Genomic DNA, 63,788 nt, shown 5'->3' with positions numbered 1-63,788 from the left:
TAGCGCCAGTTTTATATAACACAGAATTTTCCGAACAATTTGGAATATAACACCGCTTAATCTACTTTTGTTGCCTCAAAATCCACTTATTGTCACTCAGGTTTTAATGCCTATTAGAGGTTTAACATTCAGGTGTGTGAAACCTTTAGATGACTTAAATGGTGGACCATTTAATTTATATGATTCATACATTACCATGATCATAATAATAAAATAAGGATTTGAAGAATCAATGTATATTAACTAAACATCAAAATACTAAAAAGCCTTTATAGTCTATTAAAAACGTTGCTTATTTAATAACATTATAAAGCGATATATATTTGATATAACAAAATGATATGTGGTTAAAAAAATACAAAAAAGACAGACTATAAGTGCGACTAGACTATGAATATATATATATATATATTCAGTGTCAATGTTTATAACTAGTGTTTATTCTGATGCAACTGTTTGAAAACAAATCATAACTTCCCACATTGATATTGGCTAGATCTGATAAGTTTTTATGACATTTTGTGCCTGTTGGTAAATATTTTGAAGACGTAAGATACGTTATTTTGGTATATAAGGATCACCCCCATGTAAGATGAGTCACGCCCAACAACGCGCCACTTTTTATTTCTTTTATTTTATGGTTTATGAAAAGTATATTATTCCATTTCAATAAACTATGATATATAGATATGCAAGACTTTTAATTAAAATTGAAAATAAATAATCGTAAAAACGCGATTTTGAGAGGAATTCGGCAAGCCTCGTTACCGGCTTACGTGCGTGCCCTCGGATCGGATTTTTCTATCCGTACTGGAAACACATGATAAACACTTATTTCTCCCACCTCAGATAAATAGATCCAGAAATTTAACCATGCTAGAATATAAGTATCTTCCATGGCCGAGAGTGTAAGATAGGTTCATTCCGACCCCGAGCGTAGGGTGTTTTGCGGAAACGAGGTTTACCGAGTTTCCGCAAAACACCCTGCTCGAGGGTCGGGGTGAACCTTTCTCCCATCTCAGATAAGTAGATCCATTAATTTAACCATGCTAGAAATTCTTATCTTGCCCACGGGCGAAGATAAAATGCCCGTATGGAACTTCTTTTAATGGTCACCACATTTTAATAACCTCCCTTGTTGAATACTGTCGTCTGTAGCGCATCATGGAAATCTTGTCTGGTAGCAATATTAAGAGCGCGAGTTAATTATTTCTCGCTTCAAATATCACCAGAAAACAGTTTTTACGCACCTTTCAAGAAATAATGCTTAACTCTTCTTAGAACTATTTAAAGACCGATCAGACCATTTACATACTCTGAATCACTGCGCGAATATCCATGACAACCATGAATTATTGCATATCCGTACGCACTTATTTTCACTAAGCACAAAAGAGTTCGGGCAAAAAAATACATTTTCACTTAATTTTGTTAAACTGAGGTGGGAGAAAAAGCATCTACCATAGCCGCTCGTGTAAGACAGGTTCATCCCGACCCTCGCGCAGGTTCATCCCGACCCTCGCGCAGGGTGTTTTGCGGAAACTCGGTAAACCTCGTTTCCGCAAAACACCCTACGCTCGGGTCGGAATGAACCTATCTTACACTCTCGGCCATGGAAGATACTTATAATCTTACACAAGCGGCTATGGTAGATGCTTTTTCTCCCACCTCAGTTAAACAAAATTAAGTAAAAATGTTTGCAGGAACTCTTTTGTGCTTAGTGAAAATAATTGCGTATGGATATGCGATAATTCGTGGTTGTCATGGATATGCGCGCAGTGATTCAGATTATGTTAATAGTCAAATCGGTCTTTAAATAGTTCTAAGGTGAGTGTGGCATTATTTCTTGAAAGGTGCGTGAAAACTGTTTTATGGTGACATTTGAAGCGAGAAATAATTAATTAGCGTTCTAAATATTGCCACAAGACAAGGTTTCCATGATGCTACAGACGACAGTCTTCAATAAGGGAGGTAATTACAAAGTGGTGACCATTAAAAAGGAGTTCCATCAACTCTCGGCAATCGAATATACTTATAATACTTACATTTTTTCTGATATTAATTAAGGAAGTAAACATTAGTAATCTACTGTGGACAAATTTATCGGTCAGATATGCTGAGTTAGCTAGGTCAAAAAATAATTTAGAAAATAATTTAACCATTCGAAAATGTCTTGTCAAACAAATAAGCTTAAGTAGTATATAAAAAAAATAATGACTACTTGATCGTCGACGAAAGCAGCTATTTCACATCACTGACATGTTCTCACATTGACGGAAATCAACTGCCTAAATAACAATGGCTACAAGATCGACACAACATCCAACAATTAACTAAAACGTTTAAAATACTATGGATTGCAATTATAAAAAATAACCTCCCTAAAAAGAACCATTGATGCAAATTACAACAACTTTATTCAAATAAAGTAGTCTTCTTGTAAGAAGAAATAGTTAAGTTATTAGTGCATTTCTATGAAAATTCAAGTACATGTGCAAGAGTTCGGGGCGGAGAAATAGTGTGCGACGTCCGGACATTAGCCATCCAATTGATAACGCGGCATTTGAAGTCATCCGCTTTAAAATGTATTGGTTGGAAGGGATTATAAGTATCGCTATAGAATTTTATTTCCAAAGCAGTTAATTTCCAGTGAACTATGAATTTGAAGGTAGAATGCAACAGTTAGAGTGCGGTTGTTTCGAATAAATACATGTAATTGTCAAACTTTAGTGTAGAAGACACCGGGGTCAATGCTGGCATTATCATGTCTTTAAAAATGATAAAAATATAATTTATAAGACAAAGGAGTTATAAATTGATTTATATTAAGCACTTATACATTTAAATACTCAACGGCAGGCAGTCAGGAGTTGGTCAGCGTGGTGTCTGTGTGTTCTTATTTCAATTAGTGTAACATAACCTGTTTACACTTGAAGCGTGGCGGAAGTTGCGCAGTACGTCATTGCAATTTCCAAGCCCATGCATGCAAATGATCAACAAGCAGCTTCGCTGTCGAATATTTTTCCTCCAACCCACCCCACCTCCTTTCTGCCTGTTCAACTTTGTATTTGTGTGTTAATATTGTACATTCAGAAAGGACTTTTTTGTACGCCCAACTTTATGGGACTTGTACCAATTATTTCACTCATAATCTCAATTATATAATAATCATACAATAAATATTGGCTGGTGTAAATGCACCAGCCCTTTTCAATCCAATAGCTGTTAGTGGTTCTTGTCCCATAAATGAACTCCGTTTGTGAGAGCGCAAATATAAAATGGTATTCATTTACTTAAAATGCCACATTCCTGCTAAATTTTCACATTAAATTAATGCTCCCTCCCTTGAATGTTCCACCCCTAATTATATTTCCTTGCGTTCAGTGACAGCCTGTGTATGCATGCAAATCATTCGTATTCAACTTAAGAGTAAAACCATAGCCTTGTGAAAGTTGAAAATATGCCTTCATAATGCTCGAAAAAGCGTTTCTTGTCGAGTTCGGATGACATGCAACCACTTCCCCCATTTGCCAAAACAAAAACAAATTGTTGCCTGCCGCCTAAAGCTACGGAATGCCGTTAGGGCCATCGCCTATAAATGTGTTGATCTGAAGCAAGATACTCGATAGTACGATAATGAAAACGCGAAATCACGAAACTACGATGGTGAAAACGCGACAATACGATGATGAAAACGCGACGGTACGATAACGAAAACGCGATAATACGACAGTACGATGATGATAATGCGATAAACTATCGTGTTTTTACCATCGTACTTTCGCGTTTTCAGCATCGTAATATCGTGATTTCGCGTTTTCATCATCGTACTATCGTACTGTCGCGTTTTCATCATCGTACTTTCGCGTTTTTATCATCGTACTATCGCGTTTTTATCATCGTACTATCGCGTTTTCATCATCGTACTGTCGTGTTTTCATCATCGTACTGTCGTATTTTCACCTTCGTACTGTCGCGTTTTCATCATCGTTCTGTCGTGTTTTCATCATCGTACTATCGCCTTCCGGTGCGCATACGCATAAAAGAATTGACCCTCGATGTGACAAAAGACGGTTTTAGGGGTGCTTGCATGTATTAAGTCATTGAATCATCATCATCATCAGCAGCAGCAGCAGCAGTACCACCACCACCATCACCACCACCACAGAAACTTCTAATTCCTCATTCAATTTGTGTTAAATTAGTCAATAGCAAGCACTCATTAGTATGCCGAGTTCTTTGGAGCAGCAGCAGCAGTAGCAGCAGCAGCAGCAGTAGTAGTAGTAGCAGTAGCAGTAGTAGTATTAGCGGTAGTAGTAGTAGTAGTAGTAGTAGTAGTAATAGTAGAAGTAGTAGTAGTAGTAGTAGTAGTAGTAGTAGTAGTAGTAGTAGTAGTAGAAGTAGTAGTAGTAGTAGTAGTAGTAGTAGTAGTAGTAGTAGTAGTAGTAGTAGTAGTAGTAGTAGTAGTAGTAGTAGTAGGTGGCAGTGGTAGTAGTAGTAGTAGTAATAGTAGTAGTAGTAGTAGTAGTAGTAGTAGTAGTAGTAGTAGTAGGTAGTAGTAGTAGTAGTAGTAGTAGTAGTAGTAGTAGTAGTAGTAGTAGTAGTAGTAGTAGTAGCAGTAGTAGCAGTAGTAGCAGTAGTAGTAGTAGTAGTAGTAGTAGTAGTAGTAGTAGTTATATGCGCATGCGCACCGGAAGGCGATAGTACGATGATGAAAACACGACAGTACGATGATGAACACGCGATAGTACGATGATGAAAACACGACAGTACGTTAATGAAAACGCGACAGTACGATTATGAAAACACGAAAGTTCGATGATGAAAACGCGATAGTACGATGGTGAAAACACGACAGTACGATTATGAAAACGCGATAGTACGATGATGAAAACACGACAGTACGATGATGAAAACGCGACAGTACGATTATGAAAACGCGACAGTACGATATTACGATGATGAAAACGCGAAATCACGATATTACGATGCTGAAAACGCGAAAGTACGATGGTGAAAACACGATAGTTTATCGCATTATCATCATAGTACTGTCGTATTATCGCGTTTTCGTTATCGTGCTGTCGTGTTTTCATCATCGTACTGTCGCGTTTTCACCATCGTAAGTTCGTGGTTTCGCGTTTTCATCATCGTACAATCGAGTATCGCGTTTCAGATCAACACATTTATAGGCGATGGCCCTAATGGCATTCCGTATAAAGCAAGCATGCGCAAATCGAACATTATTAACTGCGTAGATATTATGACTCAGTTGTTTCAAACAGAAATAGTTTACTAGTCGATTCATAATGGCGGTTAAACATCTGAAACTCTTTGGGATTGTTTCATTGGTTTTGCTGTTGACGGTGATCATATCTGTAATTGCTATCATACTATCGATGCCGGATGTTGAGACTATTGATGGAAATAAAGAGATCTGTTTTAAGGCCGAAAATGGTGAAATAGAATGTGGACCAACAGTTGATAAAATTCACCTTCTATTCGAAACGGTATTTTCCTACTTTCGATTTTAACTAAGGCTCTTTTTTAGACTTAAGACTCGTAAACTGTTATTGTAATACGTTATACCTCAAAATGAATCAGAAAAAGAGAAGAAAACGATATACATGTCATAACTATTGTTTAAGCTATTTTTGGAATGGTATCTAATGTGATCTAAGATTTAGGCCAAAGAAATAACCGATTGGTCTCGGGATTATTTTGTATGATCGTATCAATTAACTGGTGGTGCAAATTTTGTTCTGTTTATCATTAATGTACAGCTTTCTTCATTTTACTATTTTGTCAACATTTTGTGAGGGTAACAAAACGTTACCCACCCCTTTACGATTGAATTCGAACTAATTTCGAAGGTCATTTTTGAAAGTTTACTATGAAGTGCATTAACCGATATAGATAGAGCATTGTTGAACCGTAATTTTCAGACATACGAATACATGACATATGTCACACGTGTAATAGACATACGACTTCCTCACACGCTTGTGACAAATTCATACGAATATGTCACAAGTACGTGTTGTTAAATTCTCGTCCCCCCTTATTTCACCACCTCTTAAGTACCAACGAAATTTTCACGTTTCCTAGGTCGCTCGTGTATCATTTTTAGCTACCTGACGCCGTATTTTTGATTGAATATCAGTTCGGAAGTGTATCGTAAAGTAAAAAATACATTTCTCCCACCTCAGATAAGTAGATCCAAAAATTTGACCATGCTAGAAATTCTTATCTTGCCCACGGGCAAAGATAAAACAAGAACCAGTATGGAACTCCCTTTTAATGGTCATCACATTGTAAATACATCCCTTGTTGCTCCTACGGGCGAAGATAAAATGCCCGTATGGAACTCCTTTTACCACATTGTAATTACCTCCCTTGTTTAAGACTGTCGTCAGTAGCATCAAGGAAATCTTGTCTTATGGTAATATTTAGAACGCTAATTAAGTATTTCTCGCTTCAAATGTCACCATAAAACAGTTTTCAGGCACCATTCAAGAAATAATGCTTCATTCTCCTTAGAACTATTTAAAAAAGACCGATTTGACTATTAACATTAACTGGATCACTGCGCGTATATCCATGACAATCACGTGCTATCGCATATCCATACGCAATTATTTTCACTAAGCCAAAAAGAGTTCCAGCAAAAAATACATTTTTACTTAATTTTGTTTAACTGAGGTGGAAGAAAAAGCATCTAGCATAGCCGCTCGTATAAGATAGGCTCATCCCCACCCTCGCGCAGGGTGTTTTGCGGAAACTCGGTAAACCTCGTTTCCGCAAAACACCCTACGCTCGGGTCGGAATGAACCTATCTTACACTCTCGACCATGGAAGATACTTATATTCTCCCACCTCAGATAAGTAGATCCATTAATTTAACCATGCTAGAAATTCTTATCTTGCCCACGGGCGAAGATAAAATGCCCGTATGGAACTTCTTTTAATGGTCACCACATTGTAATTACCACCCTTGTTGAAGACTGTCGTCTGTAGCGCATCATGGAAACCTTGTCTGGTGGCAATATTTAGAACGCGAGTTAATTATTTCTCGCTTTAAATGTCACCAGAAAACAGTTTTCACGCACTTTTCCAGGGTTCGAATTTAGACTGGCATACTCGCAAAATGCGAGCGACATTTGGAAATTGCGAGTGACTTATTCAAGCTCGCAAAATTCTGCGAGTGGCTTTTTCTAGACCACAAAATGTTAAAAGGAAAGTAGAATAAACATGAACTTAATTCCGCTATGTAGTCGAGTGTAAACAGCATATAAGTGGCATGTTTACACTTCCGGTATAAAGAAGAAAGTACGGAGTCACGCTCTAGTAGGTTTTCAAAAATAGACCAAATACGGAAAAGGCCGAGTTTTATCTCGAATCTTTCCGGGATGCTCCGAGGTGTACGAGGCGTGCATAATACAAAGTAAATACGAATGACGTTATCATCTAGCCCAATCATTGGCTAAATTTAGCGCTTTTGCGCACTATATGTAAACCCCATCATCCTTCGAATATATTTCCGCCCAACTGTCAAAATGAATAGACTTCGTTGATCGATATATTTCATGGTCCAAAGTATCAACGCTACATTTACTGTTGCTTTTTTATTTTAAATTTATTATTTTATTGTTTTTAATACTTATAGACAAATAATAAAATTGCAAGTTGATTTGTCATTTTGCGAGTTGCCTCAAAATGCACTCGCAAAATTTTGCGAGTGCTCCTCAAAGTTAAATTCGAACCTTGCTTTCAAGAAATAATGCTTCACCCTCCTCAGAACTATTTAAAGACCGATGAAACTAGTAACATTATCTGAATCACTGCGCGCATATCCATGACAACCACGAATTATCACATATCCATACGCATTTATTTTCTCTACACACAAAATAGTTCCAGCAACAATATTCATTTTTGCTTAATTTTGTTTAACAAAGATGGGAGAAAAGGATCTACCATAGCCGCTCCTGTGAGATAGGTTCATCCCAACCCTCGCGCAGGGTGTTTTGCGGAAACGAGGTTTACCGTCATACACTCTCGGCCGTGGAAAATACTTATAATCGATCTTATATAGATGTGCACCTCTGTATTTAGAATTTCAGTTCCAAAAACAGCGGTGCACCTCAAGTTTTAAAGTACACAATAGAGGTGTACTTCTATACTTCTTTATTTAGAGGTGCATCTATATTTTTTAGGATATTGAACATGTTTTATGGCAAATAAAGAGATGCACCTGGATATTAGGAGCGGTACCTCTATTACGACTAAATATAGAGGTGCACGCCTACTTCTTGGATAGGGTTAGGGGTGAACTTCTCTATATGAAAGCTTTCTTGCAATATCATATTATAGATGACATGCATCTTTTTTGTAAATTAATTAACAAGACTTATTAATAGGTACAAGTTTATGGTTCTTTATTAAAATACGTTGCGGTATGTATTATTCACATTATTATATAATATATACATACTAAAATCTAGCTCAATCATCATATTTTATATGGCTTTTAACACAGACTAATGCAAATTATTGGCTACTGCTATGCTTTTAAATGCAATTTAAATTTACGGTTTTAACTTAAGAAATCACGGTTTTACGAATTTAACTCCACGAAAGCATGATTTCAACATCAAGATTTCATGACTTCGTGAAAGTGAAATCGGCTTATACAATCCTCTGAAAATTTAATATCTGAGTTCAGATGTTAATGTCAGGTACCATGGTCTCATGGTTTTAAAATGTTGTCGCAGTGAGGTTGAAATTTGATCATTGATTTCATGGAAATCCTTTTAGTGGTAGAACATATGGAACGGAAACAAAACCTCAATACTCAAAACCAGTAAACATTGAAGTTGGATGGACGTTGTGCCAACTAATGACCCAAACATTAAAATAACGTTGGATTATAGTTGGATTTGAAAGTGTTTTTAGACGTCACATGTCAACGTCGGGGTACGACCATAATCAAATCGAAATATCTTTTATATCCAACGCGAGTCTAAAACAAATAAATGATAATTTATGATATTTAACGTTGAAAAAAACACAACTGTTTGGCTTGATTTATAATCAAATTAAAATATCTTAAAATATGAAGTTACTTAAGTTTTGTATTTATATGCTACATGGATAGAAAATAGTGTTAATACATTTTAAATGTAATGCATTTAAACATAATCGTACAAGGTGAGAGATTTTTGACACATATTGCATACGTATTTCACGGGACGTTATAGGCATCCCCTCACCCTGCTAAATGAGTCACGCGCTGTGACGCAATTCTTTTTTATTGTACACTTTATGTAAGCATAATTATGATATTTCAATAGATGATTTCCATAAACAAACTTTACAGAAATATAGCTTCAAAACAAAACAAAATAACCCTTAAGAGACGTCATATTAAAGGAACTTCTTGACATATGAAGTGAATAAAATACTGCGCGTCATTACGTCAGTAAACATCATTGCACGCGCTTTTGGGTGAAATGACTTGAACGGTGACCATGACCTTCAGTCGGCGAGTCTTAAAATGAGATATGCGTGTAGCCCGGACGAGGTGAACATTTACCCAGTTGGGAACTGAACTCCGGTTATCATCTTAAAAGTTAAGAGTCAACACTCTATGTTACTTAAAGAAAATGTCCGAAAGTGTGACTCTCCCGGTGAGCCTGGGTCTTGCACGCCACACATTGTCTTGATGACCATCATGTGGTTAACTCTTGTTGTAATTTACTTTTTTTAATGGTCCGTGCATCATGAAGTATTTGACCGGACATTAACTGCGACGGACAGACGGAGGAATTGTGCAATCCTATAGGCAAAAAAGCAAAAATGATCGTATATGCATACAGAACAATCATGTTTTGCGCCAAACAGATATCAATATGTTTAATATTAAAGGATAACATGCTTATGACCCCATTTGACCTAGACCTTTGACCACATGACCCCTTAAAACATGGAACTTTTACTTCAAATATTAAATATCAGTGTCGAAATGTAATCAAAATATTGAGTGCTTAAGAATTTGACATTTTACCCCATGTGACCTTGACCTTTGGTCCATGACTCCAAATTGAACCTGGGTTATTTATTCGATATGTGCTAGCATCCTGTAAAATGTGAGGGCTAAATCGGACATAGCAAACACAATATGACCCCTGATCTGTATAAGTTGCAAAGACTGTTTTTTGAAATGTGTGACGTATTCGTTTTTGCTTTGAGGGGGTAGAGATACACAATTTAATTTTCACAAATGTGAGACATATTTATACGAATTTGTCACACACGTGTGAGGAATTCGTTCGAATATTATCATCATTATGTCGAACGTGAGGCATAATATTATTCGTATGTGTAAGAATTACGGTTCAATAGTGCATTATTTTAACTTTAACTGAAATCCAATTCAAAAACATAATTCTATTTACTGCTACAAGAAAGTTTCTGATCGTTCTATTCACGATCTTGTACTAGCTACAGCCAAATCACGGTTATCAGGATGTTTTCTTCTATATATCGCAAAGGTTTCTGATAGATGGGCGCATTTCCCTTTAGTAATTTCTTTGAAATACTGCAGATTTCACGTATTGTTTAGATTACTTCTTCTCGTAAAAATGATATAATCGTAACAATAGGTCGAGTGGAAATAAATTTGATATGTTTTTTCTTCTTCAAGGAACTACCAGTAATTTATAACGATTTGTTGAAGAAGGAAAAAGAGGATACGGTGAAATATATTAAAGGTACGTGAATTAAGTCGTAATTCAGAAACGTTTTTTTTCTGATCAAAATTCGGTATCCACATTCTCAATATGTGAATAAAGTTGCAAATCTTTGTGTTTGAAGAAAGAAAAATGCTCTTTTTTAAAAGTAGTTTAACTATTTAAATGTATTACAAGCAACCCTTTCGATTTCCAGCAGCTGTGTCAACGTTTATCTTAGACGAATTCTTATTCAATGATAACAGTTTTCATACTTTCTGAAATACATAGTTTAACGCTCAATTTCCAGAACAAGACATTCAACTGCAAAATCCTTTCGAAGCCCAACTGGAGATGAAACCCTCCGCCCGCCTTGTTGGTGCCCGGGATATCAAGCAGAGCTCAGGTACTAAAACCATTTGAGCCAGTAATTCCTTACAACATTTTCGATACTTCATTTCGGTTTCAGGCCAAAACTGGATTTAATACTGAAACAGGATAATCATCCTGCAAAATAATAGTGTTTAAGAAACATGTTCAATGGAAATATCCCGTCTTAATTATAAATAAATTGTAGATGATGCTGCGATGACAACGGTCCGTTCGTGGCGCCATGACAAAGACCTTCACTACACGGACGGTTTCCAACGCTACGGAATACGTTACCAAAACGGTCGAATGATAGTTCCTCTATCTGGCACATATAGCGTCCACTCATTTTTAACGCTCCGGGAAAGAATCAACGGGGAGCTCGCAGAACAACAAGTGGCTCCAATACGTCACTCCATGTATAGATTCAACGTCCTTTCGAGTGACGAAGAGATCGGCTCCTGTATTCAGTCTCGCAAGAATTCATCCATCGGAAGCTATAATTACTACAGCAGTCAGGTGTCCACTGTTCTCCGTCTGAACGCGGGAGATGAAATCTCTGTGAAGATAAACGATGTGTCCTTGGTTGACAAGCCGGAAGAAAATTTCTTTGGAGTGAATATGATTTAGGCGCTCGATCAATTACGAGACTCAATGATATTTAGTTAATTTCTGATCCTATTTGATGTGACGACAATGCAACAGGTGTTTCTATGTGTATACTGTCAATCTGCTTGTCGTTTAAACTGTTTTCTTGGAATTGTACTGTTATACTTGCAATGATGTTTTCCGTGGATACTCCGAATGTTTAATACACCCAGTACATGAATTTTTGCCACATTTAGCCATGAATGTTGTTTATTGGTTATTTGGTAACAGTAACCGTTTAGGTTATAAAATGTCACATGCTATAGATATACATTACGACTTTAAGCAATAAGTTATTCTGTGTCCAATTTCTCGAACAACTTTAGGGTTATTAAAAGCTTAAGTATGTTATGTCATTAAGTCAAATAAACAAATAGTTTTACGTAAACCCTTTTGAAAGGGACTTAAACTTGTAAGAGACATTTGAGCAAGGTTGTTTCCCGATATAATACTTTGTATTCCACATCGAGTATATAAATAGTAACACAGTCATTTGTACCGTTTAGTATTGTGTATATAATAAGCAGGCGTTTTGTTAATGAGCTGTAAGTATTTATATTGTTTAAGATAATTCTGCTATTGTTTATAATATACGGAACGCGAATTCTGTGATATGTTGACAGTGTAATTGCTATGGAGTTTTCTATTGTTTTATTTCATGTTGTAGTGAGATATATGTTTTAAACAAATAGTAAGTCATCTTGCAATGTAATATCCATTTTTTAATTTGTATGTTCGTTTCATAGCTCTCCTGTGCTTTTCAACTGAATTGCCTGATCTAACGATGATTATAACATCGTCCTCTCGTTATTAAGATGGTCAGATTGTGAATATTGAAGCCGTTAGACTACAATACATTGTTGTTGCAAAATTCCCATCTGTTTGAGGGACAATGTTTGCTAACGATCGCCGTTGTAATGGACATACTGCCAAACCACCGTGGTATAAACATTCTTAACTGGTAAAGCAACAGAGAGTTTTCCTAGTTTCGTGATAAGCCTGGACACTCGTACTTGGAGTCAATATGTTCTTTCGTTAGACAAAGTAGGTAACTTAATCCGATTTAGCGTCATGTCATTTGTCATGCATAAAACGTCCGTATATGGGACCGGTGTGCGAGTGTCTGAACAGAATAATAATTCCTAAACCATTCTAATAAATCGTCATGTAAATTCGTATGTGTCTGTATTTGTTGCTTTTCTTATATCTATTTTTTGTTAGTGTTTGTTATCATCATTTAATCAATATCACATTATTTTAAGAATGATTTGCTTGGCTGAATAAAATCATGTTATGAAATATTCTTGTTTCTTATTTCATTTTATGCAGTTTTCGAAAGCAACATGACATATACTGTGCACAGGTTTTTTCAAAACCCAAATTCTTGGTACCAAGTGACATCCTACATACAATATAATTGTCATCATGTTTGTGCAAAAAAATATTTTGAACCAGAAAGATGAGAAGCACTGTGATCATACGTCTATATGTCTAGTGTACTCTCCTTGAGAAAAAAAAACTTGCATGTATTTCAATATATTTTTGGGTGGGCATATTGCTTAAAGGTTCACATAATCAGTGTCTCATTTCGATATCACCCGAAGTAAAAAAAAACCTCACCCGATTCGAAATGGAAACTCGCTGTAAATTTTGTACTTGAACGATACAAGCGCAGTCTGAGGGGAAAGGTGTACTCTGCACTCGGTTATTGAGATGTATGATGTACTCTGCACTCGGTTATTGAGATGTATGGTGTACTCTGCACTCGGTTATTGAGATGTATGGTGTACTCTGCACTCGGTTATTGAGATGTATGGTGTACTCTGCACTCGGTTATTGAGATGTATGGTGTACTCTGCACTCGGTTATTGAGATGTATGATGTACTCTGCACTCGGTTATTGAGATGTATGATGTACTCTGCACTCGGTTATTGAGATGTATGATGTACTCTGCACTCGGTTATTGAGATGTATGATGTACTTTGCATTTTAACAACCGAAAATAAATCGCATTTTCAGTGCAGAAAAATGACTGCAATGTTTGCAGTGTTTGCATATAAAACACCAGGTCGGGAGATTGTTTTATATTCGCAGGGTTTCAAATAGTTTACGCTGTTTACTTTAGGCGATGTCCAAATCTGACTTCACAAACCAAGTGGTTTGACCCCCTTGACAATAGACGCGTTATATATATTTAAAATAAACCATCTTCCTCATATATGTACAAATGTATAATACAAATTTTCCGTAAATGTGTTAAAAGGGTTAACCTAAAACAAATATGTGTCGGTAATTAGACAATTTTAAGCGGACGTATGAGCTGTACAAAAAATCAAGTACGTTGAATGTACACAGACGCAACAAAGCATTCCTATGACGGTTATATGGCAAGTTGAAATCAAAACGTTGACCGTAAGACTACACCCAAGGGATCAAGGTAAAATGAGCCAACTCCCAATTTCAACATTTTGAGAAACACGATAAGCCAAATAAATGAAACCGTTTCCTTTTCCAAAATGAATCTGTGTTTATTTGGCTAAGTCTTTCTTAAATGATCAGTCATGTTCATGTTGCAAAGATTTGAACTTTATGGAATTTGCACAAAACTTTTTTTGCGCTTTTAAAATTTTCAAATCCTATAAGTCATAAATGTGAAAAGATCAAAGGTGCTATATGTAGTTGGCACTGTAAATATATTTGCTGCAAGGAGAAAAAAATCTAAAAAATGTATTGCAATCATACATTAGTGAATGATGCACTTACTATTCCCAATTGTTATTTTTGTCGTAGGTAGGTTTTATGCTAAACATTTTACCAGCTGTTGGTTACAATTGGCGGTAATGTCACTCACAAATAGAACAGCGGGCTAGTTCTTGAAAGTTTTGCTGCTAGACAATGATTGATAGTAGGCTACAAAGTGTTTAAGATTGTTTTCCTGAAACCAATAGTGACAACAAGTCAGCCCTCCCTGCCTAAGAGATCAGTCACTTCGCTAAATATTCCTGTCAATGTCGCTTCGTTATATTTTTGTTCAGTTTGACTCCTTTTAGGAACCACTTGTATTTCTTGAGTTAAAGTCATGGCTTACAAAATATCCATATATTTGAGGGCATTCTTTGCATATTTGTACTTATTTTGTTTTCAAACTGTTATCTTTGTCTCCATTCACATCCTTTTTCTGGTTCTTGTACATTTTGAAGTTCATTAACAGCTTGCTAATTTGTTGACCGTTTCCCCATTGTGATGGCACACTTTTGTTAACTTCTTCGGACGTTTAATCGACGAATGAATGGAAGCACATTCCAATGCGGAATGGAAATTCTCTAAGAACCTGTGGTTCATGTTTTTGAGATTTTGAATCTGTTCAGGAGCTGACCACATATTGATTTAGATTTTGTCCGCCACAAGTATCACTCCAAAGTTCAACACGGGACATTTTACCAACAAGCGTATTTAAATATAAAAGAATACTTCTTTTGATGGAAAGCATAAAAGACGCCGCGAATGTTTTGAAGCATGACTAAAAAGAAGCAGATGCAGTTCACCAGCATACCAAGTTTAAGGTACCTGGATACAAGCATTCTTAAGTTTTTGAAGGAATTTTCAGCTGAAGTTCATCACGAGCTTCACCTTTGACTTACTGTCATCAAAATAGAAAGGGTCATGTTTGAGGGACCTTTACCAATTTTTGGATATCCAGGCCTATGCGGGTTTTTTAATTATTGAAAGAAAACGGCGTATTTTCAGCTTACGGTATCAACGACCTTGACATTTGACCAACTGACCTTAAAATCAATAAAGTTCATCTGCTTGTCATGACCTCCTTCAAAGTTTGAGGTCCTTAGTCCAGAGCGTTCTTCAGATATTGATCAGACGCCGGTTTTGCAGCTTACGGTCACCACCAACTTGACATTTGATCCATCAAGCTCATGGTTCATCTTCTTTTTCAACTGAAAGTCACCGCGACCTTGACCTTGACTTCAAAATCGATAGAGTTCATATCATGGTCATGAGATGTAGAACGTTTAAGATCCCTGAGTCCAATTGTTCCTCATATGTTCCTCTTTTCTTGCCAGACCATTTTCTCTCTTTCATGACGGGCATTGTACTTCTGCTCATTTGCAACCTTCAGATTTCAAACTTACGTAATGGCTACACGTCTGGCATAGGTTTATTTTGTGTGTGTGAGTGTCGGGGTGGGGGGAGGGGATATTGAAGGCATGACAAGATGTAAATACCCCCGCCACCCAATATTTTTCTCCAATTGTAAAGAAATAAGAGTGCCTGCCTTTACGTATCTTATATATCATACAGTATGTTATTCTGTAATTAGGATTCTGAACAGTCTGGATATTTCATGGATCTAGCTTTCACTGCATTCTAGATCGAGCTGCTTTCATGACATTCGAGTTCCACTTTTGTTTATTAACAACTCGTTTTCGACTCAAACGTTTACGTCTGGACATTTGTAAGCCGCATCTTTATGGGGGGGGGGGGGGGGGGGTGAGGTGGAGACTGTTTGTCGCTTTGAATGTGTGTGTTTTCTTCATCTCTAGCAACTGTTCCCAGTTTGTTGTCATACTGTTTCCAGTTTGTTGTCATGTCATACTGTTCCTAGTTTCTTGTCATACTGTTTCCAGTTTTTTTGTCAAACTGTTTCCAGTTTGTTGTCATGTCAGTTTGTTGTCATACTGTTTCCAGTTTGTTGTCATGTCATACTGTTTCCAGTTTGTTGTCATACTGTTTCCAGATTGTTGTCATGTCATACAGTTTCCAGTGTGTTGTCATACTGTTTCCAGTTTGTTGTCATACCCATGGTCAACAGGACGTTTAATAATGTAGGCTTAAAGCCATTTTCATTGATAAAGTGTTCCAAGTAAAATTACCCCCCCTCCCCCCCCCCCGCCACACACACATATAAATTGTCACATTTAACCAAAACTGCAGTTTGCACCGTATACCTTTGAACCCTCTAAATTAGTACAAATAGAGCGAAAATTGTTAAAACTTTAAATTTAAGCGATGCTTATACGTTTGATTGCAATTTGAACATGTGGATATTTCCGTAAGAAAAGGAAGAAATTTTCACATATACATCCACATTCAGATATTTACCTTTAGGGCATTGTGAGGGAAAATAAATATGTTTTTTTTTCTTATCGGCATACACAATTAATGTGTTGTCACCATAAACTTAATTCAAATAAACCGTGCGAACGTGTGTATGGTGGCATATAACTGCCGTGAGATAACCTGATAGCGTTCGCGAATTGTTAAGTTGTTAGTGTTGTATAGCTAAAAAGGGTACATATGATAGGTGGCAGTTCTTGGCAAATTCAAGCCTGTTCTCAGTCTTATGATATTTATCTTACCAAAAAAGTATCGCAAATATTAACTAGATGGCTAGATAATTATCGCGAAAATTAAGTGGTTAACACGAAACAATTCGCGAACGCTATGGGGTTATCTTACGGCAGTTATATGCGACCATACGTTTGTCATAAAGTATACAGTCATATAATATATAATGAGTGCCTCCGTTTTTGGAAAATGGTACGTCATCATTTCAAATGGCTAAAGGCAGTAAATGTTCGGAAAACTTTATCAAACATATAACTACAAAATGCTTTTATGATGGCAGACACAAATACGGTAGTTCAAAAGACCTTATACTGAATAATTCATATTGTGTAGCTTTTGCACGCAGTACAAGATTTCACTTACACTGACAATATAAGTCTTGGCTGCATACATACACACGTACGTAGACTATTAATCTTAAATAAAGATATCAAAATGGTGATTAATTTCTGACTAATATACACTTGAAATTTAACGAAATTGGTTTTTAATCAGTAAAGGAAAGTATTTCAAAGGCGAAACTGTACGTAAAGACCCTTTGGCAATAATCTTATTCATTAAATCAATACGAATATACTTCTCAAAAATTGAAAGTTATAACACTGTTGTTACAGAAACGATCGTGCTAGAAACTATGTTTAGTGTAGTCGTAGTTCTATATATAGTTGAAATGTCTGCCCGAGCCAAGAGTATTTTTTTAGAAAAACAGATTTAAGAAATAAAGAGCGGCAGGGCTTAAAGGAATGGATTTCGTGATTGATATCATTATTAGGGTATGAACGCTGTTTGGCCGGTTACAGTGTGTGGACTCCACGCATACTTTAACAAGCCCAACTGCGTTCATTTCCCCGACAATGACATCAATCACCAAATTCTTATATTAACACCAATAGTTATTCTTTGTAGAAAATCATTTAAGAAAATTTCTCACCAATTCTTTCAACAGAACGAACCGACCGTAACCAGAATAAGTTTATCATTTGACGTCATATTAATGTTGGAAATTATCACTTTATAGTTCATACGTTAAATTATATTTAATTAAGATTGAAACGCTAATGGCAACCATACATTTATCATATCATGAATTCAAACATCAAAATGTTGATTTAAGATATTCGTCGTCTGCTGTCACAGTTCAAGCAAAAAAAAACGCTTTATATTTTCGCGATGATTCGAGATCCGATCATATCAGAAGATGTTGCGTTCATCGGAAAATATTCGCAATTGCCGAATGGCCGTTCGTTTAAGGAATGGAGATTGAAGTGCAAATATAGTTTAAGCGCAAGCACTCGTGACAGTGAGGATCCCCCAACCCGCTGTTGACATTCAAGGCAACCCGCTGTTCACATTCAAGGCCATAATGCATCCTAAGGGCGCTGTTCTAAAATGAACAATGTGCGCACTTTTTTTGGAAATCGGCATGCAAATCATGCCCGTTGTAGCATTGGGCCATTTAATTGTGATAAACAATGTTTATATTGGCAGCATTGTCGTGATCTTGTTTATGATGAAAGGCGTTGTCCCTTCGAAAGGAAACTCATAGTATAACTTTAAGATGCCCTTAACATTTTGACAAGTATAACCATTGAGTTCATGTATGTTATTTAAGAGGTTTTGAGTTTTCTTAGTATGCGTCCCGTTCGATATGTGTTCAGTAATTAGTAAATAATAAGTTAGTGTATTCTTAAAATGAAGAAGTGTTTATGTTTGGTTGTTTGCCTATTTGTCCTTTTATCTTTTGGATATGCTCACCGGACACGTAGAAAAGAAACATTGAAGGTACATGTATGTTTTACACTTTACATTTTAAGGGTTAACGTATTTGTTCAACAATAAAACATCAAAGTTCATATAATAGCTTTAATGTCTTAAGTCTTTGAAAATTTGACAGAAAGTGGTATTTTCCTTAAGCGCTGGTTACGCTATTGAAAATTAAATTATCTTAGGTTTGGATTTACAAAATATGTTCAAATGATTATGTATACCAGTTGCTGTGTAGTGTCTGTTCATAAAAGTAAGTAAAAAACCCTCAAGTTCAACACAATTAAAACAAAACTGTGAAGAATCCCTTTAATTTATGAATAAAAAATCATGTTTTTAGTTTTTTAGTACATGTACATTAATATTTAGTAGTATATTTTAGCGTCTTTATAATGTACTTATAACTATCATTACCTCTTTATTTAACATAAAAGCAATATTTTCCTGGCGATTGAATGTTATGAATGCCTTAAAAAAGTAAATGAACGAAAAAAGGTTTTGACGTTTAACACGGCATTGACGGGGGTCATAGAGCGTTTTTTTCCTGACGCCATGACGTCACGTGAGATGAGACGAGATGCCATAATGGGTGCCGTCAGGGATTCTGGCGCAGATCTCGTGTGCTTACAAGAGGTACAAATCAGTGTAATATTATTTTTTTTCCCGTTGTTGAGTTTTAATTTTGTTTTGCAAAACATATTTATAGTATATCAAAATATATTTTATAAAACAAATAATGAGCTTTATATAAAATCGTTGAAGTTATAAATCTTTGCGTCAATGACTTAGAGTGTTCATTATATAAAATCGTTGAAGTTATAAATCTTTGCGTCAATGACTTAGAGTGACATGAACATTTCACAAGAAAAGCGTATTCGAAACTGATACTTTATTACGTGTGTGTGTTGTATTGTATTGTACTGTGCGTCTGAACGATGTTTTTAATTTCGAACGTATTTACATTTCATCACATCTGGCGTTAAGTTCTTTGAACTGCCTCGTCATGGCTTTAAGATGTAATCCGGTGCTGCATCTTTAGCTTTGTTATTGAATTGGTTGTCCCTCGGGATCGTGGGATATATCTTAATGATTAAGTTAAACATATAATACTTCTGTCTGTCTGTCATATAATACTTCTGTCTTTCTGTCATATAATACCATTTAAGCAGGTGTTATAGGTAGCGTCGATCATTGCAATTACTTTCATTGAACAGTTCCATCAGCCTGTAAGTTTTGGTTGCCAATGATCTGCCTTCCGTCTCGTTTATACATCTCGATACGTCCGTGTTGAAGGACTATCTGCCTTCCGTCTCGTTTATACGTCTCGATACGTCCGTGTTGAAGGACTATCTGCCTTCCGTCTCATTTATACGTCTCGATACGTCCGTGTTGAAGGACTATCTGCCTTCCGTCTCGTTTATACATCTCGATACGTCCGTGTTGAAGGACTATCTGCCTTCCGTCTCGTTTATACATCTCGATACGTCCGTGTTGAAGGACTTTACCAAAATAACGTCCTTCATATACTGAATCAATCTGTTCTAAGGAACAGCACTTAACAATGCCGACATGTGTTACCTCATGATGATGACGCGGTGAACAGGATTACTGTTGGCATACATATCATACCTGTTCAATACGAAATTCACTTTTAAAAGTCTAAGTGATCACCTAATACCAGCTATTAACTATAAAATAGCTGTTGTTATCGAGAATAATCAACCCGTTTCATCACCTTTATGTTTACGTTAGCAATACACATCTAATTATTCAACAGATCCGCTTGAGGGCGCCTTACAGTATTACGTAATCAAAAGATTCCCGCGCCCGCCATTTCGTTAAAGCATTTCATTGGTTAAAACTTAAAAAGAGATTCAGCGCATGCGCTAAATCGAGCGCGCAACCCCACCGATTCACTTTCGTCCAGGCAGTCGAACCGAAAGGTCAGATTTTATAAGAGCTAGGATTGCTATTTAAGAAAAAATAATTGTTCGAATTAAAATAGTTTTGGTTAGTTAGTTGATGAATTATAGTACATAACATTACATATACATTCAAATCATTAAATAAATGTTTCTATTTTACTTTGTTTTGTCTACTTTATCAAGAACTCGATCAATTTGTCGAGGAATGAGGTTTTAAAACACGCACATACATATTTATATATAAATTGTAAATATTTATACGTCAGACGACGGTTATTGATTTTGCTGTCTTTTTCCGGATGGCATTCCCGCTTCGAGATATTGTGGAAGAGTTTCGGGCCGCTAAGCGGGCAAGGAGGACCCCTCCAGTACAGACAGGCCAGACGCCCAAATCAAACACAATCGCAGCAGTCCCCGCATCAGCCTCGACGGTGAATTCCGGTCTTGCCGCGGCTACAGCTGATGCATCTGTGGCGCTGACTACCGGTACTGTGGCTCTTGCAGATGATGGTCCTATAGCGCCCATAGACTTGGCTAATACGGGGAGGGTACCCACACCTCAGGTCGCAGGTTACAAACCGCCGCCCTGGAAGGCATCCAGCCATTGAATGGGCCCATCAGCATTCCGCATGTATCGGTCGCGAACGGTGAACAAGGTGCAGGTACAGAACATTTCTTTTCTGATCCGTTGCCTTTAACGGTTATTGATAACACAGTGAATCAGATGCTAAGTGTCTTTTCAAATGTTGGGTGCAACATCTCGCATCAGATTAAGAATAAAATTGTGTCTGGTGCATTTGTAGAATTCTCTTCTTTGATTGATTCTAAATCAGGTGTCGAGGAGTCAAATAAATCGTTAATGATAGGCCAGGACGGTCGGCTAATTATTGACAACAAGTCCGCACAACAAAAAGTTAACGACATCAGTTCGTGGACAGATGCTTTCTTAGTCTACATGTCCAATTTTTTGGCTGCTCATCCGGGCAGGACTCAGGAATTATTAAAATATGGCCGTGACATCCGGCTAGCTGCCAAAAAGCCTCATAAACACATCAAATTTAGACGCATTTTTACAGCGATATCCCGATGTAAGGTCCATGCAACGTTGTTAAAGAATGGTTTCCGATTTGGTTTTAGTTTAGGATTTGAAGGGTCGCGCGAACCCATCGATGCAAAAAAATTGCGATCGGCTAAACTCCGACCAAGCGTAGTTTTCGATAAATTGGAAAAAGAAATATTGGAGGGCCGAATGGCCGGGCCGTTCTTTAGTCCACCGTTTAAAATTTTTCGAATTTCTCCCATAGGCTTGGTACCGAAGTCTGATGGCGGTTGGCGCCTTATCACTCATTTAAGCTATCCACGGGCTGGCGGTAGTGTTAATGACGGCATAGTTAGTCAATTAAAATCAGTATCGTACACAAAATTTGACACAGTGGCAGACATGATATTTAAATTGGGAAGATCAACGTTAATGGTAAAGCGTGATATAAAATCTGCATTCCGGCTACTTCCAATATCACCTAAAGACTTCGAATTATTAGGCATTAAATTTGATGGCAAAATTTATGTAAACTTAAATTTACCTTTTGGCGCCAGTTGTGCACCATATTATTTCGAGGCATTTTCGACCTTTATCCATTGGCTGGTAAAATACATTTCAAAAATTTCATCACTTGATCATTATCTGGACGATTTCATATTTTGCGGGGCACATGGAACTGGCAACTGCCAACATTTACTTTCCACTTTCCATCAAGTATGTGTACAGTTGGGTGTACCAATTAACGATGGAAAAAGCACGGACCCTTCCACTGTAATAGTTTTTCTGGGTTTGGAAATTGATTCTTCACAAATGCTTATTAGAATACCCCAGCACAAAATCGCAGAGTTGAAGTCCCTAATTTTGCTCTATATAACTAGGAAGAAAATAACGTTGCGAGACCTTCAGTCACTCGCTGGTAAATTTTGCTTTTTCGGCCAGGCAATTCGTTCAAGCAGAGCTTTGTTGCGACGATTTTATGATGCAATGTCCGGTATAAAACATGAATTTCATAAAATAAGGATAACAGAAGGAATGCGCGAGGACTTCCACATGTGGCTGTTTTTCTTAACAAGTTTCAATGGAGTAGGTTACATTCCCGAAAATGCTTGGTTGGAAAACGAACATTTACAACTTTTTACCGACAGTGCGGGTAGAGCCGACCTTGGCGGCGGCTGTTACTTAAACGGCAATTGGGCATTTTTTCCATGGCCTCTTGACTGGAGCAAACATGAAGTCATGAAAGACATAACGTTTTTAGAAATGGTCCCTGTGCTGTTAGCTTGTACCTTTGGGGTCCCGAACTAAAAAATAAAAAGATAATTTTACGAATCGATAACGAGGCTTTAGTTGCCATAATCAATAAACAGTCTGCGAAATCCAAACGCGTTATGCACATTCTCAGACATTTTGTGTTAAGATGCATGCGCCATAATATTTTGTTTAAGGCTGTCTATATGCGAACAAAACTTAATAATATCGCTGATTCTATTTCACGAAAGCAGTGGGCGCGCCTTCGCCAGCTGGTACCCGACTTGGCAGAAAGGGCACCAATTCCACCACTTTTTCAGAGCATGATTTACGAAATGAGGCTCGACGACTAATTGGCTGTTCTATGTCCGGCAATACATTACAGTCGTATCAAGTCGGTTTAAACCGGTTCTCTAATTTTAGGCTTACGTATCAATTGCCAAATTTGTGGCCTCCATCCGTTGACAATTTGGTATTGTTTTTCTCATCTTGTCACTTGATGGCTTAACCGCCAATACAGCTCGCCTCTATAAATGTGCTATCGGTGCCCAATGCAAGCTTTTTGGGTTCGCGGATACCACCGAAAATTATATAATCACTAAAATTATAACAGGCATGGGAAGGAATACACGCGCACATACAACGCGACTTCCAATAACGGCACAATTATTATGCCTTATTGTTGAAACACTCCCATCCATGTTATAAATATGTACGAAAGTGCCCTATTTACAGCGGCATACACTTTGGCTTTCTTTGGGTTCTTCCGCGTAGGAGAATTAGCCGTAACACGACAGTCTGTTGTAAATCACACGTTAGCATTTAGTGATGTAAGATATACGAGCGACGGCAATTTATTGCTTACACTTCGCAATTCAAAGACGGATAAAGAGTCAAAGGGTTATATTATGCAGATCAATAAAACCGGTAAAAGTGTTTGCCCTGTACACAGTTTAAATATTTTTCTGGCACGCAGGCCAAAGATTAACGGTCCGTTGCTGTGTCATATGGAGGGTACTCCTCTTACACGCACACAGTTTTCTTCTGTATTAAAAAAATGTTTATCTGTTATGAACCTCGAATTTGCAAAGTACAACACACATTCATTTCGCATTGGGGCAGCCACAACCGCCGCTATGGTGGGTTGCACCACGGAACAGATAAAAGAGGCCGGTAGGTGGACGTCAGACGCGTACAAACGTTACGTTCGGAATGAAAATATACATTTGGTCCCAAATTTACTTTAGGTTTGGTTCATCACATCATATTACATATTATTATTATTTTTTTTGCTTATTTAGATAGAACGACGCGCGTGTGGGTCGTCGGTTCTCAATTATTAGGCATGCCTTTTGCTACGCCCGATCGCACGACGCGAACCTGGGAATTTCCAATAGTGCCTTTTGGTGGCAGGGCTATGGAGGTCTAAGCTTTAAAGCGCTTGTAAGGAAAGTCACGTTTTTGAAACATATTGATGAAGATGGACTACCTCATGTCATGATTATTCACATTGGGGGAAATGACATTGGCCAATATCCTACTAAAGTGTTAATGGCAATTTTTGCTAAAGTAATAAGAGCGCTTAAAGATTTATTCCCATCAACCACTCTCGCAGTATCGCAGATAACGCCTCGAACAACATGGCGCTATTCGAGTAATAAGCGTGCAATGGGAAATGTAAGGCGCCGATTAAATGGCTTTGTAAAAAAACCATATTAGGTATTGGGGGTTCCTTCATTTCTCATAGTATAACGCCTGAACAATTGAAGTCCGACGGTGTCCACTTGAACGAGCAGGGCAATGCGCTTTTGATTCGCGACTTTAAGTCCTGCGTGTGCAGTTTGGTAAATCATTGAAATAAATATCATCAGGTGGTCCAGCGACGCTTTATGATACGCTAATACACGTTTACGGTATGCTTTACCGTTCATTCAAGTTTGCTGCTGAGTAATGCGAGGCTCCTTTCCTTGTTGCTTTCTTGCTGCCGAGCCAAAATTTCCTTAAAGTATGAATTGTTTTATACGATAATAAACCCAGTTCTGTTTCGGGTTGTGATGCGTGTTATTTCTTTATGCTTATATTTTGGCGAGTTCGCTTCTAGTACCTAGAATCTCACATTGGCGTTCGGCAGCACTTAAATTATGATATTTATTAAGCTATTGGAATTATATAAATACAGACAGTATACTTAAAGTTAAAATGCTAATTTGTGAGTTCCGGCCATAGTACACCTTGACGGAATTCACGTTCAAATACTTAAGTTTATTTCATAATCAAACTCGTAAAGCCCAGTGGGGGCTATTCAAAACTGCTGCTTTGCCCTTTGGGGCGGTCGCCAGTAATACGCCAAGTTGGCAGGTGACCAGATTGCTTCGTTCGCTGTTCATGCTTGTGAATTCGTGCTTGTGTAAATAACATGGAGCCTCGCCATTAAATCCAAACTTTAAATGTAAATAAAACAAAATAAACTTTTGACAAGTTATTTGCTCTGTTGTTCTTATATAGCAAAAACGTATGGTTATGGTTGAACTTAGAGTAAGAGAAGCTAAGCGCTCCAATCGTTCTTGTAAGTTGAGGATTTATCGATAATACCAGCTATTAACTATAAAATAGCTGTTGTTATCGAGAATAATCAACCCGTTTCATCACCTTTATGTTTACGTTAGCAATACACATCTAATTATTCAACAGATCCGCTTGAGGGCGCCTTACAGTATTACGTAATCAAAAGATTCCCGCGCCCGCCATTTCGTTAAAGCATTTCATTGGTTAAAACTTAAAAAGAGATTCAGCGCATGCGCTAAATCGAGCGCGCAACCCCACCGATTCACTTTCGTCCAGGCAGTCGAACCGAAAGGTCAGATTTTATAAGAGCTAGGATTGCTATTTAAGAAAAAATCCCTCCCACCCACCCAATTGCCGTGCCTTTTGCTTCTTAGCTCTTGATTAGTTTAAAGTTATGTTCATAAATAGCGGCATGTGTTGCATTTGTCTGCGCCCGTTTTGCATATCTGTTTTCAGCATAGCAGAAACATCCATGGTCGTATAAAGCCACCACGACGAATTTGAAAAGTCGCTGACCACTACGCAAACACGGGTGCATATTCTTCACGCGTGGGACCTAAACTCTCATCGGATGGACAACTCGTGAATTTACCAGCGGCGTGGCTCCTATTAAAATCGTGATATTTTGTGTTTGTCATGTATATAATGCTTTATGAGTTGTGATTAGCGTTCGGCAGCACTTAAATTATGATATTTATTAAGCTATTGGAATTATATAAATACAGACAGTATACTTAAAGTTAAAATGCTAATTTGTGAGTTCCGGCCATAGTACACCTTGACGGAATTCACGTTCAAATACTTAAGTTTATTTCATAATCAAACTCGTAAAGCCCAGTGGGGGCTATTCAAAACTGCTGCTTTGCCCTTTGGGGCGGTCGCCAGTAATACGCCAAGTTGGCAGGTGACCAGATTGCTTCGTTCGCTGTTCATGCTTGTGAATTCGTGCTTGTGTAAATAACATGGAGCCTCGCCATTAAATCCAAACTTTAAATGTAAATAAAACAAAATAAACTTTTGACAAGTTATTTGCTCTGTTGTTCTTATATAGCAAAAACGTATGGTTATGGTTGAACTTAGAGTAAGAGAAGCTAAGCGCTCCAATCGTTCTTGTAAGTTGAGGATTTATCGATAATACCTCGCGTAAACAAGCCTCTTGGAATGGACGTGACGGCCGTGATAATGTTTATATATACATATGTAATAGTAAATAGTCTAACAAAGTCAACAGTGAACTATTAAGAAATCCACTTTGATAAAGCCCTTGGTTTAGACGAGTCTCAAATGCCAGCAATTGTTATAAAACGTATAGACAGCCCTTGATTAAGACATGTCTTAAGTGCCAGCATTTGCTATTTCACGTATAGACAGCCCTTGGTTCAGATTTGTCTAAAATGCCAGCATTTGCTTTTAAAGGTATAGACAGGCCTTGGTTTAGACGTGTATTAAATCTCGTAACACTGTCTGGTTAAGTATAAAATGCACTTTTAAAAGTCCATTTTTAATGCGAACCCACTCTACCTCGCGTGCAGATACCTCTTGGAGTGGACGTGGCGACCATTGTCCGGAATCTATCCTCTGTGTATCCATATTCCTTCAGCGATCTTCACCTTACGGACGGCTCGTTACCATCCCAAACAGAATCGAAAGGTATGCCCGTCTGGGCAGACGGTTCAAGACTGAGTTCTGACTCGAGACTAAACATTAGAAGGTCCATGTCTCAATTAGGACTTCAGATACAAATTTGAAAACGTTATATAATACGGTAAATAATTTATGAAATGATATGTGTAAGTCAAAATAGCATTAGGATTCACAGTTTTGAGTCTTGAATAATAATAATAATAATAATAATAATAATAATAATAATAATAATAATAATAATAATAATAATAAAAGCTTTACTTACCGAAGGTTACACATTTAGACATATGCGAACATAATTATATTCTAATTTTCAATATGGCCTTCAAAGAAAAGAAACAAAAGGAAAACAAACAAACAAACATTATCCTTGAAAATAAGTCACCTGTCAATGTTAAAACTAGAAAGATACATTTGCATCTGAACTCAGACTTGAGACTGTTCGTTAACACGGGCCTAAATCTTAATTGTATTGTACATGTGTAACTGTCCCACTACAGGGCATTGGTGGTGAGAATTGTTACTTACGTGACGTCTTCTGCGTAATGAATTCTGTCCACGCATTCACAGTATACAAATTTGAACTAGCAAGTGTGTGATAAATAAACCAGCTAATAATTTGTAAAATTTAAATAAGAGATAATTTTCCAAAAAGAAGCACTGATTGCCTGCTAATATACACAATATTTCACAAAAATAAAGAAGCCACTTTTACCTCTGCAGGTCTTAATTTCGCAGGCGACGTCACATATATTGCCACTAACAAATGTCACTTACATTTACACAGACATTCTACCAATTGTGTTATTTAAATGAGTTTCATTAAAAAGAAATTAAGTCTGTGTTACACTTGATTTTTGTTGAACTAGGTTGGTCCCTGTAGGTTTAAAGTATTATTTAAACCCTTTATAATAAAGACCCAGATTAAACGTATAGAGTAAGTGTGATGTAAGTGTTATTAAAGTAAAGTTTGACCTGGATTGTAAACTAAAAATGAAAATGAATTGTGCAAAGGTTTCAGTTTATTTTTTCATTAGTAGTGTAATAGTTTATTCAAGTTTATGTTTGTACATACTCATGTTCGTGCATGTTGATACAAGTGTGAAAACATATCCTGTGGATTTTTATAGCAAGAACACTCGTCCTATATCATATAGCTCAGAACATTCAATGTCTTTTACTACAGTTGGACCATGTGACACAAAACGGCTAGGTACATTGCTCACCTGTGTTACAATCAAAGGCTGCGTCAGCCGGGCCGAGTCTGGGGCTATAAACGAGTTCCTCAAATGTGTCGTGAACTGTTGTGGCATCGAGTTTGAAGACCTTTTGAGGAATGATTGTCAAAATTGTCTGCAATGTGTGGTACTGACTGTATATAATCCAGCAGATCTTCTAAAAACGTAAGCTCATACATGTGTTTTAGGAAAAAAAGTAGAAATTTGAGTTTTTCTTCTTTTTTTTGACAGTAAGATGAAACTTTTTGGACAAGATTGAAAATACATCTGAAAATGTGAAGAACAAGTGATATGATACACATGTAACTTGAAATTAATTTCACAAATATATACACACAAAAAAAGAAAATTACGAAAAATAATACTTCCATACTGTCTCAGTCTAACTCCATATACAGTTAAAAAACTTTGTGTTTCGAATTACCTTTCCTTAAGATTTTTTTCTTTATTGATCGATCTGTACCGAATTTTGTAATATTTATTGTGGTCAATATATTAGCCCTAGGTAGGTGGGGAAATTTATTTCAATTGTTATTTGGCTACAGTTGTGGGTCACCAGTTCCAAATCTCTCAGTTCCATCGCTAAACTCGCACGGTCTCCTGTTGTTATCAAAACGTCCCCTGACTAATACGGCAGCCGTCGAGTTCTATCCAAATGATCCAGAGATTCTTGCACATGGCTATATAAGAGCAAAGGTACGTTCCATGCAATAGGTGGAAAAACGTACGGATGATGATTATTATAAAGGTTGCGAAATGCTACCGTAATATCACGGGTACGCGTGTGAGTACTCCTTTTTGTTTATTACGTCATCAAGATTAGTGTAAATAGTAATGGCATTTACAAAAGAACTATGAAAGTGAGTGTATCAATGAGCAATTTCGCAACCTCTCTTTTGTCAATATTCGTTTAACCTGTTTGTTAGCCTTGTGAAACTGTCGACCATGCATTCTCTGTAAAAAAATCTCATCCGATTCGTCATTCCTGTTTCAAGGCTCCTTTTCTCTCTTCAGGTTGACAATAAAATCACGGCAGCTTGCATACACGCCAGTCCATTGGGTTCCTTTAATACAGAGCGTAAGTTTGGTTGACACAATCTTATCAATTGTGTGTATAAAATTCAACTATATTTGTTCTCAGATTCATTATTTAAATAGTTGATTATTTACTTCTTTCATATGTCTTTTATTGTATCCCACAGCAGCTTTAAAGAGGCGTTTCCGGTCCGTGCAGGAGCAGCTGATGTTTGAGGGACAGCAGGTGTTCGGTGCCTTCCAGTCCTTGCGCCCACTTGTGCTCCTCGGAGACTTCAACGTAGGACCGAGGACAAGGGAAGCAGAACCGATTGCAGAGGGTATTGATCAGTTGTTAAATATCCAAATAACGCTACAAAAACATGAAAATGGCTTTGTAATGTCTTTGAAATTGAATACTAGTATAGCACATTTTAGGAAAATTCGTTCCATTTTCTGAACAGTCTCAGACAAACACTTAGACACTAAAGAAATATTGTTACCGTAAATAAATTTAATTTGGCGCATGTTTTATGTTAAACATTAATTACAGTAATCCTGAAGCGAATGAAAATGACATGTAAGACAATTGACACTCAGATCGACCAATTTATTGTGTATTCATCATTCCCTGTCAGAAGCCTACATGATTCTGGCCCAGCTGTTCAGTACTGACGTTGTGGATTGTTGTACTGTCTGCCCAGGAAACCCGTTTATCAAATTCAACCACGTGATAGACCACATTTTCGCTGGAGGAGCAAGTGTGAAAAACGCCAAGGTTAAAATAAGCTTTATTATGCGTTTTACTGTCCTCATTGAAACACGACTATCCGTTCATTTGAAATCTGTGGATTCAAAAGGCCTTGTCTGACTAGGTGACCACAAATCAAACTCACATCTGCCCAGGCCGGGAATTGAACCCGTCCCGGATGAGAAGCGAGTGCGCTACCACTACGATAAACGAACACTATGAGTGTACTGTGTGTGGGCGACTATGTTTCTTTTCTTTTTTGCCATTTGACCGTTGTGTCATTTTTAAATGTAGTATAAGTTTCCAAAACTGTTTATGTCACAGTTACTTCAGGTTGATCACGCCATATGAGTAACCTGTATCCAAACATTTCAGCGAGTATTCACAACCGACGAAGTTTCTGTCCAGCCTGGTACTACACGACTTCCGGTTAGCGACCATTTCGGTGTCATAGCGAATGTCTGTTTTCGCACCCCTGTGCGCAGACACTGAGGTTAAGATATACATGTGCCAATAAACTTTTCTTTTGTTGAATGACTAAATCTTTGAAAAACTTTGTGTGATAAGTTAAGGTAATGGGAAAGTACATGGATAATTATTGCGCTCAGGAAAAACAAAGACAAATGTAAAATATAAATTTAATTTGGCCGAAATAATGGGCTGCTAGATTGTAAATGAAATTAACATAGATATAAAGTTTTGTCAAAAGCAGCCAAAAATCCTCAAAGCAAGGATACACTACATCAGAAAGCATAATAAAGTGAAAAAAAACATAATATAATATTCAATATCCTTAAATAAAAGAGGGAAGAAAATGGGTAACTATGTAAGCAAAGATAAAATTGAGAACTTGTTCGACAAAAAGAAAGAAAAGAATCGGGCGGGAGGGAGGGAGAAAACACACGTCCGAACCGGATTAAAACTAGAGAACAAGTGCGAAAGGCGCCAAAATAAAGAAGGGCGGACAATTAAACATTCGGCGCTAAGAAAGAGTTCCCTCCCTTGATAATTATTAAATTTTCTCAAAATTAGTTAAATTATTGCGCTCAGGAAAAACAAAGACAAATGTAAAATATAAATTTAATTTGGCCGAAATAATGGGCTGCTAGATTGTAAATGAAATTAACATAGATATAAAGTTTTGTCAAAAGCAGCCAAAAATCCTCCCAAAAAAAACGGCCAAAACCTGAACTTAAATACCAGAATCTAAGTTAGGAAGCCAAAGCGACAAGCCGTGCCGCGTCAGTCATGCTAGAAAATGAAAATCTAAGGTAGCGAAGGTAACAGTCGGATTTCCAGTTACCAAACAATTGAATAAGTTCCCCCGGCACACCGCATTTAAAATAGAAGGAAGCTCCTCCGCGTCTGAATGAGTGCATGGTGTATTCGTGAGCGTGAGCAATCGGAAGTTGCGTCATAATTCGTCGAAACATACGATCAACGCATCTCGCGTCAAGCGGGATCACCTCCCCAACGGAAACTGTACCAAACAACGGTTCTGAGGGTGCCAAGGGAACTAACCTACACATGTTTTGAAACGCTTTTACTGGACATAAAGAAGAAGAGTCATTTTTACACAACGGAATAACTACGTTGTTGTCCCCGAATTGATTAGTTTTAGCATACTTAAGTAAAACAACAATGCCAAAATCTGTCACTGACACATCGTTTCTACACAGGTATTTAGACTTATCAAACTTAACACTAGAATCAGGAACTATGCTTGATTTCCTGCACATCATGTAAAATGCAAACAAAAATAAGCACCATATCGTAGCATGAAAAGGAATAGCAAAATCTAGAACATCATAAATTTGCTTCAAAATATCTGGCGTTATGGGCGGAGCCTGCTTTGGGGAATGAAATAGAAACTTTCCTAGCCCTCTGTAAGTGAGTTGCAAAGAAATGTTGGAAATATCAGGGAAAACTTCTCCTCGCAAGACATGATAAATACGAGCCCCGTTAATATAGTTTTTAATACTTTGGAGAGATTTCATGCTACGGCTTAAAAATTGGGCATATAAACAAAGTGTTTCAATATTTACAGGACAGTCTTGCAAAGAATAAAATACACAAAATAACAGAAATGAGCGAAATGGGTCTTTAAGTTCTTGTAGGTCCCGTGCGAATAAGCAGACCGTTGGGTATGAACTAACTGTTGGCGAAGAAGATTAAGCTCCATACTATTGTTCGATCTTTCATCTGTTAAAAGAAGAAACGCATCTTAAAAGCACGGCTTATTTATACAAATTTTAACAAACTAAGAGGTACCAATGACAATTAAACCATTATAAGTCCGAGGAGGTATTAAGAAATAAAAATAAAGATAAATGTCGAAATGATCAAAATTCATGAAATAAACACTATTGCGAACACTTAGGCACATTAAATGTAGAATTACCAATACATGCATTCAAATGGTCAAATGGGTTACACACAGGTTACAAAATTTACTCAAAAACAAAACCCATGTAGAAATATATGTTAATAATAGTGTATCGACCAATCAATGAATATCACGAAAGTATAACAATATGTTCACCAATCGTTTTCTAAGATAAACACTGAATCATCCACATTTATCTCCGTATATCCATTCAGAAGCGCCTCGTGCGCAAATAGTTCTGCGTAAGAACGATCTAAATGCCAGCGACTGAGTAAGTCTGCAAGTCTGTTGCTGGCCGAGGACAGATGCACTGCTCGAAGCTCGAACTCGCGAGAGCATGCCAAGTATGCTACCTCGCGAAGGCACTTCTGTAAGATTGGATCCTTGGTTCTCCCAGAATTCAAAACAGAGCAAACTGCTTGATTGTCACAAAATATGGATATTTTCATCCCCTGCCATTTCACAGACCACAACTTTAAAGCGACTACAACACTGATACACTCAAACTGAGCTATATTTGAGCACGCTTCAAGCACACATTTGGGAAACTTTTTATGAAAGAATTCACCACACTGATTAATAGCTCCACATCCAGAAAGACAAGCATCTGATGAGAACACTAGATCAACAGTAGACCATTGACTGGTTTTAATCATGGACACACCATTATAGATATGAACAAAACTTATCCACCACTTGATATCTTTCCTAAATTCATTACCCAACTTCACTTTTTGATCATTATTTTTCAAACCACGTAGCAGCACTAATATACGCGATATGAACACACGGCTTGGTTTCACACATTTGCCAATAAACTGAAGTTTTCCAAGAAGTGACTGCAAATCCCTTTTTGAGGCCGATCTCTTCTTCATCCATCTTGGAAGTAGAGAACGAATTTCCTCCAAGCGCTCCGGAGTAATCCGTAACTCCAAACGATCTGAATCCAGAAGTACACCGAGAAAAACCATGATGGGCGAGGGTTCACAGGCCTTCTTAACGTTCTCCTGCACACCAACACGGTGCAACGTATCCGACAAAGCACGGAAAGAGTGATGCGCACGAGAGGGTACGTCAGCACCACCGAAATCATCTAAATAATTTACACACAGTACATTTTGCAAAGATACAATATAACAGATCATGGATGTTACTCGCTGACATATAAAAGCTGCAGAACGTAATCCAAACGGAAGTGCACAGTCTATGTAAATCTTACCGCGCCAACTTATAGATAGAAAATGAATATCACCGGGGTCAACGCGAATCTGGCGATATGCACGTGATAAGTCTGTTTTAAACATCAAAGCACCAGGGCCCTGACACAAAATGATATCCACTAAGGAATCAACGGTTGGAAATGTAAGTTTTATGTCCTCTCCTAAGTACATGTTTTTTAATATTCCACTGTTTACTGAAGTAAATTCTGGCCAGCTCAAATCAACAACCACTCTGCGGCTCGATTCATCTTTCTCAACAGTATTCAACGGCGAAAAAGCCAAGTCACAGCAAAGAGGATTCTTTTGAAATGGACCAACCATAGCAAAATGGCCTAATTCAGTGTCAATGAATTTATCAACATCCAGCGGGAAATTGGTAGCTCCTTTGTGATTTATACTGTCCGATACTGGTGAAAAGTCCTTACAATATCCAATAGGAAACCCATATTCAAGAAAATCACATATTTCATAATCATGATAATCTATTAGAACTGACCGCAAAAAGGAAATATTCCAGTTTGTCTTCAACGGTATCCTAACACCTTTGTAATTCGGTACACCTGAATTAAACACAATATCATGAAGCTTTAAAATATCTTGAAATTTATGGTTCACTGAACAATTGATATCGCCACGAGCATTAAGATCACAAGCAACATTAACGTGAGAGTGCATAGACGAACATGATCTCTCAGGGACGAACGACGAAGACGTCGGAGACATACAATCGCTAGACGCAATGCGATTTGACTGTTCAACACACATATAATCCGGATATGACGAAAACGTATCTGACGAAGCTGAGGACGGATCACAACCCTGAACACGAAAAGGATTATGACATAGCTCAATACATTCAGTTCTTGATGTTTGATGATACGGTAGTCAGGCTTGTTTATGGGGACATGACGCAGAGCCTCTGGATGGTCTCGTAGTTCCCGATCCTTCAAAAAGCACGTGGCGCAAACGTGCTTCACTGTACGTATCTCCGAACCTATCCGCGCAGAGTGTGGGGATGTCTTGGAGCACTCGCCCTTTTGGAACTTAGAGCAAAACCATGTGCGTTTACCTGGCGTTACGTTCGAGGTTGATGATGATCCAGCCGTTGTTCGAAGACTAGCACTGGTACTACTTCGATCTAACAGGAGATTTAAGCTCTCTAAGAAAACACACGTCCGAACCGGATTAAAACTAGAGAACAAGTGCGAAAGGCGCCAAAATAAAGAAGGGCGGACAATTAAACATTCGGCGCTAAGAAAGAGTTCCCTCCCTTGATAATTATTAAATTTTCTCAAAATTAGTTAAATGCGAGTTATCAACAAAAACTGGTCATGCATATATCGGATTACCTTACTAAATAACATTATTATGCAAATTAAATACATTAATTATTCCATAGTATGAAATGAATATAACATAACATTTCCATATCAAGCAGAAAATGATAGATGATATTTTGGTAAATTTTCTTAAGAATGTTAACAGACAAATGTGAATCGAACCTACGTGGTGTTTATGTTCACAGACAAATCCTGTGCATTTAAAAAATATTTTCCACTCGTATGATCCCATATACCGGTTAAGGTGTATTCATAGTAGTGTAAACGACAATTTAATTGTTGAAATTATGATTGTTTATCATAAATTGTTTAAGATGGATGATTGAGGTTCTGTTACATTTACGTCGGCGACACACATCGGAATGAAGACAGACAGACAGACAGGGAAAAGTGACGAATTCCCATAAACTTTTGATCTTTATAATACGCGCGCGCGTGCGTGCGTGCGTGCGTGCGTGCGCGTTCGCGTTCGCGTGTGCGTGCGTTTGTGTGTGTGCTATGCGAGCCGACGGAGATGTGCGAAGTAGCTTTAATATTTAATATTAAAATAAATAATGGATGGGGGGGGGGTCAATTTCACGTTCCAATCCGTATTGAGTAAAACTGATCAAAAAGTGTTTTATTTCTGTCGCTTCAGTTTGTAAAGCATAAATTTCCCTTTTAGCACTGATCAAAGTACGAGAAGTGTATCACTTATGTATTTGTATTTTATTAGGTTTATAAAAGCATTTGCGCTTTGCTGCCTTTAAGAATTTTAAAAAGGAATAGTAACATTTTGTAAGGTTATGTATTTTCGTCATTTGTTGACAGGTTGTATGTTTCGATCATCTCAGCAGACACCTACGAGTAATGCCAAACGTGAGGTTACAATGTATTGCACACTAAACTTAAACGCTTCCCGAGAATGTTTAATAGTGATATATACGACCGATAGTCCGTATGCAAAGGAAATAGAGGTTAACTGTTTCTTTGTAAGATCGCAGTATAAAACCAAAATCTATATTACCTTTGGTGTTCACGAGGGGAAAGATTTTGCGATCTTGTACAGATGTTGACACTGGTACAAGACCTGTGTTCCTTCCTTTAAGGTCGAGGTCACACTTAGTGTTTGAATACTATGGAATACTGCATATAAGTACATAGAGTATAGGTGGTTGAGTCCGGGCTGTAACTTTCTCATGTATACATGGACATATTTTAAAATAGCTTGACACTTGAGTTCAGCATATAAAGACGATGTGTCGCGAACAAGACCTGTCTGTGCTCCTGCCTTTAAGTGTAAGGTCACATTAAGTGTTTCTTTTCTATGGAATGCTGCATATAAATATATAAGACATAAGAGTGTAGGTTGTCAAATATGGGTGGTTTTATTTAATGTTTAAAGGCAATTTAAAATAACTTGCTGTATGTTTTGACACGTAAAGGTAATGTTGCATTTGCAAGACCCACGCTGTATTGTTGTAAAGCATAATGCCATATGGTCTTGCAAATGCACCAGCTATATAGGTTAGCCACAATGTCATGTGGTCTTCCAAATGCACCAGCCATGTTGGTTAGACACAATGCAATGGGGTCTTGCAAATGCACAAGATATAGTGGTTAAACCTAATGACATGTGGTCTTGCAAGGTCACCAGCTATATTGGTTAGACATAAACCCATTAATGTGGTCTTGCAAATGCACCAGTCATATTGGTTAGACCTAATGGACATTTCATTGTTTTTTTTCCCTTTTTTGTACTGATATTATTCAAAAGTCAATGTCACATTCGGGGGCATTCGTCACATACTGTGTTTATGATATGCATCAAAAAAGGAAATTGAATGACAGTTCAGTATTTTTTTCAGAAATGTGCACCAAACCTAACATCATTTCGGAAATGACGTCGTTGAATTTGTGTTCCAGCACTCCCTGAGAACGGGCTTTCATTTTCAAACAGCGGCAAATATCGAATTTATATTTGAATTGTTTGAAACAGTGAAATGGTTACTAATAAATCTCTTTCTAGCACACCGGATATGTGTGATAGGCATATCCGGTGACGTCAGCCGTGCTGGTAAATTCCATTTGGCATCCCCCAATGCCAGATGAGTCACGCGCTGTGACGTAATACTTTTTATTTCTTTTATTATATATTTTAAGTAACTATATTTCAATAGATGAGAACCATAAACATTAACTTTACAAATATATATATATATATCTTCATAACAAAACAAAATAACCCTTAAAAGACTTGATATCGAAGGAACTTATTGACGTATGCAGTGAATACAAATTATTGCGCGTCATGACATCAGTAAACATCATCGCACGCGCTTATTGGTGAAATGTACAAAAATGAGCTTTGTTATGCATTTTCTTCACCAAAAATAGAATTTAAGGTATGCTAGAAAAAATATCTATCATGTGTGTCCGTTCCGGATAGAAAAATCCGGAACGGGAACACATGACAGATATTATTAATAAACCACTGGAAAAGCATGTAATAAACAAGTTCACTGATACTCACTATCACAATTTTACCTGCGTTTATTAACAGTCAATACAAAGCGAACAATCTGACCCGAGAGGTCATTCTCACAACACAAAAAGCGAGTCATTTATATTGATACATCTTGTGTTTAAAAAAACAACACTTCAGACCTAATAAGATGACAGTTACCTTCATCTCCTCCCTTTATTGCCCTGCCCTTACATACTGGTCTTAATATGATCTAAGTACCATGTAGCTAATCGGACTGCGTGATATAAATAACATGCCTATACAGCGAATCGATGATGTATCCTAAGTTGCATATTGCCGATTACTTACCCAAGGGCAATGAAAGCGCCGAAAACGATGAAAGGCTGTAGCCGCGAGACAAGCGTGATTTTACTTTTTGACAATTCTGTTCGTAGGCAATAAAAGTCGATTCCGAAACAAACTTTGAGTGACCTTAAACTGTAACCGATAAGTGCCTGTCATAATATGAGAATAGGTAATGTAAATCAACGAATTTTTAATACAATTAGCTAGTTTATAACTGTGAATAACTGACAAACCCATATGTACTAGGATATATATTTTATGAACATTTCTTTCATCTTGCGAGTTTATTGCTAGTGTCAAAATAAATTAAATGAAACCCGATATCTACTGAAGACGTTTTGATTATTTGTAGTAGATAAAGTAAGGCAGAGTCTTCAAGTCGACACATTCGATTTAGTATTTAGTCCTGCGGGCTACCGCCTTAAAAACAAGACCAATATTTACATACAAGTACAAAAGTTGCTGCAAGATGCAGCGATTGGATATTAGCGCGGGCCAACTATTGGTTATGCAAGTCTATATGTAGGGTCAGAACGAAGTAAATAAAGTGAGGGCAAACATTGATTGTAGATGTCAGTGAAATGAAGTTACTTAAAAGATGACAGAATTGGGCTGTTGTTTTGAAATGAAAATAAAACTTAACACAATAACAATTGTACAACTGATGGTATATCTATGACAGAAACCATAATTGTTTCAAATAACTTTATTCATGAACTGTATCAATATACGCACATTTATAAAATACAACATGGCCACAGTGGTGGTTTTCTTTTGGAGTGGCTGATATGATAGCTGAAATGTTAAATATGCCAACATGATTTGGTAAATTCTGGGCAAAGTTCGAAACGTTGAGAATTTGAAGTACTTTGGTGAAATGTTGACTTTAAACAAGAGTAGCACCAAAGGTTTATCAAAAAAACTAATTAAGGACATCTGCTTAAAACAATGTTTACTTTTGGCTAATAATCAGCGAAACAAGTTGACCGTTATAATTAAGTGATACGAAGCCTTTGTTTCTAACTAAAAAACACACAAAACTGTTTGCTTATGTAACAGATTTTAACACAATTAAAAAAAAATGTATTTAACATAAACTAAAAGAAGTTGGTTATACATGATCTGAAAGAAAGAAGTCTGATCATCATTATTAATGTCATTTTCCTTGTTCTGTGGCGTAGATGATTTATAGGCATGCAGGATGTTTTAAACAAAGGAAACAAGTTTAGCATATACTGACACTTATAGGTAATAAACATTATGTAATCATTATGCATTATGCACTTTTAAGGCATAAGATATAAGAATGATGAGCAGAATGTGATGCAGGTTGACAGTGGTATGACTAGGAAGTTGATCACTTAATGTGTGTGGAAATATAATGACGCAAAAGATTTATGAAAAAAGTGCTGAAAATTATAGGTTACAATGAAATGAAGTGAGGAATATGTTTTAATACATGAAAAATGAAGCATTTGTACAAAGTTTGGTGGAAATGTGTTAATGTTATTTCGCCTGTAGAACTTCTCATTCTTTAAAATATGACATTGAAATATAAGAATAAATACTGCATTGAGTATTATTGAAATGTGAACATATGTACAAACAAGAAAGAACATGAGCAATATGACATTTTATATACATTTTGTATACAACAAAGAGTAAAAAGCATGATAACCAAAAATACAACAGAGTTAGTATGTACGCTGGGAATGGTAGAGTTGTACTAAAATGTAATAAACAATAGAAAGAATATTTGTTATAATTTGGTGTAAGTGCGACAAATACATTATGACCAATACATGGAATAAGAATGCACACAGACAAATTAATACAATACTAAAATACATGCTGCCACTATTTCACTGAAGTATTCACAATGTACAAGAAGACATAAGCAATGCAATAGAACAGGCATGAAAGAAAAGAATAAAAATGAAAATACATGAAAACCTAGTAATATGTACCTAGTAAGCAAATGCACAGTATTTGAATGTAACTATTTATAGGGTGATAAATATCTTTTACATGGGGGGGGGGGCTTAATTGACTCAGTTTCAGTTGTTATGTTGGAATTAATTGGGTTGAAAATAAGAATATTTGTTAAATGATTTACTAACTTAAAAGTTTGAAGTTGTCAGACCCAAAACTATAAATGATATGCCTGGAGTTTTATATTATCAGACAGTATAAGCATTGCTGATATGGTTGATAGCCAAAATGCCATTATTTTTTAAAGTTTGAAAACCCATAAATCTAGAAAATGAAAAACAACAACACACAATGGAATGGTTAACAGTCATGCCAAAAAAAGCAGGGTAAGATGAGAAGTTGAAACAGGCATTCATTTTTAAGCATTATGAATTCTAATGTTTGTAAATGGAGAGTCAGTGCCTATAAAAGAGACAGATTGAACGTTTTGACAACTTTTTTATTTTTTGACTTGAAAGGAGCCATATTTTGCGAAAATTCATTGAAACCAGTTATATAAGACTGCTGACAAAAAAAGATTGCAGATTTTTATACTTAAGTTCAAAAATTGATGTTTTATGCAATTTTCTTAAACTGTTAGTAACAGCTTAAGCCATAAGACATTAATTTTCAAAAGGAAATATAAAAATCTGTGATTTGATCTTTTGTCAGTAATCTTAAATCATTTGTTTGCAGATATTTACACAAAATTTGCACTTTCCAAGACAAACAATAAAAAAAAGTTGTAAAAATGGTAAATCTGTGAGAGTGCAGCTTTAAGCAAAATAGGTAGTAAAGAAGGGTGACATGGCAAAATGACATAGTGATATAAATACAAGTATTTCTTGTAAATTCACATTTTGTAACTGTTTAAGTAAGATGTTGAAAAACAGAACATTGTTAAATATATGTACATATAAGACATTAATTTAAACATTATTTGGAATTAAACTTAGCAAAAGCATAGTGATATGCACAGAGCATTATGTCAACATCAGTGTTCAGATAGACAAAACCTTGAGTGAGAAGCCTTATAATACTGTCAAATGTCTCTGATTTTAGGAATATGTTTTGGAAATAATTATTGAAATTGCAGAACATTTAAGAAAACAATAGGAAGATAAGTTATCATTATGATGAAGTAATTAAATAATGTAAAGATTCTGTAAAGTCATATATGGTGACTTTAAGATATTGGCACAACTGTAACTGAACATATTGACATAATGGTAAAACACAACAATGGCAAAAATGGAAGTACACTATTTTATAAATATCAAATCTAAAATCCCCCGCCACGGAGTGGGGTGGGGATTATTGGCGGATTATAGAAACACTTCGTCAGTCTGTCTGTCCGTCTGGCTGTAACATTTCGTGTCAGTGCTATAACTTACTTATGCATTGATGGATTGCCATATTACTTGGTACAAATGTTGTCCTCATACTCGTGACCGCGCTATAAGCTTTTCCTGCATATATCAAGTTTGGTCACAGTATGCCAGCCTTAACTGTTAGCCTTAACTGAAACAGTAATCTATTTTTAGTAACAGTAGCCTCGACCCTAGGGGGCCAAAAAGCATCCATTAAAGCTCTGCGTAAACATGCCCCATAAACTAAGTTACCATGTCAACCCTTACTTGAGTTATTCAGTACTTACCATATTTCTATTTTGACCTTGACCTAGACCATAACTCTCGGGGTCAAAAACACAATTTCAGGAAAGGTCTCTATAAACTCTTCATATATACCAAATTTGGTACCAATATGAAGAACCTTACTTATGAAGAAGTTATTCAAAAACAACCCTTTTTCTAATAATAGCAACCTTGACCTTGATCATAGGGGCCTCAAACGCATTCCCCCAAAAAGGTCTCCTTAAACTCTTTGCATATACCAAGTTTTGTCTCTTTATGTCAAACCTAGCTAAATTATTCGATACATAAGGTGACTTTGACACTGTCCTAACACCAGCCCGCCCGAACAGTGACACAGGTCATTCTAATAAATAATTTTCCCTTTATGAAAATGTGGTTAGGAATATAAAAATGTGCCTTTCAAAAGAAATTAAAAGAAGAGTAAAAAAAAAACATTCAAGGGCAATAATTTGTATTTAGGGCTAACATGAAGTTGTGTTCCTTGTTGTAAGATAGTTAATAATTCTGCGAAGTATTAAGTGCATTGAATGAAGGTATAGAAGTTTTTTTTATTAAAATCCCAACTTGCCCTAAAACGTTAACCTAAGTCATTCAGGGGCCATAACTTGTATTAAGGATAATATAGAGTTATGTAACCTCATTGTGTGATGGTCCTGAACAGTTGTGTGAAGTATTAAGTCAATTCAATGAAGGGTATATAGAAGTTATCAATAAATATCCCAACCTGCCCTAAAATTTTAACCTAAGTTCCATAGTCAATCAGGGGCCATTATTTGTATAAAATATGACATGGAGTTATCTTACCTCATAATGTGATGGAACTGAACAACTGTGTTAAGTATTAAGTCAACGGAATGAAGAGTATTGGACTTATAAGTGAAAATCCCAACTTGTTCTAAAACTTTAACCTGCCCTAAACCTTTAACCTAAGTCAATCAGGGTCTATAACCTGTATTAAAGATAATACAGAGTTATGTAACCTCATTGTGTGATGGTCCTGAACAAATGTGTGAAGTATTAAGTTAAATGAACGAATGGTATAGAAGTTATTAATAAATATCCCAACCTGCCCTAAAACTTTAACGTAAATTCGATAGTCAATCAGGGGCCATAGCTTGTATAAAGGAGTTATCTTTTTCCATTATATGATTGCCCTGAACAACTGTGTGACGTATTAAGTCAATTGAATGAAGGGTATTGGACTTCAAAGTGAAAATCCTAACTTGCCCTAAAACTTTATCCGGAAACCGACGCCAGGGCTAATAGTATAGCCCACCTCATTCTTCAAATAGTTGAGCTAAAAAAACACAAATGTGATAATATATTTATAACATGTGTTTTCTCTTCAAAAACAGTAAAACAATGATATGACATCACCACAAAATATATGTATCACTTTATCGAAAATACTTAAGGCTTGCTATTTCATTGATGTTCTGAATTAAGAGTCATTTTCCTTCTTTTTTTTAGCCAAAATAACCTTGACATTGATCTTACCTACACTACACACAATATGAATAGTCGTTTATTATATGTTCAAATATTCAAGAATATTTTAGGTAACTGATCGAACAACTTGTACTTCTATATTCCCACTCTTGACCAGTGGTTGTGTACAATTTCAACATACCGGTCAGGTTGCGAGAAAAACAAATTGCCTTGTGTTGACTTGATGTAGTGTCAGCTAAAGCATTGAGGCAGGTTGTTTTGTTAAGAATCAATTGGTCTTTTCACGCTTGCAATGACAAGTTTTCCATTTGCAAACTTTACTCTAGCGTTTATAGGGAAGAGCACTGTGAGGTAGAAGTGAAGTGCAGTATCGTCACCAATTGTTTTCAGTTCAGGTATTGTGACGAGGTGTAACTCAACTGTTGATGATCAAGGTGGAACAGTTTCCGCATTTCATACCTACTGCTGCGTTTGATAACAACCTCAGCTGTGCAATAGTAGGTCACTTGTGTGAGGGGCTGGCTCTAACATAGAGGACATTTGTCAGGGTCCATTTACTTGTTGCCACACTCTAAAAAGATATGATAGGAATTTGTTATGATATCATGATAAGTAAATGTAGCACTGAAGACCTGATAACATGAAACATGAGAAATAAAATAACTCTAAACATTAAACTGAGGTGAAGTTGTTAGGTTTCAAGGTTGATTTCATAAGCTTTTGAAAAGTGAATTGACAGTAATTTGCAATTTGATGTCAATTCTGAATCAGGTTATACAAATCAAAGATTGATACATGAATTGCAGAATAATAATTAAGATTAAGTATTTATATACATGTAATGATTTCATTAATTTATTCAGCCATTGAGTTAAACAATTTTGTTAGAAAAGTGAAAAAAAATGTTATTAAATTTTTAGGAAGGCTCGTTTAAAGGTCATGTATTTTGTGCGAAATAAATATCAAAATGATGTCTAAAAAAAGATTATATTGTGAAATAATGTAAGCCTGTAGTTATTTTTTTTTTTAATCAGTATATGAAATTGTGAATAATTGTAAATACATTCAATTATTTATTCATTGAAATGCTTCGAAACATCCATATATTTTGTTTTATTAAAGGTTGAATGTTAATACCAAAAGCAATGCTATTTAAAGTTGCAGTAAAAAAATTGCCTAGCTTTAGTTGTGTTACATAACAAAACAAAATGCAGAAGGTTTTGGATTTCATGTTTAATATGAATGCTGGCTATTGTTTAGAAACCATGAAGTTAACAGGAAATTTAGAAAGAGAACAAACCTGGTTTTGGGCAGTGGGGCAGCACTGATATTTGTGGGCTGAAGAAAACTCATTTCTTGGAACTCCTCAGTCCTGGCCCATTATTGTTGGTGCTGTTTTTTGTCATCTTGAAGCCCTATCTGTTCAATATATAACAACTCTTGTGGTAGAAACTGGAATGTAGGATGACAAATATAAATATACATTTTATTGAGACAGAATTCCGTAAAACATGTTTATTATTTTAAACTAATGCACCAGTCAATTGTAACCACGGCCCCCAAGGTCCGGGGGTATACCGGGGAAATGAACCATGTTTTTTAACTTTCAGGTGGCCGTGTAGTGCCGGGTGAATGGGATGGTTATGTCTTCGCTTTAAATATAGCGGGTAATGGGCCTAACCTAGGGCCCCTGGGATGCGGGGGGCATTTGGAGCGATTTAACCATCTGTTCAACCCCGCAGGACAGGATTTTAGCCAGGGTTGCCAGTAGTCATTCTAAAATGCCGTCCAGGCTTTTTTTTTAATGATGGTTAGCCTGGAACGTCATTCATAACAAAATTCGTAAACATGTAAAAACTGTCTATGAAATGAAATGGTCTTCATTTGTATTCTATTGCTTAAGACTGCCAATAAATACCTTAATTCTTATCAATAACCATATCCATTTTGCAAATTCACAAGCTATTTCTTCAAATAAGTAATTTAAATACCTGATTTCAGTTGAGAGGAGCTTTCTTACTGCCCAAAAGAAAAAAAGGTTACACACAACTATACTTTAAGGTTTCAATCTGAAGTAGTATTTTTAGTATGGATTACCTTCCCCTAACACTATCATTATCAGTTACCACACTTTTGTACTTAATGAATTTGAAAAACATTTATCGTCACATACAGGATTCAAGATTTATTTACAAACTATTCTATGGGCAATGTGGACAATGCATACTATTATACACACATTGCTTAAACATTCATATGCTTTGATTCTTGTTCTTACAGAAATTTCACACACTGGTAAACCTGGGAGGAAAAGTGCCCCCGGTGTGGGGCTTAAACTCACAACCACCAGAATACTAGCACGGCGCTCTAACCAACTAAGCTGACCGGGCAGCTGGTTGTAACCAATGCTGCCACCATTAAAGTATTCTGATTGATGGATATAAGGAAGTCCCGTTGTTATTGTCTTCAACAAGCCTACCGCCACAGCCTGGCACAGGGGACCTAGAATAAGACCAGAAACCGCCCCCCCCCCCACCCCCATGATATTTGCCAGTCCGGGCAATGTCAACCGCAAGAGAAAACCAGTGATGGTAAGTTTTACAAATAATCGGTAGGACCTGTTTTAAAGCTTTTTATAACATTTAGTTTTACTTTGCTGTACAAAAGTTATGGACTATTTGTCCAGAAAAAAGACAACAACCACAAAACATACAGTTAGCTATTTTCTTGTCAATATTTCATTATTATATACATGTAGAAAGCAAACATCAAATGCAGTAGCATTTACAGCCAGAATTAAAATATTTAACAAGACATGTAACTGATTTATTTTAATAGTGGCATCTTTTATTTATTTCAGGAAAATGGTCATTTGAAGAGAGTCCTTGAAGTTGTTCAGCATGTTGTGTTGTTGGATTCTTGGAAGGATGTACCTATGGTGTTAGCTTCAGTCCTGTAATATAACACCAGTTGTTTCATATTTAATATCAGATTAATACATTGTTGTGTTGAAAACATTACTTAAACTTTGACATTTCTTTGGTGCTTATACATGATATTGTAGGTGTACATCTCTTTATTGCAATGGCAAATATATTTTAAAATATATGCATAAGCAGAAGTTATTTTTCTCTATTAAAGCTGCACTTTCACAGATTGATCGCTTTGACAACTTACAAAAGATCTGATTGTATTTATCATATTTTGGCTCAAAGAGGTTTGCTTTGTGGTTATATATAAGGACTTGATTGAAAGAATGACAAAATTAGCCCCATTCTCAAACAAAAAAGTGTCAAAACAGAAATCTGTGAGAGTGCAACTTTAAGAATGGGATAAACTTTCATTAAAGATAATAGATTTACGTAATTGGCACCAAATATAAGAATAACATCGAAATCATGTACATGTTTGACTTGTTCATTATTCATAATAAGAGACTACAGTGAGTCTTTACAGCACATGCTTGGCAGAATCAAGTGAACTCAATAATTGATTTAAATGATTTATATGAAAATAAGAAATCTATGAAATTGTGTCGAAATGACTGCTACAATAGCCATTGTTTACATGAAATAAATTGATTTATACAGCAAATAAAACCTTAACGATTCAGACCGTTCTGTTCTTGTTTTTTGGGGGTGGTTCAGATATAAATCTGATTTTTGGATGAGGTCTTGCTGATGTGGGCCGGTCCCGGTGTAAGCTTGTCAAATACACCAAACAGTACAGTAGCTGCTTGAGGGTCAGGGTTTACTTGACTGGGTTTCCCGTCGACAAAGTGCTGATATGAAAATAAGAAATCTATGAAATTGTGTCGAAATGACAGCTACAATAGCCATTGTTTACATAGTATCCATACGAGTAGATGAGATTCGGAAGCATGCGCTGGTTCGGACAAAAATTTAGTTTTACAATATTTCCTAATTTACTTTGAAGGCGAAGCAGTTTATAAGCTTATATTAAGGTATCAACTAAAAAAGCTTGAATGAAATCAATCGTGTCCATGTTGAACCTTATCTTAAATGGCCATTTCTGCCGATTTGACAACACAAGCGAAAGCATAAATGTACGATGTTTAAAGTTTAAAAATAGTTACACTACCAGTAATTAAGGTCACGGACAACTTCAGTATTAAACAAATTTAAAGCGGATTGATTTGCCCCCCCCCCCCCCCCCTTATAAGCAACTAATTAGTTATTTCAGAAACATACTTAAATCTCTCTTTCCGTTCTATTTCTTCACTCCTGTTCTATCTTACGCACTACACAATGTCAAACTTTTCTTTATTTTTATACATATAGAAATACATGAATATTAAATTCTTCGTTGCGTCTCGATTTCGCCATCCACTGTAACAACTATCAATGTCTGTTAATTCTCCTTTAATGTACTATTGTGAATTATAAATCAAATGTGACAGCACGTCAACTCTGGTATTTCACAGCACATGCCATTTTTCTAATGATATACAGAGAGACTTAGAAAAAGCATAAATGTGTACTCTAATTGCTAGTAGAACTCATTCTTGTTATCTCATGCTTTCAAATATTGACTATCATGATTCTTTGTGATTATATGTCGACTTGCTATTATGTGTGTTTTTGAACTCATTAATTGTATCATCAAAATAAATACTGTTTAAAACTAGAACTTAGTTTTCTTCAATAAATCATTTTAGTACACACCCAAGTGATCATATTTGCTGTTTTGTTGCGTTTTGAGATCCATAATGATTGTCCATCCGGAAGGTAGTTGCTGCATTAATGAAACGTATACACATCTTATTTACGCGAAAAACCGATAAGCAGGTTCGATCCCCGGCTTTGGCGCATGTGAGTTTGGTATGTGGTCACCAAGCAGGACAAGTAGGTTTTCTACAGGATATCCCGTTTTCCCCACAACACAAGGCCACACTATCGCGTAAAAACGTGCCAACGAGAGTGATTCATATAATCATCGGTTGTAATAACTTGTTTCACAATCGTTGTAAAAATATGTTTAAACTAGTAATCTTCATTATTTTGTTATTGGTCTCAGGCCACAAATACTGGATATATATATATATATATATATATATATATATATATATATATATATATATATATATATATATATATATATATATATATATATATATATATATATATATATATATATATATATATAGCTTTATCTAGGTGTAGAATTGTGCATTGTTGAAATCACTCCAACATGTTGGTACGAACTAATGGCCCCGAGACCACTCATTGTTGTCTGCTCCAAATCCTAAGTAAAACCATTGACTGCCTCGTTTATTCCAGTTGATGTTTTTCGATTTGTAAAGCATTTTTCTCTTTATCAGGTAATTAAGAACCAACCCTGGTACATATATATTTTTATTTGCATACACAATACGATAGAAAAGTTCATTGCATTGGCTAACCTATCTGACTATAATTGTATGATATTGTAAATACAATTTATTTTCCGGATATAATAAATTTCGGATAAATAAATATATATAAGTTATAATATTTTATAGCTGTTCGTCTGCATATAAATCGATTTAAGATTATCTGTTTTTGCAATAAATTAAGTCTTTTGTCTTGGCTTTTGTGACAGCTCTTGTGTCCACAGTGGCTTGATGACAAAGGCTCATTAAAGTCACAATAAATAATTTCAACTAGCCAAAATTATATTTTATACATACTTGAACATGTATATCATCAATATAATACAATGCCATAAACATAAAATGAAATTTGACAAAAATTCAAAAATACTCTTTACTGTAATACGAAACAAGTGAAGAATGTTCGCCGGGCAGATATAATATATTAACCCTTTCGGGCATGATTGTGCCAAATTGCCCCTTTATCTATTCCCGCATGATTGTTCCAAATTGTCCCTTTATCGATTACCGCATGATTGTTCCAAAATGTCCCTCTATCGATTCCCGCATGATTGTTCCAAAATGTGCCATGCTTATTTACGGTCATTTATTAACATATCTGTTGCTTATTTTTCGCAACAAATGCATTTTTGAGTAATATAAACATCGATAATTATATAAATAACGAAAAAAGATGATGTTCGCAAAATCGCGACTACACGTCACTAGCTATTTAAAACTACCAATAATTAATATCATATAAATATATCCTATTGATCACGTGCTAATGACGTCACCTGTCATGGTTTAGAAATGTGTCAAAATGGCTGATTTACGATGTAGTAAACAAGAGTCTGGCTTGAATAAACACATGTCACTTGTCACTTCTGTTTCCAAAAATAGAATGTTAATCCGGTAATAAAAATGTCCCCTTACGTCTGTTAATCAAAGTTAGTATTTTGTTGTAGATACACGGATTATAATAAAATTATATGTGATATGACCCAGTTTGACAGCTGTTAAAACACGTGTTATCTCGATAAATACACAAGAATGTTGTCGTAATTGTCCATGCATTTCAGACCTTGATTTATTGCCTTGTGTTGACAGATTTTAATTATAATATTATTACGGAATCACTAAATTAATTTAAATAGCGATTCTGACTATTAAAAAATCGAGTTGTTCGGCTTGTTGAGGGCAATATCTAGTACGTTCCCAAAGTTTTTTAAACTGTGCCAGTAGCATCCGCGCCTTTTATTTTGATATTTGCAATTATTTTATTCAATTCATTTCAAAACAACGGACATGCACATTTTATTTATGAGAATAATGAATCTGAAATAACATTTGTTGTTTACCTAATTAAATTGTGTTTATTTTTTAACAATGCATGATTTCTGTGATTTGAATATTTGTTTATTGTCAAAGCTTTTTAGATTAAACTATGATCACTAGGTTCGAAATTTAATACACTACAAATACTATATTCATTATTTGAATTTCTAACATTATTTTAATCAAAAGAAATACTACAAAATATTAAAGTTGTTATGCATAGGTGTCAAAGGAAATATAGTATAATATGAAATCAATTGAAACATCTTCAATTTTCACAGGCGTTGTGTTTCTCTATAAATATTCAACCAAATAATTTAGACAACAGAATAAAAATTATACCACTGGATTGGAAATTCATTTACCTACAAACTTTATATTGAACTATAATTGATTAAACCAAAAGAAATACTAGAAAAATAAGTTAGAAATGCATAGGGGGCAATTTTTCAATATTCTCCAATAATCTCCTATGCAGTAGGGGTACTTATAGGGGCTTATTATCTATTGGCTACTGGTTATCAATGTACTGATAAGCCATGCAGTGGCAGGCCTAATATGGCTGATTTGACATGAGGGAAAGGGTTAACAAAACAATAATAGTAATATATACTGTGAGTTTTGTATTTACGCTTTATACTTCGACCTCTCTAAAGAATATACTATGTACATACATAACATAGTATGTACATAACAAGGCAATTGAAAAATTTAATAGAAGGACTATATTTCTTGGGATCTTGAATTCGTGGATCACCCCACCCACGAAAACCACATTTGTCAAACATTTATGTCCCACAAACATTAATGATTTCACAGTATATACCTAACTTGGTAATGTCATGTGATAACATCGACTAGCCAAATCACGCATAAGGAATGAATTCTACTAGGTAGACATACCTAGTAAAAAAATTAATGGAAAAATACGAAAAAACTGCGAATATAAAATAATTGTAAACTATCTGGTACTTCAGTTAGTAAGTTATAATGCATTGTACACATGGATACCAAGTTTAAGTCAGCTTTTGACATTTTTCTTTTTTTTCGCTATTTCATCATACCTAGTACAGCCCCATTAAAATATTAGTTTCTTTTCCCTTTCAAAAGACCTGATATGGCTGAAATATCAATCTTTTGGGTGTAAATATATATTGCAATAAATCATGACAATTAATATTGCACACTAATCTCTGAATGTGATTAAAAAACAATAATTTCTGAATTAAAAAATACCCAAAACTTTGCATCGCACAATTCATTAGGATGTTGAATGAACCATTACAGGTTCATTTGATTTGGATTTTTTTCTCCAGATTGGGAAAAATAAAAATAGAAAACTGGTGCTACCCACAGTGATTTGATGGGAATGAACTCCTGCTTAATGGGGTCGTTTGACCTGTACAAAATTCAGTGACATTTAACCTACTATATATATTTTTTTCTTCAGATTTATCAAAGGGGTCACTCCTACCATCTATCTAGCATAAAATAACTATGAATTACTGCAGTTTTACAATTTCAGAAAATCTCGAAATATCTAAATGTCCTCTATTAAGGCATTTTGTGATTTTCTGACATTGTATCCGGTAAGATTTAGGGCAAGTTGGGATTTTCACTAATTAATTCTATACCTTTCATTCTGTTGACATTATACTCCACACACTTGTAAACGGCCTTCACACAATTAGGTTAAATAACTCCATATTATCCTTAATACAATATGGCCCTTGATCGACTTAACTCAGATCTCTATTATTGTTCATTCAATGGCCTTCATACTTTTCACAGAAGCCATCAAACAATTAGATAACATAACTCCATATTAACCCCTAAATACAAATTATAGCCCTTGAGTGACTTCTTTTTTATTGCTTTTGACAGGCACATTTATATATTTTTAACCAGGTTTTACCAAGTCAGGTGTTGACACCATTTTTCCAATACATACCGAAGGGACACCAACATTTGAAATCAGGTGTCCCTTCCTGAAATAAGGAGTCTCTTTCTCTTTTTGCATTTTTTCATTGGTGAGCCTGTTTTAATATTCAATTCAACATACAAATACAGTGTATTTTACTTTTCAATTTGTAATTCAAGTATACACCATAATATACATGTTTTTGGTAACAGCATGCAATGACATGTTAGTTATAGCACAATGTCAGACATATGAACCTCTGGCAATGGCAGAGAGGTAGATTTGGGTTTCCAAGTCAGTAGATTTAGTTCAAAAGCAGTAGAATGTCTAAGTCTCTTTTGTTTTCAGTCAAAAACAAAGATGGATACAATGTAAGCAAAAACTTGAAGTTGTTACTATTCTTAGATTTAGGGTCTTTTCTTATGTCGGTGCTTTTGATTGAGAAACAGTAGGAATATTACATCCGGGTGGTGAAAACTGTGAAAGCTGTGTATGCTAATTTTTGCGCCAAAATGTAAAATTATATACATTGATTGAAGATTATTAATAAAACTTGGGGAATTTAATTTCTATAATGTATCCACCAAAGCATTAAATAATATGTCTTTAAAATTAACAAAGAATATTGATTAGTTGGATGCCAATTTACAAAGAGTGATGAATAGTAGGATGCCGTTTTTTTTGTGCTGTAAATGTTACTGTAACTACTCGATGGTCGCATCATTAAAGCATCAAAGTCAGCAGTGCTGGCATCTTTTTTGGGTGGTGCTGACACATTAGCAAAATAATTCAACATTATTATTGTACTGATAATAAATGTCTGTCACCTCTGACCTTGTTGATAATGTAAACAACGAAACAGAAGCGTTAACCCGCATGCGCACTGTGAAATGACCTGTTTATTGATACATGTAGATTCATGACATAGCTAGACTAGAGTCAAAAAGTGGTGTGTGGGACGTATAAATAAAGTAATTTTTACATGCACTGTCAAGAAATTTAGGGGGACTCAAATTTAGGTAATAAATTGATGAAATGCTATTTATTTACTAATAGTTAGCTTTAATCGGTCAGAATACCGGATCCTGGGACCCTGTTAGTGTCGAACACTGACAAGGTGAAACCTGGTTATTAGAATGACGTATGTCGTTGTTCAGGCATGGCTTGCAGGAGGGTTGCGTCAACTTCACCTATGATATCAAATAATTATACCCCCACAAACAAAGTTTGAGGGGGTATATAGGAGTGGGCTTGTCGGTCGGTCTGTCGGTTTTCATGGTTTCTGGACGATAACTCATGAAAGGCTAGACAGATTTGAAAATTTTTTGGTACACAGGTGTAACATCAGAAGATACAGGTCAAGTACGATATTGGGGCTGGTGGGGTCAAGGTCACTGTTACTAAAAATAGAAAAACGGTTTCCGGACGAAACTCATGAAAGGCTTGACAGATTTGAACAATTTTTGGTACACAGGTGTAACATCAGAAGATACAGGTCAAGTTCGATATTGGGGCTGGTGGGGCCAAGGTCAAGGTCACTGTTACTAAAAATAGAAAAACGGTTTCCGGATGATAACTCATGAAAGGCTAGACAGATTTGAAAAAATTTTGGAACACAGGTGTAACATCAGAAGATACAGGTCAAGTTCAATATTGGGGCTGGTGGGGCCAAGGTCAAGGTCACTGTTACTAAAAATAGAAAAACGGTTTCTGAACGATAACTCCTGAAAGGCTAGACAGATTTGAACAATTTTTTGTACACAGGTGTAACATTAGAAGGTACAGGCCAAGTTCGATATGCAATGGGCTGGTGGGGCCAAGGTCAAGGTCACTGTTACTAAAAATAGAAAAACGGTTTCCGGACGATAACTCATGAAAGGCTTGACAGATTTGAACAATTTTTGGTACACAGGTGTAACATCAGAAGATACAGGTCAAGTTCGATATTGGGGCTGGTGGGGCCAAGGTCAAGGTCACTGTTACTGAAAATAGAAAAACAGTGTCCGGACGATAACTCCTGAAAGGCTAGACAGATTTGAACAATTTTTGGTACACAGGTGAAACATCAGAAGATACAGGTCAAGTTCGATATTGGGACTGGTGGGGCCAAGGTCAAGGTCACTGTTACTAAAAATAGAAAAACGGTTTCCGGACGATAACTCATGAAAGGCTAGTTTTTCTTGTCAGCAGTGTAACTTCTAAATTACTCAACAGATTTAAATAAAACAATACATGCATGATAAAAGAAGATGCAGTGTGCAGTAACCTTGGAGTTATGGCCTCTTTTCAAAGGAATGGTTTGCCATTCCTGTGTCCAGGCGGCATTTGGGGGTATTCGTCACTCCTGTGACAGCTCTAGTTTTAATTAGGTTTGAAATATAGAGACTTTTCATTGGATTGATTTTTTGGCCCTTAGGGTCAAGGTGCCTGTTACTAAAAATATAAAAGTGGTTGGTACTGAATAACTAGGTAGGATAACACATTGTGACCAAACTTGGTATACAGGAAGAGTTAATAGAGACCTTTCATGGGATTGCACTTTGGGCCCAAAGGGTCATGGTCTATGTCAAGGTCACTGTTACTAAAAATAGAAAACATTTGGTACTGAATAACTTTTGATACGGTTGACATATTACGACCAAACTTGTTGTTAGAAAGAGTTTATGTAGAAGTTTCATGGGTTTGTGTTTGGGTTAAGGTCATTGTTATTAAAAATAGATCAAGGTTGATACAGAATAAATAGTTAGGTTGACATTTTGTGACCAAACTTGGTATGTAGGAAGTGTTTAAGGAGGACTTCCATAGCATAGGATTGCATTTGTGGAGGCTAGGGTCAAGGTCAAGGTCAGTATTACTACAAGGTCTTGAACAATCTCTTAAGGCCTTACATTGCACGATGTCTTAAGGCCAAACATTGCACGATGTCTTAAGGCTTAATATTACATGATGTCTTAAGGCTTAACATTACAAGATGTCTAAAGACCGTACAGTGCACAATGTCTTATGGCTAAACATTGCACTATGTCTGATGGCCAAACATTGCATGATGCCTTAAGGCCTTACACTGCATGATGTCTTAAGGCCAAACATTGCACGATGTCTTATGGCTAAACATTGCACGATGTCTTATGGCCAAACATTGCACAATGTCTTATGGCTAAACATTGCTTTATGTCTTATGGCTAAACATTGCACGATGTCTTATGGCTAAACATTGCACGATGTCTTATGGCTAAACATTGCACTATGTCTTATGGCCATACACTGCACGATGTCTTATGGCCAAACATTGCACAATGTCTTATGGCTAAACATTGCACTATGTCTTATGGCCAAACATTGCACAATGTCTTATGGCCAAACATTGCACTATGTCTTATGGCCATACATTGCACAATGTCTTATGGCCAAACATTGCACAATGTCTTTGGCCAAACATTGCACGATGTCTTATGGCCTTACACTGCACAATGTCTTAAGGCCTTACACTGCAAAATGTCTTAAGGCCAAACATTGCATGATGTTTTAAGGCAAAACATTGCATGATGTTTTAAGGCAAAACATTGCATGATGTCTTAAGGCTTAACATTACATGTTGTCTTAAGGCTTAACATTACACAATGTCTAAAAACTGTACAGTGCTTAATGTCTTATGGCTAAACATGGCACTATGTCTTATGACCATACACTGCACGATGTCTTATGGCCAAACATTGCACAATGTCTTATGGCTAAACATTGCACTTTGTCTTATGGCCATACATTGCACTATGTCTTATGGCAAAACATTGCACGTTGTCTTTGGCCAAACATTGCACGATGTCTTATGGCCAAACATTGCACTATGTCTTAAGGCCTTTCACTGCACGATGTCTTAAGGCCAAGCATTGCACGATGTTTTAAGGCAAAACATTGCATGATGTCTTAAGGCTTAACATTACATGATGTCTTAACGCTTAACATTACACAATGTCTAAAAACTGTACAGTGCACAATGTCTTATGGCTAAACATTGCACTATGTCTGATGGCCAAACTTTGCATGATGCCTTAAGGCCTTACACTGCATGATGTCTTAAGGTCAAACATTGCACTATGTCTTAAGGCCAAACATTGCACGATGTCTTATGGTTAAACATTGCACTATGTCTTATGGACATACACTGCACTATGTCTGATGGCCAAACTTTGCATGATGCCTTAAGGCCTTACACTGCACGACGTCTTATGGCCTTACACTGCACAATGTCTTAAGGCCTTTCACTGCACGATGTCTTAAGGCCAAGCATTGCACGATGTTTTAAGGCAAAACATTGCATGATGTCTTAAGGCTTAACATTACATGATGTCTTAACGCTTAACATTACACAATGTCTCAAAACTGTACTGTGCACAATGTCTTATGGCTAAACATTGCACTATGTCTGAGGCCAAACTTTGCATGATGCCTTAAGGCCTTACACTGCATGATGTCTTAAGGTCAAACATTGCATTATGTCTTTAGGCCAAACATTGCACGATGTCTTATGGCTAAACATTGCACTATGTCTTATGGACATACACTGCACTATGTCTGATGGCCAAACTTTGCATGATGCCTTAAGGCCTTACACTGCACGACGTCTTAAGGTCAAACATTGCACTATGTCTGGTGGCCAATTTATGCATGATGTCTTAAGGCCTTACAATGCACGATGTCTTAAGGTCAAACATTGCACGATGTCTTATGGCTAAACATTGCACTATGTCTTATGGCCAAACATTGCACAATGTCTTAAGGCCTTTCACTGCACGTTGTCTTATGGCAGGCCAAACATTGCACGATGTCTTATGGCCAAACATTGCACAATGTATCAAGGCCTTACACTGCACAATGTCTTAAGGCCTTACACTGCACAATGTCTTAAGGCCTTACACTGCACAATGTCTTATGGCCAAAAACTGCACGATGTCTTATGGCCTTACACTGCACAATGTTTTATGGCCTTACACTGCACAATGTCTCAAGGCCTTACACTGCACAATGTCTCAAGGCCTTACACTGCACAATGGCTTATGGCCTTACACTGCACAATGTCTTAAGGCCTTACACTGCACAATGTCTCAAGGCCTTACACTGCACACTGTCTCAAGGCCTTACACTGCACAATGTCTTAAGGCCTTACACTGCACAATATCTTAAGGCCTTTCACTGCACAATGTATTATGGCCTTTCACTGCACAATCTCTGGTCAAACATTGCACAATGTTTTAAGGCCAAACATTGCACGATGTCTTATGGCCAAACGTTGCACAATGTCTTATGGCCAAACATGGCCAACCATTGCACAATGTCTTATGGCCAAACATTGCACAATGTCTTATGGCATAACATTGCACAATGTCTTATGGCCAAACATTGCACTATGTCTTATGGCCTTACACTGCACAATGTCTTAAGGCCTTTCACTGCACGATGTCTTATGGCAGGCCAAACATTGCACGATGTCTTATGGCCAAACATTGCACAATGTATCAAGGCCTTACACTGCACAATGTCTTAAGGCCTTACACTGCACAATGTATTAAGGCCTTTCACTGCACAATGTCTTATGGCCAAACATTGCACTATGTCTTATGGCCAAACATTGCACAATGTTTTATGGCCAAACATTGCACAATATCTTAAGGCCAAACATTGCACAATGTCTTATGGCCAAACATTGCACGATGTCTTATGGCCAAACATTGCACAATGTTTTATGGCCAAACATTGCACAATGTCTTATGGCCTTACACTGCACAATGTCTTAAGGCCTTTCACTTCACGATGTCTTATGGCCAAACATTGCATGATGTCTTAAGGCCAAACATTGCACAATGTCTTATGGCCAAACATTGCACGATGTCTTATGGCCAAACATTGCACAATGTCTTAAGGCCTTACACTGCACAATGTCTTATGGCCAAACATTGCACAATGTCTTATGGCCTTACACTGCATGATATCTTAAGGCCTTACACTGCACAATGTCTTAAGGCCTTATACTGCACAATGTCTTATGGCCAAACATTGCACAATGTCTTATGGCCAAACATTGCACAATGTCTTAAGGCCTTACACTGCACAATGTCTTATTGCCAAACATTGCACAATGTCTTATGGCCTTACACTGCACGATATCTTAAGGCCTTACACTGCACGATGTCTTAAGGCCTTACACTGCACAATGTCTTAACCTTACACTGCACGGTGTCTTAAGGCCAAACATTGCACAATGTCTTAAGGCCAAACATTGCACAATGTCTTAAGGCCTTACACTGCACAATGTCTTAAGGCCAAACATTGCACAATGTCTTAAGGCCTTACACTGCACAATTGTCTTATCGCCAAACCTTGCACAATGTCTTAAGGCCAAACATTGCACTACGTCTTAGGGCCAAACATTGCACGGTGTCTTAAGGCATTACACTACACAATGTCTTAAGGCCAAACATTGCACAATGTCTTAAGGCCTTACACTGCACAATGTCTTATCGCCAAACCTTGCACGATGTCTTAAGGCCAAACATTGCACTACGTCTTAGGGCCAAACATTGCACGGTGTCTTAAGGCATTACACTACACAATGTCTTAAGGCCAAACATTGCACAATGTCTTAAGGCCTTACACTGCACAATGTCTTATCGCCAAACCTTGCACGATGTCTTAAGGCCAAACATTGCACTACGTCTTAGGGCCAAACATTGCACGGTGTCTTAAGGCATTACACTACACAATGTCTTAAGGCCAAACATTGCACAATGTCTTAAGGCCTTACACTGCACAATGTCTTATCGCCAAACCTTGCACGATGTCTTAAGGCCAAACATTGCACTACGTCTTAGGGCCAAACATTGCACGGTGTCTTAAGGCATTACACTACACAATGTCTTAAGGCCAAACATTGCACAATGTCTTAAGGCCTTACACTGCACAATGTCTTATCGCCAAACCTTGCACGATGTCTTAAGGCCAAACATTGCACTACGTCTTAGGGCCAAACATTGCACGGTGTCTTAAGGCATTACACTACACAATGTCTTAAGGCCAAACATTGCACAATGTCTTAAGGCCTTACACTGCACAATGTCTTATCGCCAAACCTTGCACGATGTCTTAAGGCCAAACATTGCACTACGTCTTAGGGCCAAACATTGCACGGTGTCTTAAGGCATTACACTACACAATGTCTTAAGGCCAAACATTGCACAATGTCTTAAGGCCTTACACTGCACAATGTCTTATCGCCAAACCTTGCACGATGTCTTAAGGCCAAACATTGCACTACGTCTTAGGGCCAAACATTGCACGGTGTCTTAAGGCATTACACTACACAATGTCTTAAGGCCAAACATTGCACAATGTCTTAAGGCCTTACACTGCACAATGTCTTATCGCCAAACCTTGCACGATGTCTTAAGGCCAAACATTGCACTACGTCTTAGGGCCAAACATTGCACGGTGTCTTAAGGCATTACACTACACAATGTCTTAAGGCCAAACATTGCACAATGTCTTAAGGCCTTACACTGCACAATGTCTTATCGCCAAACCTTGCACGATGTCTTAAGGCCAAACATTGCACTACGTCTTAGGGCCAAACATTGCACGGTGTCTTAAGGCATTACACTACACAATGTCTTAAGGCCAAACATTGATCTATGTTCCTGTTACGACTGTATTTTTTTGTCTGAGCTGTCATGCCCACTGCCCAGTACAAATTTTGAAATATCCTGTTATAGATGTATGGCATACAAAGGCAGCATGTCGGGCACAAGACTCACATACAGTGTGGTAGTGGTAGTTCCGCGTGGAGTGTACTGTATCTCTACCCTAAAGGATAAAATCACACTTAATCTCTAGAATGCTGCATATGTGCACATAAAGAATAGGCAATACACAAGCTGTAATTTTTTCATGCACTCAGGGATTTTGAAACACTTTTGCATTGCGCAAAAGACCCGCATTACTGCCATGAAGTTCAAGGTCACACTTAGAGATTATTCATAATGAAATGTTGCATTTATGCACATCAAGTATAGTGGTCATTGAAATTAAGTGGAACAAATGTTTGGCAAATAGAGGTGACGAGTTGGGTGCATGACCCACGTCCCTACTTTGAAGGTCAAGGTCAAATTTATAGGTAAATCCTTATCAAATACTGCATATATGCACAAAGAGTAGAAGTGGTCATATCTGGGCTGTAACTTTATTACGCATGGGGGGATTTCAAATAATATGGTACAAATGTTTGGCTAGTAAATGCAACATTCTTTGTTGAAGACGCTTGTCCTTATTTCTGAAAGTGTCGTGTTCAAATTCCAGGTCCTTGCCTCTTACTTCACAGTTCTTCTACTCTTGATTTGTCAACAATCATCTGGTCAAGCATATAAGCTTAAAGTTTATGTTAGCTTTTCTTGAATGAAGGCATATTCCGACAATCTGTCTGGAACTCCTGGGGCAATTGTCACTTAGTGTGATAGATTTTGTTTATTTGAAAATTGTTAAATGGTTATTTATTGAATACATTTTTAGCTCGACTATTCGAAGAATAGGTGGGCTAAACTACTCGCCCCAGCGTCGGGGTCTGGTTAAAGTTTTAGGGCAAGTTGGGATTTTCATTTTTTACGGGAAGTCCAATACCTTTCATTCAATTGAGTTAATACTTCACACAGTTGTTCAGGGCCATCACATGGTGTGGTTAGTTAACTCCATATTATTCTTTACACAGATTATGGCCCCTGATTGACTATGAAACTTAGGTTAAAGTTTTAGGGCAGGTTGGGATATTTATAAATAACTTATATACCCTTTGTTCAATTGACTTAATACTTCACACAGTTGTTCAGGACCATCACACAATGAGGTTACATAACTCCATATTATCCTTAATACAAGTTATGGCCCCTGATTGACTTAGGTTAAAGTTTTAGGGCCGGTTAAAGTTTTAGGGCAAGTTGGGATTTTCACTTAAAACTCCAATACCATTCATTCAATTGACTTAATACTTCACACAGTTGTTCAGAGCCATCACATAATGAGGTTAGATAACTCCATATTATCTTTTATACAAATTATGGCCCCTGATTGACTATGGAACTTAGGTTAAAGTTTTAGGGCAGGTTGGGATATTTATTAATAACTTCTATACCCTTCATTCAATTGACTTAATACTTCACACAATTGTTCAGGACCATCACCCAAAGAGGTTACATAACTCCATATCCTTAAGACAAGTTATGGCCCCTGATTGACTTAGGTTAAGTTTAAGGCAAGTAAAAGTTAAGGGCAAGTAAAAGTTAAGGGCAAGTTGGGATTTAAATAAAAAAAATTCTATACCTTTCATTCAATGCACTTAATAAAATTCAAAATTATTTACGACCATCTTACAAGAAACATAACTCCATTTTAACCCTAAATACAAATTATGTCCCTTGAATATATATATATATATATATATATATATTTTAAATTTTTAAAGGCACATTTTTACATTCTTAACCAGTTTTTTTACCAAGGGAAAACAAGGAGGCTATACTTTATTGCCCTTGAATTTTTTTTATTATTTTTTTATATTTTATTTTAATTTCTTTTGAAAGGCATATTTGTATATTCTTTACCACATTTTCATAATGGGAAATCAAGTTATTTGAATGACTTGCGTCATTTTTTGGGTGGTGGGAGGGCAGCATCAAAGTCACCTTATGTATTGAATAATTTTAGTTAGGTTTGACATAAATAGACCAAACGTGGTAATATAACATTGTTATTGTATTCACTTCTAAGTCAAAGCGGCGAAGTCAAGCGCGCTGCCTTATGACAGCTCTTGTTATGTATATAATATATGTACGCATGTTATTCCAAAAAATTGTTTTATTGATAAATGAATGTTTTAGGCCATTTCCATTACCTAGTTAGGGTCATTGCACACAAAACACAGCCTATGTTCTGCCATTGTGTTCTTCCATTGATTCTTTTCAACCAGACACTTTACTGTCATTGTTTTTCCTCAGTCTTTTATGATTGTGAAAGTAGTGGTACTACACACTGAATTGGGAAAATACTAGTCTATAAAGCAATGATATTTATTCATGTTGAAACTATAATTGGTCTGTCAGTTGTTATAGTCACTTTCAGTCTAAAAAAACCTCATATAGGAAGGAAATTTTCAACAGCCAATTAACAAAACCATTGTTGAAAATTATTAGATTTACATGGATGTAAAATGTTGTTTTTAGAATAATTTTCCAAATTTTGCTGATACTTGGGTAGGAAAAGCAGTCTTTTGGAAATATGGAATGATAGTCAATTTTAGGTTGAGAAAAGGCACAAGATATACATATATGCACAGTAACATATGTTGTGTATTTTTTCAGAAACTCATGTAAGATGCATCTACTGAGGCAGCAGCTTCCTTCCCTTCTAGTCCAAAGTAGAGTGTGTTGTGTGAAACATATTGTAAGTACATTTAACCTGTATATTTAACCAGGTTTTCAACCAAAACCAGATTATTAGAATGGGGATATGGATGGGTAGGAGGGCCAACAGGTGGCTTGGCGGGCATCAAACATTGGTTTCCGCCAAATAACTTGAGCTGGCATTGATGGATAGTAATGAAAGTTGGTTTGTAAGAAGCTTATGTGAAGAACTAGCTCGGGATTGCTTTTAAGGGGGTGGGGTCAAGATCAAGGTCACAGTTACTAATAATAGAAAAATGGTTTCCACCCAATGAGTAAGTAAGTAAGAATTGATGGATAATGATGAAAGTTTGTGAGTAAGTAGCTTATGTGAAGAGCTAGCTTGGGGTTGCAATTGAGGGGGTTGGGTAAATGTCAAAGTCATTGTAAGTCATTGTTACGTAAAATAGAAAAATGGTTTCCGTCCAATAATCTAAGTTAGAATTGATGGATAGTTATGAAATCAAACTTACTTAATAAACCAAGTTAAGTAACTCTAGTTTGCATTTAATGCAAATAATTGCCCTTTATTATTCGACTTAGTAATTCTGGTTAAGGTTTTGCATGTAAGCACACATGGGTTAATATCTCAGCAACTTCTTGATGTATTGCATTAAGACTTTATACAATGGTACTCAACTATCCAATCTACTTAAATAACCAAGTGAGATAACACTAGTTTGCATTAAATTCATATAATGACCCTTTTTTATTTGACAGAAATTTTGGTAAAGGTTTTGCATGTAACCACTTTTAAGTCAATATCTCAGCGAATACATCATGTATTGCATTGAAACTTTATACTCGACTTAGAAATTCTGGTCAAGATTTTGCATGTAAGCACATATTAATATCTCACCAACTACTTGATTTATTGAATTGAGACTTTATTAACCAAGTTAGATAACTAGTTTATTATCTATTATCTAGACTTAATACAGTGATCCATGCATGTTTCACCAAAACTTTTCAATCCTTACACTGAAAAGCGGTTGAACAGTCGAGGGCGCTGTCTCTGTGACAGCTCTTGTTGAAATGGAGGTGGGGCTCTTCTGATTGCGAAAAATGTGTAATTTTTTAGCTCTACTGGCCAAAGGTTATAAGAGCTTATATGATGCTTGTGAATGCAATAAAGTGTTCAGTTTTGATTGTATCTTTATCAATGTATACAGTAGTTAGCTTAGTAGTTAGATATACATGAGAGCTCAGTTCCTTTCTTAAACCCAGCCAGATCTGCCCATACATGACTGAATAATGGCCTTTGAAATTTTTAAAATTGCTATTGTAACTATTAAAGAGAAAAAAATACAGTCTAAGAGCAACAACCTGTTTTCAGAGAGTGCAGTGTATTATTTTGTCCAGTGTCAACAATTTCTTATAAACATCACCTCCTTCTTAACCCTCAGGACAATTTTGATGAAATATCACAGGGATATTCATTGGGCAGTGCTATTACAAAATTGTTAAAAAAAATGAATTCCATACAGAACTCTGGGTGCCAATACTCCGGTTGCCAATGCAACCAAATAGAAAAACTACAAAACTCT

The 63,788-nt window shown here is 36.5% G+C and overlaps 2 protein-coding genes and 2 long non-coding RNA genes across 9 annotated transcripts; 2 read left to right on the top strand and 2 right to left on the bottom strand.

Moving 5' to 3' along the window:
* The first annotated feature begins 5,263 nt into the window (after window positions 1–5,263).
* LOC128243676 (uncharacterized) lies at window positions 5,264–13,046 on the top strand. The gene is made up of 4 exons (XM_052961575.1): window positions 5,264–5,510; window positions 10,706–10,772; window positions 11,041–11,136; window positions 11,308–13,046. The coding sequence occupies exons 1-4, from the start codon at window positions 5,310–5,312 to the stop codon at window positions 11,727–11,729; spliced, it is 786 nt and encodes a 261-aa protein (XP_052817535.1). The 5' UTR covers window positions 5,264–5,309; the 3' UTR covers window positions 11,730–13,046.
* Window positions 13,047–18,755: 5,709 nt separating this feature from the next.
* LOC128245008 (uncharacterized) lies at window positions 18,756–30,834 on the top strand. 4 transcript variants are annotated; one of them, XM_052963198.1, is made up of 9 exons: window positions 18,756–18,891; window positions 19,369–19,506; window positions 27,186–27,303; window positions 28,484–28,700; window positions 29,081–29,231; window positions 29,550–29,613; window positions 29,741–29,890; window positions 30,188–30,327; window positions 30,676–30,834. In XM_052963198.1, exons 1-9 carry the CDS (start codon window positions 18,802–18,804, stop codon window positions 30,790–30,792), a joined length of 1,185 nt encoding a protein of 394 aa, XP_052819158.1. In that variant the 5' UTR covers window positions 18,756–18,801; the 3' UTR covers window positions 30,793–30,834. The 4 variants fall into 4 exon arrangements, with proteins under 4 accessions (XP_052819158.1, XP_052819156.1, XP_052819159.1 ...); XM_052963196.1 differs by having other exon boundaries at window positions 29,738–29,890; XM_052963200.1 differs by having other exon boundaries at window positions 18,794–18,891; window positions 19,308–19,506; window positions 29,738–29,890.
* A 7,797-nt stretch (window positions 30,835–38,631) lies between these two features.
* LOC128245152 (uncharacterized) lies at window positions 38,632–45,338 on the bottom strand. The gene is made up of 3 exons (XR_008263067.1): window positions 45,125–45,338; window positions 44,434–44,585; window positions 38,632–43,704 (listed from the first exon to the last, which is right to left on the bottom strand). It is a non-coding gene; the product is annotated as an uncharacterized LOC128245152 (long non-coding RNA).
* Window positions 45,339–45,763: 425 nt separating this feature from the next.
* Window positions 45,764–47,953, bottom strand: LOC128243860 (uncharacterized). 3 transcript variants are annotated; one of them, XR_008262921.1, is made up of 3 exons: window positions 47,819–47,953; window positions 46,749–46,914; window positions 45,764–46,086 (listed from the first exon to the last, which is right to left on the bottom strand). It is a non-coding gene; the product is annotated as an uncharacterized LOC128243860 (long non-coding RNA). The 3 variants fall into 3 exon arrangements; XR_008262920.1 differs by lacking the exon at window positions 47,819–47,953 and adding an exon at window positions 47,345–47,404; XR_008262919.1 differs by lacking the exon at window positions 47,819–47,953 and adding an exon at window positions 47,146–47,214.
* Between the last annotated feature and the right edge of the window lie 15,835 nt (window positions 47,954–63,788).

This window comes from Mya arenaria, chromosome 8 (genome assembly GCF_026914265.1).
Source record: "Mya arenaria isolate MELC-2E11 chromosome 8, ASM2691426v1".
Lineage (NCBI taxonomy): Eukaryota > Metazoa > Mollusca > Bivalvia > Myida > Myidae > Mya > Mya arenaria.
Note: the sequence above shows the minus strand (reverse complement) of the source record. Positions and strands in the feature narration are given on the sequence as shown.

Bases quoted from the DNA above. Each gene is read 5' to 3' on its own strand.
- LOC128243676 (XM_052961575.1), top strand. From the start codon at position 5,310: ATGGCGGTTAAACATCTGAAACTCTTTGGGATTGTTTCATTGGTTTTG. The intron at 5,511-10,705 runs GTATTTTCCTAC...TTCTTCTTCAAG, and splicing joins TTCACCTTCTATTCGAAACG to GAACTACCAGTAATTTATAA. The intron at 10,773-11,040 runs GTACGTGAATTA...CTCAATTTCCAG, and splicing joins TACGGTGAAATATATTAAAG to AACAAGACATTCAACTGCAA.
- LOC128245008 (XM_052963196.1), top strand. From the start codon at position 18,802: ATGAAGAAGTGTTTATGTTTGGTTGTTTGCCTATTTGTCCTTTTATCT. The intron at 28,701-29,080 runs GTAAGCTCATAC...ATTTGGCTACAG, and splicing joins CCAGCAGATCTTCTAAAAAC to TTGTGGGTCACCAGTTCCAA. The intron at 30,328-30,675 runs GTTAAAATAAGC...CAAACATTTCAG, and splicing joins CAAGTGTGAAAAACGCCAAG to CGAGTATTCACAACCGACGA.